Source organism: Pithys albifrons, chromosome 12 (genome assembly GCF_047495875.1).
Source record: "Pithys albifrons albifrons isolate INPA30051 chromosome 12, PitAlb_v1, whole genome shotgun sequence".
Lineage (NCBI taxonomy): Eukaryota > Metazoa > Chordata > Aves > Passeriformes > Thamnophilidae > Pithys > Pithys albifrons.
The window spans coordinates 17,595-88,058 of NC_092469.1; positions in this window are offsets into that span (position 1 = coordinate 17,595).

A 70,464-nucleotide genomic window follows, 5' to 3' on the forward strand; every position below is an offset into this window, starting at 1 on the left:
TTCCCTGGGTGCAAAGCTCGACGGTGCATAGCCTGTGCGGGTCCAGGAAAGGGCCGTTTTTCAGCCCAGAATTCCAAACGGAAGTCAATTCCTCTCTGGGAAAAGGTGTCAGGACAGAAAGCCATTGTGCCTTTTCTAGGGGTAATGGGACCTCATCTTTGGCACCTGAGAGCCCAAGGCTGCCACCTTTTCCCTGGGTGCAAATGTCGACGGCGCGTGCCACTTGCAAGTCCGGGAATGTGCCGTTTCTCATCCCAGAATTCCAGACCAGCGAAGGTTTCTCCCTGGGAAAATGTGCCAGGATAGAAAGCGATTGTGCCTTTTCTAGGGTTAATGGGGTCCCAAAATTGGCAGCTGAGAGCCCAAGGCTGCCACTTTTTCCCTGGGCACAAAGCTCGACGGTGCGTGCCACATGAAGGGTAAGGGAAAGAGCCGTTTTCAGCCCAGAATTCCAGACCAATGAAGATTCCTCCCAGGGAAAAGGTGCCAGGACAGAAAGCCATTGTTCTTTTTCTAGGGGTAATGGGGCCCCATCATTGGCACCTGAGAGCCCAAGGCTGCCACCTTTTGCCTGGGCACAAAGCTCGGCGGTGCGTTCCACTTGCAGGTCCGGGGAAGTGCCGTTTTTCAGCCCAGAATTCCAGACGGACGAAAATTCCTCCCTGGGAAAAGGTGCCAGGACAGAAAGAAAGTGATATTTATCTAGTGTTAACGGGGACCCATCATTGGCACCTGAGAGCCCAAGGCTGCCACCTTTTCCCTAGGCGCAAAGCTAGATGGTGCCTGCCACGTGCAGGTCAGAGAAAGTGCTTTGTTCAGCCCAGGATTCCAGACGGCTGACGACTCCTCCCAGGGAAAAGGCTCCAAGGACAGAAAGCGATTGTTCCATTTCTAGTGTTAATGGGGACCCGTCATTGGCATCTGAGAGCCAGAGGTTGCCTCCTTTTCCTAGGGCGCAAAGCACGACAGTGCGTACCACATGCTGGTCCCAGAGAGTTCCATTTTACAGCCCAGAATTCCAGACCAATGAAGACTCCTCCCAGGGAAAAGTTGCCAGGACAAAAAGCCATTGTGCTTTCTGTAAAGGTAATGGGGCCCCATCATTGGCGCCTGAGAGCCCAAGACTGCCACCTTTTCCCTGGACGCAAAGCTCGATGGTGCGTTCCACTTGCGGGTCCAGGAAAGTGCCGATTCTCAGACCAGAATTCCAAACCGATGAAGATTCCTCCCTGGGAAAAGGTGCCAGGACAGAAAGCCATTGTGCCTTTTGTAGGGGTAATGGGGCACCATCATTGGCACCTGAGAGCCCAAGGCTGCCCCCTTTTCCCTGGGCGCAAAGCTCGACGGTGTGTACCTTGTGCGGGTTTGGGGCAGTGCTATTTTTGAACCCAGATTTCCAGACGGACGAAGATTCCTCCCTGGGAAAATGTGCCAGGACAGAAAGCAAGTGTTATTTTTCTAGTGTTAACGGGGCCCCATCATTGGCACCTGAGAGCCCAAGGCTGCCACCTTTTGCCTGGGCGCAAATGTCGACGGCGCGTGCCACTTGCGGGTCCGGGGAAGTGCCATTTTTCAGCCCAGAATTCCAGACGGACGAAGACACCTCCCAGGGAAAAGGTGCCAGGTCAGAAATCGAATTGTCCTTTTCTAGGGTCAAGGGTGCCCCATCATTGGCACCTGAGAGTTCAAGGCTGCCACCTTTTCCGTGGGCGCAAACATCAACGGCGCGTACCATTTTCTTGTCCGGGAAAGTGACGTTTTTCAGCCCTCAATTCCAGACGGATGAAGACTCCTCACAGGGAAGAGGCTCCCAGGACAGAAAGCGATTGTTCCATTTCTAGGGTTAATCGCGCCCCATCATTGGCACCTGAGAGCCCAAGGTTGCCTCCTATACCCTGGGCGCAAAGCTCGACCATGCGTGTTACGTGAGGGTCCGGGAAATTGCAGTTTCTCATTCCAGAATTCCAGACCGATGAAGATTCCTCCCTGGGAAAAGGTTTCAGGACAGAAAGCGATTGTTCCTTTTCTAGGAGTAATGGGGCTCCATCATTGACACCTGAGAGCCGAAGGCTGCAACCTTTTCCCTGAGCGCAAAGCTCGACGGTGCGTGCCACTTGCGGGTCCAGGAATGTGCTGTTTCTCATCCCAGAATTCGAGGCCGATGAAGATTTCTCCCAGGGAAAATGTGCCTGGACAGAAAGCAATTGTGCCTTTTCTAGGGTTAGTGGGGCCCCAAAATTGACACCTGAGAGCCCAAGGCTGCCACCTTTTCCCTGGGCGCAAAGCTCGACGGAGCGTTCCACTTGCGGGTTCGGGAAAGTGCCATTTTTCAGCCCAGAATTCCAGACCTATGAAGATTCTTCAGAGGGAAAAGGTACCAGGAGACAAAGCCATTGTGTATTTTGTAATGCTAATTAGGCCCCATCATTGGCACCTGAGAGCCCAAGGCTGCCACCTTTTCCCTGGGCGCAAAGCTCGACGGTGCATACCCTGTGCGGGTCCGGGAAACGGCCGTTTTTCATCCCAGAATTCCAGACGGAAGTCGATTCCTCTCTGGTAAAAGGTGTCAGGACAGAAAGCCATTGTGCCTTTTCTAGGAGTAATGGGGCCTCATCTTTGGCACCTGAGAGCCCAAGGCTGCCACCTTTTCCCTGGGCGCAAATGTCGACGGCGCGTGCCACTTGCAAGTCCAGGAATGTGCCGTTTCTCATCCCAGAATTCCAGGCCAGCAAAGATTTCTCCCTCGGAAAAGGTGCCAGGACAGAAAGTGATTGTGCCTTTTCTAGGGTTAATGGGGCCCCAAAATTGGCAGCTGAGAGCCCAAGGCTGTCACCTTTGCCTGGGCAAAAAGCTCGACGGTGCGTTCTACTTGCAGGTCCGGGGAAGTGCCGTTTTTCAGCCCAGAATTCCAGACGGACGAAAATTCCTCCCAGGGAAAAGGTGCCAGGACAGAAAGCGATTGTTATTTATCTAGTGTTAACGGGGACCCATCATTGGCACCTGAGAGCCCAAGGCTGCCACCTTTTCCCTGGGCTCAAAGCTAGATGGTGCCTGCCACGTGCAGGTCAGAGAAAGAACTTTGTTCAGCCCAGGATTCCAGAAGGATGACGACTCCTCCCAGGGAAAAGGCTCCAAGGACAGAAAGCGATTGTTCCATTTCTAGTGTTAATGGGGGCCCGTCATTGGCATCTGAGAGCCAGAGGTTGCCTCCTTTTCCCTGGTCGCAAAGCACGACAGTGCGTGCCAAATGCTGGTCCCAGAAAGTGCCATTTTACAGCCCAGAATTCCAGACCAATGAAGACTCCTCCCAGGGAAAAGGTGCCAGGACAGAAAGCCATTGTGCTTTTTGTAAAGGTAATGGGGCCCCATCATTGGCACCTGAGAGCCCAAGACTGCCACCTTTTCCCTGGACGCAAAGCTCGATGGTGCGTTCCACTTGCGGGTCCAGGAAAGTGCCGAATCTCAGACCAGAATTCCAAATCGATGAAGATTCCTCCCTGCGAAAAGGTGCCAGGACAGAAAGCCATTGTGCCTTTTGTAGGGGTAATGGGGCCCCATCATTGGCACCTGAGAGCCCAAGACTGCCACCTTTTCCCTGGACGCAAAGCTCCATGGTGCGTTCCACTTGCGGGTCCAGGAAAGTGCCGATTCTCAGACCAGAATTCCAAACCGATGAAGATTCCTCCCTGAGAAAAGGTGCCAGGACAGAAAGCCATTGTGCCTTTTGTAGGGGTAATGGGTCACCATCATTGGCACCTGAGAGCCCAAGGCTGCCTCCTTTTCCCTGGGCGCAAAGCTCGACGGTGTGTACCTTGTGCGGGTTTGGGGCAGTGCCATTTTTGAACCCAGATTTCCAGACGGACGAAAGTTCCTCCCAGGGAAAAGGTGCCAGGACAGAAAGCGACTGTTATTTATCTAGTGTTAACGGGGACCCATCATTGGCACCTGAGAGCCCAAGGCTGCCACCTTTTCCCTGGGCGCAATGCTAGCTGGTGCCTGCCACGTGCAGCTCAGAGAAAGACCTTTGTTCAGCCCAGGATTCCTGACGGCTGACGACTCCTCCCAGGGAAAGGGCTTCCAGGACAGAAAGCGATTGTTCCATTTCTAGTGTTAATGGGGGCCCGTCATTGGCATCTGAGAGCCAGAGGTTGCCTCGTTTTCTCTGGGCGCAAAGCACGACAGTGCGTGCCACGTGATGGTCCCAGAAAGTGTCATTTTTCAGCCCAGAATTCCATACCAGTGAAGACTCCTCCCACGGAAAAGGTGCCAGGTCAGAAATCGAATTGTTTTTTTCTAGGGTCAAGGGTGCCCCATCATTGGCACCTGAGAGTTCAAGGCTGCCACCTTTTCCGTGGACGCAAGCATCGACGGCGCGTACCACTTTCTTCTCCGGGAAAGTGCCGTTTTTCAGCCCTCAATTCCAGACGGATGAAGACTCCTCACAGGGAAGAGGCTCCCAGGACAGAAAGCGATTGTTCCATTTCTAGGGTTAATCGGGCTCCATCATTGGCACCTGAGAGCCCAAGGTTGCCTCCTATACCCTGGGCGCAAAGCTCGACCATGCGTGCTACGTGAGGGTCAGGGAAATTGCCGTTTCTCATTCCAGAATTCCAGACCGATGAAGATTCCTCCCTGGGAAAAGGTGCCAGGACAGAAAGCGATTGTTCCTTTTCTAGGAGTAATGGGGCTCCATCATTGACACCTGAAAGCCGAAGGCTGCCACCTTTTCCCTGAGCGCAAAGCTCGACGGAGCGTTCCACGTGCGGGTCCAGGAAAGTGCCATTTTTCAGCCCAGAATTCCAGACCTATGAAGATTCCTCCCTGGGAAAAGGTACCAGGAGACAAAGCCATTGTGTATTTTGTAATGCTAATTGGGCCCCATCATTGGCACCTGAGAGCCCAAGGCTGCCACCTTTTCCCTGGGTGCAAAGCTCGAAGGTGCATACCCTGTGCGGGTCCGGGAAAGGGCCGTTTTTCAGCCCAGAATTTCAGACGGAAGTCGATTCCTCTCTGGGAAAAGGTGTCAGGACAGAAAGCCATTGTGCCTTTTCTAGGAGTAATGGGGCCCCATCTTTGGCAGCTGAGAGCCCAAGGCTGCCACCTTTTCCCTGGGCGCAAATGTCGACGGCGCGTGCCACTTGCAAGTCCGGGAATGTGCCGTTTCTCATCCCAGAATTCCAGGCCAGCGAAGATTTCTGCCTGGGAAAAGGTGCCAGGACAGAAAGAGATTGTGCCTTTTCTAGGGTTAATGGGGCCCCAAAATTGGCAGCTGAGAGCCCAGGGCTGCCACCTTTTCCCTGGGCGCAAAGCTCGACGGTGCGTGCCACATGCGGGTAAGGGAAAGAGCCGTTTACAGCCCAGAATTCCAGACCAATGAAGACTCCTCCCAGGGAAAAGGTGCCAGGACAGAAAGCCATTGTGCTTTTTGTAAAGGTAATGGGGCCCCATCATTGGCACCTGAGAGCCCAAGACTGCCACCTTTTCCCTGGACGCAAAGCTCGATGGTGCGTTCCACTTGCGGGTCCAGGAAAGTGCCGAATCTCAGACCAGAATTCCAAACCGATGAAGATTCCTCCCTGGGAAAAGGTGCCAGGACAGAAAGCCATTGTGCCTTTTGTAGGGGTAATGGGGCACCATCATTGGCACCTGAGAGCCCAAGGCTGCCCCCTTTTCCCTGGGCGCAAAGCTCGACGGTGTGTACCTTGAGCGGGCTTGAGGCAGTGCCATTTTTGAACCCAGATTTCCAGACGGACGAAGATTCCTCCCTGGGAAAAGGTGCCAGGACAGAAAGCGTTATTTTTCTAGTGTTAACGGGGCCCCATCATTGGCACCTGAGAGCCCAAGGCTGCCACCATTTCCCTGGGCGCAAATGTCGACGGCGCGTGCCACTTGCGGGTCAGGGGAAGTGCCATTTTTCAGCCCAGAATTCCAGACGGACGAAGACACCTCCCAGGGAAAAAGTGCCAGGTCAGAAATCGAATTGTCCTTTTCTAGGGTCAATGGTGCCCCATCATTGGCACCTCAGAGTTCAAGGCTGCCACCTTTTCCGTGGGCGCAAACATCAACGGCGCGTACCACTTTCTTGTCCGGGAAAGTGCCGTTTTTCAGCCCTCAATTCCAGACGGATGAAGACTCCTCACAGGGAAGAGGCTCCCAGGACAGAAAGCCATTGTTCCATTTCTAGGGTTAATCGGGCTCCATCATTGGCACCTGAGAGCCCAAGGTTGCCTCCTATACCCTGGGCGCAAAGCTCGACCATGCGTGCTACGTGAGGGTCCGGGAAATTGCCGTTTCTCATTCCAGAATTCCAGACCGATGAAGATTCCTCCCTGGGAAAAGGTGCCAGGACAGGAATGGATTTCTCCTTTTCTAGGAGTAATGGGGACCCAGCATTGGCACCTGAGAGCCGAAGGCTGCAACCTTTTCCCTGAGCGCAAAGCTCGACGGTGCGTGCCACTTGCGGGTCCAGGAATGTGCCATTTTTCAGCCCAGAATTCGAGGCCGATGAAGTTTTCTCCCAGGGAAAAGGTGCCAGGACAGAAAGCAATTGTGCCTTTTTAAGTGTTAATGGGGCGGCCATCATTGGCACCTGAGAGCCAGAGGTTGCCTCCTTTTCCCTGGGCGCAAAGCACGACAGTGCGTGCCACGTGCTGGTCCCAGAAAGTGCCATTTTACAGCCCAGAATTCCAGACCAATGAAGACTCCTCCCAGGGAAAAGGTGCCAGGACAAAAAGCCATGGTGTTTTTTGTAAAGGTAATGGGGCCCCATCATTGGCACCTGAGAGCCCAAGACTGCCACCTTTTCCATGGACGCAAAGCTCGATGGTGCATTCCACTTGCGGGTCCAGGAAAGTGCCGATTCTCAGACCAGAATTCCAAACCGATGAAGATTCCTCCCTGGGAAAAGGTGCCAGGACAGAAAGCCATTGTGCCTTTTGTAGGGGTAATGGGGCACCATCATTGGCACCTGAGAGCCCAAGGCTCCCAACTTTTCCCTGGGTGCAAAGCTCGACGGTGTGTACCTTGTGCGGTTTCGGGCAGTGCCATTTCTGAACCCAGATTTCCAGACGGACGAAGATTCCTCCCTGGGAAAAGGTGTCAGGACAGAAAGCAAGTGTTACTTTTCTAGTGTTAACGGGGCCCCATCATTGGCACCTGAGAGCCCAAGGCTGCCACCTTTTGCCTGGGCGCAAATGTCGACGGCGCGTGCCACTTGCGGGTCCGGGGAAGTGCCATTTTTCAGCCCAGAATTCCAGACGGACGAAGACACCTCCCAGGGAAAAGGTGCCAGGTCACAAATCGAATTGTCCTTTTCTAGGGTCAAGGGTGCCCCATCATTGGCACCTGAGAGTTCAAGGCTGCCACCTTTTCCGTGGGTGTAAACATCAACGGCGCGTACCACTTTCTTGTCTGGGAAAGTGCCGTTTGTCAGCCCTCAATTCCAGACGGATGAAGACTCCTCACAGGGAAGAGGCTCCCAGGACAGAAAGCGATTGTTCCATTTCTAGGGTTAATCGGGCCCCATCATTGCCACCAGAGAGCCCAAGGTTGCCTCCTATACCCTGGGCGCAAAGCTCGACCATGCGTGCTATGTGAGGGTCCGGGAAATTGCCGTTTCTCATTCCAGAATTCCAGACCGATGAAGATTCCTCCCTGGGAAAAGGTGTCAGGACAGAAAGCGATTGTTCCTTTTCTAGGGTTAACGGGGCCCCATCATTGACACCTGAGAGCCGAAGGCTGCAACCTTTTCCCTGAGTGCAAAGCTCGACGGTGCGTGCCACTTGCGGGTCCAGGAATGTGCTGTTTCTCATCCCAGAATTCGAGGCCGATGAAGATTTCTCCCTGGGAAAAGGTGCCAGGATAGAAAGCAATTGTGCCTTTTCTAGAGTTAATGGGGCCCCAAAATGGACACCTGAGAGGCCAAGGCTGCCACCTTTTCCCTGGGCGCAAAGCTCAACGGAGCGTTCCACGTGCGGGTCCGGGAAAGTGCCATTTTTGCAGCCCAGAATTCCAGACATATGAAGACACCTCCCAGGGACAAGGTACCAGGAGACAAAGCCATTGTGTATTTTGTAATGCTAATTGGGCCCCATCATTGGCACCTGAGAGCCCAAGGCTGCCACCTTTTCCCTGGGTGCAAAGCTCGACAATGCATACCCTGTGCGGGTCCGGGAAAGGGCCGTTTTTCAGCCCAGAATTCCAGACGGAAGTCGATTCCTCTCTGGGAAAAGGTGTCAGGACAGAAAGCCATTGTGCCTTTTCTAGGGGTAATGGGTCACCATCATTGGCACCTGAGAGCCCAAGGCTGCCCCCTTTTCCCTGGGTGCAAATGTCGACAGCGCGTGCCACTTGCAAGTCCGGGAATGTGCCGTTTCTCATCCCAGAATTCCAGGCCAGCGAAGATTTCTCCCTGGGAAAATGTGCCAGCAGAGAAAGCGATTGTGCCTTTTCTAGGGTTAATGGGGCCCCAAAATTGGCAGCTGAGAGCCCAGGGCTGCCACCTTTTCCCTGGGCGCAAAGCTCGACGGTGCATTCCACATGCGGGTAAGGGAAAGAGCCGTTTTCAGCCCAGAATTGCAGACCAAAGAAGATTCCTCCCAGGGAAAAGGTGCCAGGACAGAAAGCCATTGTTCTTTTTCTCGGGGTGCTGGGGCCCCTGTATTGGCACCCGAGAGCCCAAGGCTGTCACCTTTTGCCTGGGCACAAAGCTCGATGGTGCGTTCCACTTGCAGGTCCGGGGAAGTGCCGTTTTTCAGCCCAGAATTCCAGACGGACGAAAATTCCTCCCAGGGAAAAGGTGCCAGGACAGAAAGCGATTGTTATTTATCTAGTGTTAACGGGGACCCATCATTGGCACCTGAGAGCCCAAGGCTGTCACCTTTTCCCTGGGCACAAAGCTAGATGGTGTCTGCCACGTGCAGGTCAGAGAAAGACCTTTGTTCAGCACAGGATTCCAGAAGGATGACGACTCCTCCCAGGGAAAAAGCTCCAAGGACAGAAAGCGATTGTTCCATTTCTAGTGTTAATGGGGGCCCGTCATTGGCATCTGAGAGCCAGAGGTTGCCTCCTTTTCCCTGGTCGCAAGGCACGACAGTGCGTGCCACGTACTGGTCCCAGAAAGTGCCATTTTTCAGCCCAGAATTCCAGACCAATGAAGATTCCTCCCTGGGAAAAGGTGCCAGGACAGAAAGCGATTGTGCCTTTTCTAGGGGTAATGGGGCCCCATCATTGGCACCTGAGAGCCCAAGACTGCCACCTTTTCCCTGGACGCAAAGCTCGATGGTGCGTTCCACTTGCAGGTCCGGGGAAGTGCCGTTTTTCAGCCCAGAATTCCAGACGGACAAAAATTCCTCCCAGGGAAAAGGTGCCAGGAGAGTAAGCGATTGTTATTTATCTAGTGTTAACGGGGACCCATCATTGGCACCTGAGAGCCCAAGGCTGCCACCTTTTCCCTGGGCACAAAGCTCGATGGTGCGTTCCACTTGAGGGTCCAGGAAAGTGCCGATTCTCAGACCAAAATTCCAAACCGATGAAGATTCCTCCCTGGGAAAAGGTGCAAGGACAGAAAGCCATTGTGCCTTTTCTAGGGGTAATGGGTCACCATCATTGGCACCTGAGAGCCCAAGGCTGCCCCCTTTTCCCTGGGTGCAAATGTCGACAGCGCGTGCCACTTGCAAGTCCGGGAATGTGCCGTTTCTCATCCCAGAATTCCAGGCCAGCGAAGATTTCTCCCTGGGAAAATGTGCCAGCGCAGAAAGCGATTGTGCCTTTTCTAGGGTTAATGGGGCCCCAAAATTGGCAGCTGAGAGCCCAGGGCTGCCACCTTTTCCCTGGGCGCAAAGCTCGACGGTGCATGCCACATGCGGGTAAGGGAAAGAGCCGTTTTCAGCCCAGAATTCCAGACCAATGAAGATTCCTCCCAGGGAAAAGGTGCCAGGACAGAAAGCGATTGTGCCTTTTCTAGGGGTAATGGGGCCCCATCATTGGCAGCTGAGAGCCCAAGGCTGCCACCTTTTGCCTGGGCACAAAGCTCGACGGTGCGTTCCACTTGCAGGTCCGGGGAAGTGCCGTTTTTCAGCCCAGAATTCCAGACGGACGAAAATTCCTCCCAGGGAAAAGGTGCCAGGAGAGAAAGCGATTGTTATTTATCTAGTGTTAACGGGGACCCATCGTTGGCACCTGAGAGCCCAAGGCTGCCACCTTTTCCCTGGGCGCAAAGCTAGATGGTGCCTGCCACGTGTGGGTCAGAGAAAGTGCTTTGTTCAGCCCAGGATTCCAGACAGCTGACGACTCCTCCCAGGGAAAAGGCTCCCAGGACAGAAAGCGATTGTTCCATTTCTAGTGTTAATGGGGGCCCGTCATTGGCATCTGAGAGCCAGAGGTTGCCTCCTTTTCCCTGGGCGCAAAGCACGACAGTGCGTGCCACGTGCTTGTCCCAGAAAGTGCCATTTTACAGCCCAGAATTCCAGACCAATGAAGACTCCTCCCAGGGAAAAGGTGCCAGGACAGAAAGCCATTGTGCTTTTTGTAAAGGTAATGGGGCCCCATCATTGGCACCTGAGAGCCCAAGACTGACACCTTCTCCCTGGACGCAGAGCTCGATGGTGCGTTCCACTTGCGGGTCCGGGAAAGTGCCGATTATCAGACCAGAATTCCAAACCGATGAAGATTCCTCCCTGGGAAAAGGTGCCAGGACAGAAAGCCATTGTGCCTTTTGTAGGGGTAATGGGGCACCATCATTGGCACCTGAGAGCCCAAGGCTGCCACCTTTTGCCTGGGTGCAAATGTCGACAGCGCGTGCCACTTGCAAGTCCGGGAATGTGCCGTTTCTCATCCCAGAATTCCAGGCCAGCGAAGATTTCTCCCTGGGAAAATGTGCCAGCACAGAAAGCGATTGTGCCTTTTCTAGGGTTAATGGGGCCCCAAAATTGGCAGCTGAGAGCCCAGGGCTGCCACCTTTTCCCTGGGCGCAAAGCTCGACGGTGCATGCCACATGCGGGTAAGGGAAAGAGCCGTTTTCAGCCCAGAATTCCAGACCAATGTAGATTCCTCCCAGGGAAAATGTGCCAGGACAGAAAGCGATTGTGCCTTTTCTAGGGGTAATGGGGCCCTATCATTGGCAGCTGAGAGCCCAAGGCTGCCACCTTTTGCCTGGGCACAAAGCTCGACGGTGCGTTCCACTTGCAGGTCCGGGGAAGTGCCGTTTTTCAGCCCAGAATTCCAGACGGACGAAAATTCCTCCCAGGGAAAAGGTGCCAGGAGAGAAAGCGATTGTTATTTATCTAGTGTTAACGGGGACCCATCGTTGGCACCTGAGAGCCCAAGGCTGCCACCTTTTCCCTGGGCGCAAAGCTAGATGGTGCCTGCCACGTGTGGGTCAGAGAAAGTGCTTTGTTCAGCCCAGGATTCCAGACAGCTGACGACTCCTCCCAGGGAAAAGGCTCCCAGGACAGAAAGCGATTGTTCCATTTCTAGTGTTAATGGGGGCCCGTCATTGGCATCTGAGAGCCAGAGGTTGCCTCCTTTTCCCTGGGCGCAAAGCACGACAGTGCGTGCCACGTGCTTGTCCCAGAAAGTGCCATTTTACAGCCCAGAATTCCAGACCAATGAAGACTCCTCCCAGGGAAAAGGTGCCAGGACAGAAAGCCATTGTGCTTTTTGTAAAGGTAATGGGGCCCCATCATTGGCACCTGAGAGCCCAAGACTGACACCTTCTCCCTGGACGCAGAGCTCGATGGTGCGTTCCACTTGCGGGTCCGGGAAAGTGCCGATTATCAGACCAGAATTCCAAACCGATGAAGATTCCTCCCTGGGAAAAGGTGCCAGGACAGAAAGCCATTGTGCCTTTTGTAGGGGTAATGGGGCACCATCATTGGCACCTGAGAGCCCAAGGCTGCCACCTTTTGCCTGGGCGCAAAACTCAACGGTGTGTACCTTGTGCGGTTTTGGGGCAGTGCTATTTTTGAACCCAGATTTCCAGACGGACAAAAGTTCCTCCCAGGGAAAAGGTGCCAGGACAGAAAGCGACTGTTATTTATCTAGTGTTAACAGGGCCCCATCATTGGCACCTGAGAGCCCAAGGCTGCCACCTTTTCCCTTGGCGCAATGCTACCTGGTGCCTGCCACGTGCAGCTCAGAGAAAGACCTTTGTTCAGCCCAGGATTCCAGACGGCTGACGACTCCTCCCAGGGAAAGGGCTCCCAGGACAGAAAGCGATTGTTCCATTTCTAGTGCTAATGGGGGCCCGTCATTGGCATCTGAGAGCCAGAGGTTGCCTCCTTTTCCCTGGGCGCAAAGCACGACAGTGCGTGCCACGTGCTTGTCCCAGAAAGTGCCATTTTACAGCCCAGAATTCCAGACCAATGAAGACTCCTCCCAGGGAAAAGGTGCCAGGTCAGAAATCGAATTGTCCTTTTCTAGGGTCAAGGGTGCCCCATCATTGGCACCTGAGAGTTCAAGGCTGCCACCTTTTCCGTGGACGCAAACATCAACGGCGCGTACCACTTTCTTGTCCGAGAAAGTGCCGTTTTTCAGCCCTGAATTCCAGACGGATGAAGACTCCTCACAGGGAAGAGGCTCCCAGGACAGAAAGCGATTGTTCCATTTCTAGGGTTAATCGGGCTCCATCATTGGCACCTGAGAGCCCAAGGTTGCCTCCTATACCCTGGGCGCAAAGCTCGACCATGCGTGCTACGTGAGGGTCCGGGAAATTGCCGTTTCTCATTCCAGAATTCCAGACCGATGAAGATTCCTCCCTGGGAAAAGGTGTCAGGACAGAAAGCGATTGTTCCTTTTCTAGGGTTAATGGGGCTCCATCATTGACACCTGAGAGCCGAAGGCTGCAACCTTTTCCCTGAGGGCAAAGCTCGACGGTGCGTGCCACTTGCGGGTCCAGGAATGTGCTGTTTCTCATCCCAGAATTCGAGGCCGATGAAGTTTTCTCCCAGGGAAAAGGTGCCAGGACAGAAAGCAATTGTGCCTTTTCTAGGGTTAATGGGGCCCCATCATTGGCACCTGAGAGCCAGAGGTTGCCTCCTTTTCCCTGGGCGCAAAGCACGACAATGCGTGCCACGTGCTGGTCCCAGAAAGTGCCATTTTACAGCCCAGAATTCCAGACCAATGAGGACTCCTCCCAGGGAAAAGGTGCCAGGACAGAAAGCCATTGTGTTTTTTGTAAAGGTAATGGGGCCCCATCATTGGCGCCTGAGAGCCCAAGACTGCCACCTTTTCCCTGGACGCAAAGCTCCATGGTGCGTTCCACTTGCGGGTCCAGGAAAGTGCCGATTCTCAGACCAGAATTCCAAACCGATGAAGATTCCTCCCTGGGAAAAGGTGCCAGGACAGAAAGCCATTGTGCCTTTTGTAGGGGTAATGGGGCCCCATCATTGGCACCTGAGAGCCCAAGGCTGCCACATTTCCCTGGGCGCAAAGCTCGACGGTGTGTACCTTGTGCGGGTTTGGGGCAGTGCCATTTCTGAACCCAGATTTCCAGACAGACGAAGATTCCTCCCTGGGAAAAGGTGGCAGGACAGAAAGCAAGTGTTACTTTTCTAGTGTTAACGGGGCCCCATCATTGGCACCTGAGAGCCCAAGGCTGCCACCTTTTGCCTGGGTGCAAATGTCGACAGCGCGTGCCACTTGCGGGTCCGGGGAAGTGCCATTTTTCAGCCCAGAATTCCAGACGGACGAAGACACCTCCCAGGGAAAAGGTGCCAGGTCACAAATCGAATTGTCCTTTTCTAGGGTCAATGGTGCCCCATCATTGGCACCTGAGAGTTCAAGGCTGCCACCTTTTCCGTGGGCGCAAACATCACCGGCGCGTACCACTTTCTTGTCCGGGAAAGTGCCGTTTGTCAGCCCTGAATTCCAGACGGATGAAGACTCCTCACAGGGAAGAGGCTCCCAGGACAGAAAGCGATTGTTCCATTTCTAGGCTTAATCGGGCCCCATCATTGGCACCTGAGAGCCCAAGGTTGCCTTCTATACCCTGGGCGCAAAGCTCGACCATGCGTGCTACGTGAGGGTCCGGGAAATTGCCGTTTCTCATTCCAGAATTCCAGACCGATGAAGATTCCTCCCTGGGAAAAGGTGCCAGGACAGGAATGGATTTCTCCTTTTCTAGGGTTAATGGGGACCCATCATTGACACCTGAGAGCCGAAGGCTGCAACCTTTTCCCTGAGGGCAAAGCTCGACGGTGCGTGCCACTTGCGGGTCCAGGAATGTGCCATTTTTCAGCCCAGAATTCGAGGCCGATGAAGTTTTCTCCCAGGGAAAAGGTGCCAGGACAGAAAGCAATTGTGCCTTTTTAAGTGTTAATGGGGCGCCATCATTGGCACCTGAGAGCCAGAGGTTGCCTCCTTTTCCCTGGGCGCAAAGCACGACAGTGTGTGCCACGTGCTGGTCCCAGAAAGTGCCATTTTACAGCCCAGAATTCCAGACCTATGAAGATTCCTCAGAAGGAAAAGGTGCCAGGACAAAAAGCCATTGTGATTTTTGTAAAGGTAATGGGGCCCCATCATTGGCACCTGAGAGCCCAAGACTGCCACCTTTTCCCTGGACGCAAAGCTCGATGGTGCGTTCCACTTGCGGATCCAGGAAAGTGCCGATTCTCAGACCAGAATTCCAAACCGATGAAGATTCCTCCCTGGGAAAAGGTGCCAGGACAGAAAGCCATTGTGCCTTTTGTAGGGGTAATGGGGCACCATCATTGGCACCTGAGAGCCCAAGGCTCCCACCTTTTCCCTGGGCGCAAAGCTCGCCGGTGTGTACCTTGTGCGGGTTTGGGACAGTGCCATTTCTGAACCCAGATTTCCAGACAGACGAAGATTCCTCCCTGGGAAAAGGTGGCAGGACAGAAAGCAAGTGTTACTTTTCTAGTGTTAACGGGGCCCCATCATTGGCACCTGAGAGCCCAAGGCTGCCACCTTTTCCCTGGGTGCAAATGTCGACGGCGCGTGCCACTTGCGGGTCCGGGGAAGTGCCATTTTTCAGCCCAGAATTCCAGACGGACGAAGACACCTCCCAGGGAAAAGGTGCCAGGTCACAAATCGAATTGTCCTTTTCTAGGGTCAATGGTGCCCCATCATTGTCACCTCAGAGTTCAAGGCTGCCACCTTTTCCGTGGGTGCAAACATCAACGGCGCGTACCACTTTCTTGTCTGGGAAAGTGCCGTTTGTCAGCCCTGAATTCCAGACGGATGAAGACTCCTCACAGGGAAGAGGCTCCCAGGACAGAAAGCGATTGTTCCATTTCTAGGGTTAATCGAGCCCCATCATTGGCACCTGAGAGCCAGAGGTTGCCTCCTATACCCTGGGCGCAAAGCTCGACCATGCGTGCTACGTGAGGGTCCGGGAAATTGCCGTTTCTCATTCCAGAATTCCAGACCGATGAAGATTCCTCCTTGGGAAAAGGTGTCAGGATAGAAAGCGATTGTTCCTTTTCTAGGGTTAATGGGGCTGCATCATTGACACCTGAGAGCCCAAGGCTGCAACCTTTTCCCTGAGTGCAAAGCTCGACTGTGCGTGCCACTTGCGGGTCCAGGAATGTGCTGTTTCTCATCCCAGAATTCGAGGCCGATGAAAATTTCTCCCAGGGAAAAGGTGCCAGGACAGAAAGCAATTGTGCCTTTTCTAGAGATAATGGGGCCCCAAAATTGACACTTGAGACGCCAAGGCTGCCACCTTTACCCTGGGCGCAAAGCTCGACGGAGCGTTCCACGTGCGGGTCCGGGAAAGTGCCATTTTTCAGCCCAGAATTCCAGACCTATGAAGATTTCTTCAGAGGGAAAAGGTACCAGGAGACAAAGCCATTGTGTATTTTGTAACGCTAATTGGGCCCCATCCTTGGCACCTGAGAGCCCAAGGCTGCCACCTTTTCCCTGGGTGCAAACCTCGACGGTGCATACCCTGTGCGGGTCCGGGAAAGGGCCGTTTTTCAGCCCAGAATTCCAGAGGGAAGTCGATTCCTCTCTGGGAAAAGGTGTCAGGACAGAAAGCCATTGTGCCTTTTCTAGGGTTAATGGGGCCCCATCTTTGGCACCAGAGAGCCAAAGGCTGCCATCTTTTCCCTGGGCGCAAATGTCGACGTCGCGTCCCACTTCAAGTCCGGGAATGTGCCGTTTCTCATCCCAGAATTCCAGGCCAGCGAAGATTTCTCCCAGGGAAAAGGTGCCAGGACAGAAAGCGATTGTGCCTTTTCTAGGGCTAATGGGGCCCCAAAATTGACACCTGAGAGGTCAAGGCTGCCACCTTTTCCCTGGGCGCAAAGCTCGACGGATCGTTCCACGTGCGGGTAAGGGAAAGTGCCATTTTTCAGCCCAGAATTCCAGACCTATGAAGACTCCTCCCAGGGAAAAGGTACCAGGAGACAAAGCCATTGTGTATTTTGTAATGCTAATGGGCTCCATCATTGGCACCTGAGAGCCCAAGGCTGCCACCTTTTCCCTGGGTGCAAAGGTCGATGGTGCATACCCTGTGCGGGTCCGGGAAAGGGCCGTTTTTCAGCCCAGAATTCCAGACGGAAGTCGATTCCTCTCTGGGAAAAGGTGTCAGGACAGAAAGCCATTGTGCCTTTTCTAGGGGTAATGGGGCCCCATCTTTAGCACCTGAGAGCCCAAGGCTGCCACCTTTTCCCTGGGCGCAAATGTCGACGGCGCGTGCCACTTGCAAGTCCGGGAATGTGCCGTTTCTCATCCCAGAATTCCAGGCCAGCGAAGATTTCTCCCTGGGAAAAGGTGCCAGGACAGAAAGCGATTGTGCCTTTTCTAGGGTTAATGGGACCCCAAAATTGGCAGCTGAGAGCCCAGGGCTGCCACCTTTTCCCTGGGCGCAAAGTTCGACGGTGCGCGTCATGTGCGGGTAAGGGAAAAAGCCGTTTTCAGCCCAGAATTCCAGACTAATGAAGATTCCTCCCACGGAAAAGGTGTCAGGACAGAAAGCGATTGTGCCTTTTCTAGGGGTAATGGGGCCCCATCATTGGCACCTGAGAGCCCAAGGCTGCCACCTTTTGCCTCGGCACAAAGCTCGACGGTGCGTTCCACTTGCAGGTCCGGGGACGTGCTGTTTTTCGGCCCAGGATTCCAGACGGACGAAAATTCCTCCCAGGGAAAAGGTGCCAGGACAGAAAGCGATTGTTATTTATCTAGTGTTAACGGGGACCCATCATTGGCACCTGAGAGCCCAAGGCTGCCACCTTTTCCCTGGGCGCAAAGCTAGATCGTGCCTGCCATGTGCAGGTCAGAGAAAGACCTTTTTTCAGCCCAGAATTCCAGACGGCTGACGACTCCTCCCAGGGAAAAGGCTCCCAGGACAGAAAGCGATTGTTCCATTTCTAGTGTTAATGGGGACCCGTCATTGGCATCTGAGAGCCAGAGGTTGCCTCCTTTTCCCTGGGCGCAAAGCACGACAGTGCGTGCCACGTGCTTGTCCCAGAAAGTGTATACTACAGCCCAGAATTCCAGACCAATGAAGACTCCTCCCAGGGAAAAGGTGCCAGGACAGAAAGCCATTGTGCTTTTTGTAAAGGTAATGGGGCCCCATCATTGGCACCTGAGAGCCCAAGACTGCCACCTTTTCCCTGGACGCAAAGCTCGATGGTGCGTTCCACTTGCGGGTCCAGGAAAGTGCCGAATCTCAGACCAGAATTCCAAACCGATGAAGATTCCTCCCTGGGAAAAGGTGCCAGGACAGAAAGCCATTGTGCCTTTTGTAGGGGTAATGGGGCACCATCATTGGCACCTGAGAGCCCAAGGCTGCCCCCTTTTCCCTGGGCGCAAAGCTCGACGGTGTGTACCTTGAGCGGGCTTGAGGCAGTGCCATTTTTGAACCCAGATTTCCAGACGGACGAAGATTCCTCCCTGGGAAAAGGTGCCAGGACAGAAAGCGTTATTTTTCTAGTGTTAACGGGGCCCCATCATTGGCACCTGAGAGCCCAAGGCTGCCACCATTTCCCTGGGCGCAAATGTCGACGGCGCGTGCCACTTGCGGGTCAGGGGAAGTGCCATTTTTCAGCCCAGAATTCCAGACGGACGAAGACACCTCCCAGGGAAAAAGTGCCAGGTCAGAAATCGAATTGTCCTTTTCTAGGGTCAATGGTGCCCCATCATTGGCACCTCAGAGTTCAAGGCTGCCACCTTTTCCGTGGGCGCAAACATCAACGGCGCGTACCACTTTCTTGTCCGGGAAAGTGCCGTTTTTCAGCCCTCAATTCCAGACGGATGAAGACTCCTCACAGGGAAGAGGCTCCCAGGACAGAAAGCCATTGTTCCATTTCTAGGGTTAATCGGGCTCCATCATTGGCACCTGAGAGCCCAAGGTTGCCTCCTATACCCTGGGCGCAAAGCTCGACCATGCGTGCTACGTGAGGGTCCGGGAAATTGCCGTTTCTCATTCCAGAATTCCAGACCGATGAAGATTCCTCCCTGGGAAAAGGTGCCAGGACAGGAATGGATTTCTCCTTTTCTAGGAGTAATGGGGACCCATCATTGGCACCTGAGAGCCGAAGGCTGCAACCTTTTCCCTGAGCGCAAAGCTCGACGGTGCGTGCCACTTGCGGGTCCAGGAATGTGCCATTTTTCAGCCCAGAATTCGAGGCCGATGAAGTTTTCTCCCAGGGAAAAGGTGCCAGGACAGAAAGCAATTGTGCCTTTTTAAGTGTTAATGGGGCGGCCATCATTGGCACCTGAGAGCCAGAGGTTGCCTCCTTTTCCCTGGGCGCAAAGCACGACAGTGCGTGCCACGTGCTGGTCCCAGAAAGTGCCATTTTACAGCCCAGAATTCCAGACCAATGAAGACTCCTCCCAGGGAAAAGGTGCCAGGACAAAAAGCCATGGTGTTTTTTGTAAAGGTAATGGGGCCCCATCATTGGCACCTGAGAGCCCAAGACTGCCACCTTTTCCATGGACGCAAAGCTCGATGGTGCATTCCACTTGCGGGTCCAGGAAAGTGCCGATTCTCAGACCAGAATTCCAAACCGATGAAGATTCCTCCCTGGGAAAAGGTGCCAGGACAGAAAGCCATTGTGCCTTTTGTAGGGGTAATGGGGCACCATCATTGGCACCTGAGAGCCCAAGGCTCCCAACTTTTCCCTGGGCGCAAAGCTCGACGGTGTGTACCTTGTGCGGTTTCGGGCAGTGCCATTTCTGAACCCAGATTTCCAGACGGACGAAGATTCCTCCCTGGGAAAAGGTGTCAGGACAGAAAGCAAGTGTTACTTTTCTAGTGTTAACGGGGCCCCATCATTGGCACCTGAGAGCCCAAGGCTGCCACCTTTTGCCTGGGCGCAAATGTCGACGGCGCGTGCCACTTGCGGGTCCGGGGAAGTGCCATTTTTCAGCCCAGAATTCCAGACGGACGAAGACACCTCCCAGGGAAAAGGTGCCAGGTCACAAATCGAATTGTCCTTTTCTAGGGTCAAGGGTGCCCCATCATTGGCACCTGAGAGTTCAAGGCTGCCACCTTTTCCGTGGGTGTAAACATCAACGGCGCGTACCACTTTCTTGTCTGGGAAAGGGCCGTTTGTCAGCCCTGAATTCCAGACGGATGAAGACTCCTCACAGGGAAGAGGCTCCCAGGACAGAAAGCGATTGTTCCATTTCTAGGGTTAATCGGGCCCCATCATTGCCACCAGAGAGCCCAAGGTTGCCTCCTATACCCTGGGCGCAAAGCTCGACCATGCGTGCTATGTGAGGGTCCGGGAAATTGCCGTTTCTCATTCCAGAATTCCAGACCGATGAAGATTCCTCCCTGGGAAAAGGTGTCAGGACAGAAAGCGATTGTTCCTTTTCTAGGGTTAACGGGGCCCCATCATTGACACCTGAGAGCCGAAGGCTGCAACCTTTTCCCTGAGTGCAAAGCTCGACGGTGCGTGCCACTTGCGGGTCCAGGAATGTGCTGTTTCTCATCCCAGAATTCGAGGCCGATGAAGATTTCTCCCTGGGAAAAGGTGCCAGGACAGAAAGCAATTGTGCCTTTTCTAGAGTTAATGGGGCCCCAAAATGGACACCTGAGAGCCCAAGGCTGCCACCTTTTCCCTGGGCGCAAAGCTCAACGGAGCGTTCCACGTGCGGGTCCGGGAAAGTGCCATTTTTGCAGCCCAGAATTCCAGACATATGAAGACACCTCCCAGGGACAAGGTACCAGGAGACAAAGCCATTGTGTATTTTGTAATGCTAATTGGGCCCCATCATTGGCACCTGAGAGCCCAAGGCTGCCACCTTTTCCCTGGGTGCAAAGCTCGACAATGCATACCCTGTGCGGGTCCGGGAAAGGGCCGTTTTTCAGCCCAGAATTCCAGACGGAAGTCGATTCCTCTCTGGGAAAAGGTGTCAGGACAGAAAGCCATTGTGCCTTTTCTAGGGGTAATGGGGCCCCATCTTTAGCACCTGAGAGCCCAAGGCTGCCACCTTTTCCCTGGGCGCAAATGTCGACGGCGCGTGCCACTTGCAAGTCCGGGAATGTGCCGTTTCTCATCCCAGAATTCCAGGCCAGCGAAGATTTCTCCCTGGGAAAAGGTGCCAGGACAGAAAGCGATTGTGCCTTTTCTAGGGTTAATGGGACCCCAAAATTGGCAGCTGAGAGCCCAGGGCTGCCACCTTTTCCCTGGGCGCAAAGTTCGACGGTGCGCGTCATGTGCGGGTAAGGGAAAAAGCCGTTTTCAGCCCAGAATTCCAGACTAATGAAGATTCCTCCCACGGAAAAGGTGTCAGGACAGAAAGCGATTGTGCCTTTTCTAGGGGTAATGGGGCCCCATCATTGGCACCTGAGAGCCCAAGGCTGCCACCTTTTGCCTCGGCACAAAGCTCAACGGTGCGTTCCACTTGCAGGTCCGGGGACGTGCTGTTTTTCTGCCCAGGATTCCAGACGGACGAAAATTCCTCCCAGGGAAAAGGTGCCAGGACAGAAAGCGATTGTTATTTATCTAGTGTTAACGGGGACCCATCATTGGCACCTGAGAGCCCAAGGCTGCCACCTTTTCCCTGGGTGCAAAGCTAGATCGTGCCTGCCACGTGCAGCTCAGAGAAAGTGCTTTGTTCAGCCCAGGATTCCAGACGGCTGACGACTCCTCCCAGGGAAAAGGCTCCCAGGACAGAAAGCGATTGTTCCATTTCTAGTGTTAATGGGGACCCGTCATTGGCATCTGAGAGCCAGAGGTTGCCTCCTTTTCCTAGGGCGCAAAGCACGACAGTGCGTACCACATGCTGGTCCCAGAGAGTTCCATTTTACAGCCCAGAATTCCAGACCAATGAAGACTCCTCCCAGGGAAAAGGTGCCAGGACAGAAAGCCATTGTGCTTTTTGTAAAGGTAATGGGGCCCCATCATTGGCACCTGAGAGCCCAAGACTGCCACCTTTTCCCTGGACGCAAAGCTCGATGGTGCGTTCCACTTGCGGGTCCAGGAAAGTGCCGAATCTCAGACCAGAATTCCAAACCGATGAAGATTCCTCCCTGGGAAAAGGTGCCAGGACAGAAAGCCATTGTGCCTTTTGTAGGGGTAATGGGGCACCATCATTGGCACCTGAGAGCCCAAGGCTGCCCCCTTTTCCCTGGGCGCAAAGCTCGACGGTGTGTACCTTGAGCGGGCTTGAGGCAGTGCCATTTTTGAACCCAGATTTCCAGACGGACGAAGATTCCTCCCTGGGAAAAGGTGCCAGGACAGAAAGCGTTATTTTTCTAGTGTTAACGGGGCCCCATCATTGGCACCTGAGAGCCCAAGGCTGCCACCATTTCCCTGGGCGCAAATGTCGACGGCGCGTGCCACTTGCGGGTCAGGGGAAGTGCCATTTTTCAGCCCAGAATTCCAGACGGACGAAGACACCTCCCAGGGAAAAAGTGCCAGGTCAGAAATCGAATTGTCCTTTTCTAGGGTCAATGGTGCCCCATCATTGGCACCTCAGAGTTCAAGGCTGCCACCTTTTCCGTGGGCGCAAACATCAACGGCGCGTACCACTTTCTTGTCCGGGAAAGTGCCGTTTTTCAGCCCTCAATTCCAGACGGATGAAGACTCCTCACAGGGAAGAGGCTCCCAGGACAGAAAGCCATTGTTCCATTTCTAGGGTTAATCGGGCTCCATCATTGGCACCTGAGAGCCCAAGGTTGCCTCCTATACCCTGGGCGCAAAGCTCGACCATGCGTGCTACGTGAGGGTCCGGGAAATTGCCGTTTCTCATTCCAGAATTCCAGACCGATGAAGATTCCTCCCTGGGAAAAGGTGCCAGGACAGGAATGGATTTCTCCTTTTCTAGGAGTAATGGGGACCCATCATTGGCACCTGAGAGCCGAAGGCTGCAACCTTTTCCCTGAGCGCAAAGCTCGACGGTGCGTGCCACTTGCGGGTCCAGGAATGTGCCATTTTTCAGCCCAGAATTCGAGGCCGATGAAGTTTTCTCCCAGGGAAAAGGTGCCAGGACAGAAAGCAATTGTGCCTTTTTAAGTGTTAATGGGGCGGCCATCATTGGCACCTGAGAGCCAGAGGTTGCCTCCTTTTCCCTGGGCGCAAAGCACGACAGTGCGTGCCACGTGCTGGTCCCAGAAAGTGCCATTTTACAGCCCAGAATTCCAGACCAATGAAGACTCCTCCCAGGGAAAAGGTGCCAGGACAAAAAGCCATGGTGTTTTTTGTAAAGGTAATGGGGCCCCATCATTGGCACCTGAGAGCCCAAGACTGCCACCTTTTCCATGGACGCAAAGCTCGATGGTGCATTCCACTTGCGGGTCCAGGAAAGTGCCGATTCTCAGACCAGAATTCCAAACCGATGAAGATTCCTCCCTGGGAAAAGGTGCCAGGACAGAAAGCCATTGTGCCTTTTGTAGGGGTAATGGGGCACCATCATTGGCACCTGAGAGCCCAAGGCTCCCAACTTTTCCCTGGGCGCAAAGCTCGACGGTGTGTACCTTGTGCGGTTTCGGGCAGTGCCATTTCTGAACCCAGATTTCCAGACGGACGAAGATTCCTCCCTGGGAAAAGGTGTCAGGACAGAAAGCAAGTGTTACTTTTCTAGTGTTAACGGGGCCCCATCATTGGCACCTGAGAGCCCAAGGCTGCCACCTTTTGCCTGGGCGCAAATGTCGACGGCGCGTGCCACTTGCGGGTCCGGGGAAGTGCCATTTTTCAGCCCAGAATTCCAGACGGACGAAGACACCTCCCAGGGAAAAGGTGCCAGGTCACAAATCGAATTGTCCTTTTCTAGGGTCAAGGGTGCCCCATCATTGGCACCTGAGAGTTCAAGGCTGCCACCTTTTCCGTGGGTGTAAACATCAACGGCGCGTACCACTTTCTTGTCTGGGAAAGTGCCGTTTGTCAGCCCTGAATTCCAGACGGATGAAGACTCCTCACAGGGAAGAGGCTCCCAGGACAGAAAGCGATTGTTCCATTTCTAGGGTTAATCGGGCCCCATCATTGCCACCAGAGAGCCCAAGGTTGCCTCCTATACCCTGGGCGCAAAGCTCGACCATGCGTGCTATGTGAGGGTCCGGGAAATTGCCGTTTCTCATTCCAGAATTCCAGACCGATGAAGATTCCTCCCTGGGAAAAGGTGTCAGGACAGAAAGCGATTGTTCCTTTTCTAGGGTTAACGGGGCCCCATCATTGACACCTGAGAGCCGAAGGCTGCAACCTTTTCCCTGAGTGCAAAGCTCGACGGTGCGTGCCACTTGCGGGTCCAGGAATGTGCTGTTTCTCATCCCAGAATTCGAGGCCGATGAAGATTTCTCCCTGGGAAAAGGTGCCAGGACAGAAAGCAATTGTGCCTTTTCTAGAGTTAATGGGGCCCCAAAATGGACACCTGAGAGGCCAAGGCTGCCACCTTTTCCCTGGGCGCAAAGCTCAACGGAGCGTTCCACGTGCGGGTCCGGGAAAGTGCCATTTTTGCAGCCCAGAATTCCAGACATATGAAGACACCTCCCAGGGACAAGGTACCAGGAGACAAAGCCATTGTGTATTTTGTAATGCTAATTGGGCCCCATCATTGGCACCTGAGAGCCCAAGGCTGCCACCTTTTCCCTGGGTGCAAAGCTCGACAATGCATACCCTGTGTGGGTCTGGGAAAGGGCCGTTTTTCAGCCCAGAATTCCAGACGGAAGTCGATTCCTCTCTGGGAAAAGGTGTCATGACAGAAAGCCATTGTGCTTTTTGTAAAGGTAATGGGGCCCCATCATTGGCACCTGAGAGCCCAAGACTGCCACCTTTTCCCTGGACACAAAGCTCGATGGTGCGTTCCACTTGCGGGTGCAGGAAAGTGCCGATTCTCAGACCAGAATTCCAAACCGATGAAGATTCCTCCCTGGGAAAAGGTGCCAGGACAGAAAGCCATTGTGCCTTTTGTAGGGGTAATGGGGCACCATCATTGGCACCTGAGAGCCCAAGGCTGCCCCCTTTTCCCTGGGCGCAAAGCTCGACGGTGTGTACCTTGAGCGGGCTTGAGGCAGTGCCATTTTTGAACCCAGATTTCCAGACGGACGAAGATTCCTCCCTGGGAAAAGGTGCCAGGACAGAAAGCGTTATTTTTCTAGTGTTAACAGGGCCCCATCATTGGCACCTGAGAGCCCAAGGCTGCCACCATTTCCCTGGGCGCAAATGTCGACGGCGCGTGCCACTTGCGGGTCCGGGGAAGTGCCATTTTTCAGCCCAGGATTCCAGACGGACGAAGACACCTCCCAGGGAAAAGGTGCCAGGTCAGAAATCGAATTGTCCTTTTCTAGGGTCAATGGTGCCCCATCATTGGCACCTCAGAGTTCAAGGCTGCCACCTTTTCCGTGGGCGCAAACATCAACGGCGCGTACCACTTTCTTGTCCGGGAAAGTGCCGTTTTTCAGCCCTCAATTCCAGACGGATGAAGACTACTCACAGGGAAGAGGCTCCCAGGACAGAAAGCGATTGTTCCATTTCTAGGGTTAATCGGGCCCCATCATTGGCACCTGAGAGCCCAAGGTTGCCTCCTATACCCTGGGCGCAAAGCTCGACCATGCGTGCTACGTGAGGGTCCGGGAAATTGCCGTTTCTCATTCCAGAATTCCAGACCGATGAAGATTCCTCCCTGGGAAAAGGTGTCAGGACAGAAAGCGATTGTTCCTTTTCTAGGGTTAACGGGGCCCCATCATTGACACCTGAGAGCCGAAGGCTGCAACCTTTTCCCTGAGTGCAAAGCTCGACGGTGCGTGCCACTTGCGGGTCCAGGAATGTGCTGTTTCTCATCCCAGAATTCGAGGCCGATGAAGATTTCTCCCTGGGAAAAGGTGCCAGGACAGAAAGCAATTGTGCCTTTTCTAGAGTTAATGGGGTCCCAAAATGGACACCTGAGAGGCCAAGGCTGCCACCTTTTCCCTGGGCGCAAAGCTCGACGGAGCGTTCCACGTGCGGGTCCGGGAAAGTGCCATTTTTCAGCCCAGAATTCCAGACATATGAAGACTCCTCCCAGGGAAAAGGTACCAGGAGACAAAGCCATTGTGTATTTTGTAATGCTAATTGGGCCCCATCATTGGCACCTGAGAGCCCAAGGCTGCCACCTTTTCCCTGGGTGCAAAGCTCGACAATGCATACCCTGTGTGGGTCTGGGAAAGGGCCGTTTTTCAGCCCAGAATTCCAGACGGAAGTCGATTCCTCTCTGGGAAAAGGTGTCATGACAGAAAGCCATTGTGCTTTTTGTAAAGGTAATGGGGTCCCATCATTGGCACCTGAGAGCCCAAGACTGCCACCTTTTCCCTGGACGCAAAGCTCGATGGTGCGTTCCACTTGCGGGTCCAGGAAAGTGCCGATTCTCAGACCAGAATTCCAAACCGATGAAGATTCCTCCCAGGGAAAAGGTGCCAGGACAGAAAGCCATTGTGCCTTTTGTAGGGGTAATGGGGCACCATCATTGGCACCTGAGAGCCCAAGGCTGCCCCCTTTTCCCTGGGCGCAAAGCTCGACGGTGTGTACCTTGAGCGGGCTTGAGGCAGTGCCATTTTTGAACCCAGATTTCCAGACGGACGAAGACTCCTCCCTGGGAAAAGGTGGCAGGACAGAAAGCAAGTGTTATTTTTCTAGTGTTAACGGGGCCCCATCATTGGCACCTGAGAGCCCAAGGCTGCCACCTTTTGCCTGGGCGCAAATGTCGACAGCGCGTGCCACTTGCGGGTCCGGGGAAGTGCCATTTTTCAGCCCAGAATTCCAGACGGACGAAGACACCTCCCAGGGAAAAGGTGCCAGGTCAGAAATCGAATTGTCCTTTTCTAGGGTCAATGGTGCCCCATCATTGGCACCTGAGAGTTCAAGGCTGCCACCTTTTCCGTGGGTGTAAACATCAACGGCGCGTACCACTTTCTTGTCTGGGAAAGTGCCGTTTGTCAGCCCTGAATTCCAGACGGATGAAGACTCCTCACAGAGAAGAGGCTCCCAGGACAGAAAGCGATTGTTCCATTTCTAGGTTTAATCGGGCCCCATCATTGCCACCAGAGAGCCCAAGGTTGCCTCCTATACCCTGGGCGCAAAGCTCGACCATGCGTGCTACGTGAGGGTCCGGGAAATTGCCGTTTCTCATTCCAGAATTCCAGACCGATGAAGATTCCTCCCTGGGAAAAGGTGTCAGGACAGAAAGCGATTGTTCCTTTTCTAGGGTTAATGGGGCCCCATCATTGACACCTGAGAGCCGAAGGCTGCAACCTTTTCCCTGAGCGCAAAGCTCGACGGTGCGTGCCACTTGCGGGTCCAGGAATGTGCTGTTTCTCATCCCAGAATTCGAGGCCGATGAAGATTTCTCCCGTGGAAAAGGTGCCAGGACAGAAAGCAATTGTGCCTTTTCTAGTGTTAATGGGGCCCCAAAATGGACACCTGAGAGCCCAAGGCTGCCACCTTTTCCCTGGGCGCAAAGCTCGACGGAGCGTTCCACGTGCGGGTCCGGGAGAGTGCCATTTTTCAGCCCAGAATTCCAGACCTATGAAGATTCCTCCCAGGGAAAAGGTACCAGGAGACAAAGCCATTGTGTATTTTGTAATGCTAATTGGGCCCCATCATTGGCACCTGAGAGCCCAAGGCTGCCACCTTTTCCCTGGGTGCAAAGCTCGACAATGCATACCCTGTGTGGGTCTGGGAAAGGGCCGTTTTTCAGCCCAGAATTCCAGATGGAAGTCGATTCCTCTCTGGGAAAAGGTGTCATGACAGAAAGCCATTGTGCTTTTTGTAAAGGTAATGGGGCCCCATCATTGGCACCTGAGAGCCCAAGACTGCCACCTTTTCCCTGGACACAAAGCTCGATGGTGCGTTCCACTTGCGGGTCCAGGAAAGTGCCGATTCTCAGACCAGAATTCCAAACCGATGAAGATTCCTCCCTGGGAAAAGGTGCCAGGACAGAAAGCCATTGTGCCTTTTGTAGGGGTAATGGGGCACCATCATTGGCACCTGAGAGCCCAAGGCTGCCCCCTTTTCCCTGGGCGCAAAGCTCGACGGTGTGTACCTTGAGCGAGCTTGAGGCAGTGCCATTTTTGAACCCAGATTTCCAGACGGACGAAGATTCCTCCCTGGGAAAAGGTGCCAGGACAGAAAGCGTTATTTTTCTAGTGTTAACGGGGCCCCATCATTGGCACCTGAGAGCCCAAGGCTGCCACCTTTTGCCTGGGCGCAAATGTCGACGGCGCGTGCCACTTGCGGGTCCGGGGAAGTGCTGTTTTTCAGCCCAGAATTCCAGACGGACGAAGACACCTTCCAGGGAAAAGGTGCCAGGTCACAAATCGAATTGTCCTTTTCTAGGGTCAAGGGTGCCCCATCATTGGCACCTCAGAGTTCAAGGCTGCCACCTTTTCCGTGGGCGCAAACATCAACGGCGCGGACCACTTTCTTGTCCGGGAAAGTGCCGTTTTTCAGCCCTCAATTCCAGACGGATGAAGACTCCTCACAGGGAAGAGGCTCCCAGGACAGAAAGCGATTGTTCCATTTCTAGGTTTAATCGGGCTCCATCATTGGCACCTGAGAGCCCAAGGTTGCCTCCTATACCCTGGGCGCAAAGCTCGACCATGCGTGCTACGTGAGGGTCCGGGAAATTGCCGTTTCTCATTCCAGAATTCCAGACCGATGAAGATTCCTCCCTGGGAAAAGGTGCCAGGACAGGAATGGATTTCTCCTTTTCTAGGAGTAATGGGGCCCCATCATTGACACCTGAGAGCCGAAGGCTGCAACCTTTTCCCTGAGCGCAAAGCTCGACGGTGCGTGCCACTTGCGGGTCCAGGAATGTGCCATTTTTCAGCCCAGAATTCGAGGCCGATGAAGTTTTCTCCCAGGGAAAAGGTGCCAGGACAGAAAGCAATTGTGCCTTTTTAAGTGTTAATGGGGCGCCATCATTGGCACCTGAGAGCCAGAGGTTGCCTCCTTTTCCCTGAACGCAAAGCACGACAGTGCGTGCCACGTGCTGGTCCCAGAAAGTGCCATTTTACAGGCCAGAATTCCAGACCTATGAAGATTCCTCAGAGGGAAAAGGTGCCAGGACAAAAAGCCATTGTGTTTTTTGTAAAGGTAATGGGGCCCCATCATTGACACCTGAGAGCCCAAGACTGCCACCTTTTCCCTGGACGCAAAGCTCGATGGTGCGTTCCACTTGCGGGTCCAGGAAAGTGCCGATTCTCAGACCAGAATTTCAAACCGATGAAGATTCCTCCCTGGGAAAAGGTGCCAGGACAGAAAGCCATTGTGCCTTTTGTAGGGGTAATGGGGCACCATCATTGGCACCTGAGAGCCCAAGGCTCCCAACTTTTCCCTGGGCGCAAAGCTCGACGGTGTGTACCTTGTACGGGTTTGGGGCAGTGCCATTTTTGAACCCAGATTTCCAGACGGACGAAGATTCCTCCCTGGGAAAAGGTGTCAGGACAGAAAGCAAGTGTTACATTTCTAGTGTTAATGGGGCCCCATCATTGGCACCTGAGAGCCCAAGGCTGCCACCTTTTGCCTGGGTGCAAATGTCGACAGCGCGTGCCACTTGCGGGTCCGGGGAAGTGCCATTTTTCAGCCCAGAATTCCAGACGGACGAAGACACCTCCCAGGGAAAAGGTGCCAGGTCACAAATCGAATTGTCCTTTTCTAGGGTCAAGGGTGCCCCATCATTTGCACCTCAGAGTTCAAGGCTGCCACCTGTTCCGTGGGTGTAAACATCAACGGCGCGTACCACTTTCCTGTCTGGGAAAGTGCCGTTTGTCAGCCCTGAATTCCAGACGGATGAAGACTCCTCACAGGGAAGAGGCTCCCAGGACAGAAAGCGATTGTTCCATTTCTAGGGTTAATCGGGCCCCATCATTGCCACCAGAGAGCCCAAGGTTGCCTCCTATACCCTGGGCGCAAAGCTCGACCATGCGTGCTACGTGAGGGTCCGGGAAATTGCCGTTTCTCATTCCAGAATTCCAGACCGATGAAGATTCCTCCCTGGGAAAAGGTGTCAGGACAGAAAGCGATTGTTCCTTTTCTAGGGTTAATGGGGCCCCATCATTGACACCTGAGAGCCGAAGGCTGCAACCTTTTCCCTGAGCGCAAAGCTCGACGGTGCGTGCCACTTGCGGGTCCAGGAATGTGCTGTTTCTCATCCCAGAATTCGAGGCCGATGAAGATTTCTCCCATGGAAAAGGTGCCAGGACAGAAAGCAATTGTGCCTTTTCTAGAGTTAATGGGGCCCCAAAATGGACACCTGAGAGCCCAAGGCTGCCACCTTTTGCCTGGGCGCAAAGCTCGACGGAGCGTTCCACGTGCGGGTCCGGGAAAGTGCCATTTTTAAGCCCAGAATTCCAGACTTATGAAGACTCCTCCCAGGGAAAAGGTACCAGGAGACAAAGCCATTGTGTATTTTGTAATGCTAATTGGGCCCCATCATTGGCACCTGAGAGCCCAAGGCTGCCACCTTTTCCCTGGGTGCAAAGCTCGACAATGCATACCCTGTGTGGGTCTGGGAAAGGGCCGTTTTTCAGCCCAGAATTCCAGACGGAAGTCGATTCCTCTCTGGGAAATAGTGTCATGACAGAAAGCCATTGTGCTTTTTGTAAAGGTAATGGGGCCCCATCATTGGCACCTGAGAGCCCAAGACTGCCACCTTTTCCCTGGACGCAAAGCTCGATGGTGCGTTCCACTTGCGGGTCCAGGAAAGTGCCGATTCTCAGACCAGAATTCCAAACCGATGAAGATTCCTCCCAGGGAAAAGGTGCCAGGACAGAAAGCCATTGTGCCTTTTGTAGGGGTAATGGGGCACCATCATTGGCACCTGAGAGCCCAAGGCTGCCCCCTTTTCCCTGGGCGCAAAGCTCGACGGTGTGTACCTTGAGCGGGCTTGAGGCAGTGCCATTTTTGAACCCAGATTTCCAGACGGACGAAGATTCCTTCCTGGGAAAAGGTGCCAGGACAGAAAGCGTTATTTTTCTAGTGTTAACGGGGCCCCATCATTGGCACCTGAGAGCCCAAGGCTGCCACCATTTCCCTGGGCGCAAATGTCGACGGCGCGTGCCACTTGCGGGTCCGGGGAAGTGCCATTTTTCAGCCCAGGATTCCAGACGGACGAAGACACCTCCCAGGGAAAAGGTGCCAGGTCAGAAATCGAATTGTCCTTTTCTAGGGTCAAGGGTGCCCCATCATTGGCACCTCAGAGTTCAAGGCTGCCACCTTTTCCGTGGGCGCAAACATCAACGGCGCGTACCACTTTCTTGTCTGGGAAAGTGCCGTTTGTCAGCCCTCAATTCCAGACGGATGAAGACTCCTCACAGGGAAGAGGCTCCCAGGACAGAAAGCGATTGTTCCATTTCTAGGGTTAATCGGGCCCCATCACTGGCACCTGAGAGCCCAAGGTTGCCTCCTATACCCTGGACGCAAAGCTCGACCATGCGTGCTACGTGAGGGTCCGGGAAATTGCCGTTTCTCATTCCAGAATTCCAGACCGATGAAGATTCCTCCCTGGGAAAAGGTGCCAGGACAGGAATGGATTTCTCCTTTTCTAGGAGTAACGGGGACTCATCATTGGCACCTGAGAGCCGAAGGCTGCAACCTTTTCCCTGAGCGCAAAGCTCGACGGTGCGTGCCACTTGCGGGTCCAGGAATGTGCCATTTTTCAGCCCAAAATTCGAGGCCGATGAAGATTTCTCCCAGGGAAAAGGTGCCAGGACAGAAAGCAATTGTGCCTTTTTAAGTGTTAATGGGGCGCCATCATTGGCACCTGAGAGCCAGAGGTTGCCTCCTTTTCCCTGGGCGCAAAGCACGACAGTGCATGCCACGTGCTGGTCCCAGAAAGTGCCATTTTACAGCCCAGAATTCCAGACCTATGAAGATTCCTCAGAGGGAAAAGGTGCCAGGACAAAAAGCCATTGTGTTTTTTGTAAAGGTAATGGGGCCCCATCATTGACACCTGAGAGCCGAAGGCTGCAACCTTTTCCCTGAGCGCAAAGCTCGACAGTGCGTGCCACTTGCGGGTCCAGGAATGTGCTGTTTCTCATCCCAGAATTCGAGGCCGATGAAGATTTCTCCCAGGGAAAAGGTGCCAGGACAGAAAGCAATTGTGCCTTTTCTAGTGTTAATGGGGCCCCAAAATGGACACCTGAGAGCCAAAGGCTGCCACCTTTTCCCTGGGCGCAAAGCTCGACGGAGCGTTCCACGTGCGGGTCCGGGAAAGTGCCATTTTTCAGCCCAGAATTCCAGACATATGAAGACTCCTCCCAGGGAAAAGGTACCAGGAGACAAAGCCATTGTGTATTTTGTAATGCTAATTGGGCCCCATCATTGGCACCTGAGAGCCCAAGGCTGCCACCTTTTCCCTGGGTGCAAAGCTCGACAATGCATACCCTGTGTGGGTCTGGGAAAGGGCCGTTTTTCAGCCCAGAATTCCAGACGGAAGTGGATTCCTCTCTGGGAAAAGGTGTCAGGACAGAAAGCCATTGTGTCTTTTCTATGGGTAATGGGACCTCATCTTTGGCACCTGAGAGCCCAAGGCTGCCACCTTTTCCCTGGGCGCAAGTGTCGACGTCACGTGCCACTTGCAAGTCCAGGAATGTGCCGTTTCTCATCCCAGAATTCCAGGCCAGCGAAGATTTCTCCCTGGGAAAAGGTGCCAGGACAGAAAGCGATTGTGCCTTTTCTAGGGTTAATGGGGCCCCAAAATTGGCAGCTGAGAGCCCAGGGCTGCCACCTTTTCCCTGGGCGCAAAGCTCGACGGTGCGTGCCACATGCGGGTAAGGAAAAGAGCCGTTTTCAGCCCAGAATTCCAGAACAATGAAGATTCCTCCCTGGGAAATGGTGCCAGGACAGAAAGCAAGTGTTATTTTTCTAGTGTTAACGGGGCCCCATCATTGGCACCTGAGAGCCCAAGGCTGCCACCTTTTGCCTGGGTACAAAGCTCGACGGTGCGTTCCACTTGCAGGTCTGGGGAAGTGCCGTTTTTCAGCCCAGAATTCCAGATGGATGAAAACTCCTCCCTGGGAAAAGGTGCCAGGACAGAACGCGATTGTTATTTATCTAGTGTTAACGGGGACCCATCATTGGCACCTGAGAGCCCAAGGCTGTCACCTCTTCCATGGGCGCAAAGCTAGATGGTGCCTGCCATGTGCATCTCAGAGAAAGTGCTTTGTTCAGCCCAGGATTCCAGACGGATGACGACTCCTCCCAGGGAAAGGGCTCCCAGGACAGAAAGCGATTGTTCCATTTCTAGTGTTAATGGGGGCCCGTCATTGGCATCTGAGAGCCAGAGGTTGCCTCCTTTTCCCTGGGCGCAAAGCACGACAGTGCGTGCCACGTGCTGGTCCCAGAAAGTGCCATTTTACAGCCCAGAATTCCAGACCAATGAAGACTCCTCCCAGGGAAAAGTTGCCAGGACAAAAAGCCATTGTGCTTTTTGTAAAGGAAATGGGGTCCCATCATTGGCACCTGAGAGCCCAAGACTGCCACCTTTTCCCTGGACGCAAAGCTCGATGGTGCGTTCCACTTGCGGGTCCAGGAAAGTGCCGATTCTCAGACCAGAATTCCAAACCGATGAAGATTCCTCCCTGGGAAAAGGTGCCAGGACAGAAAGCCATTGTGCCTTTTGTAGGGGTAATGGGGCACCATCATTGGCACCTGAGAGCCCAAGGCTGCCCCCTTTTCCCTGGGCGCAAAGCTCGCCGGTGTGTACCTTGTACGGGTTTGGGGCAGTGCAATTTCTGAATCCAGATTTCCAGATGGATGAAGATTCCTTCCTGGGAAAAGGTGCCAGGACGGAAAGCAAGTGTTATTTTTCTAATGTTAACGGGGCCCCATCATTGGCACCTGAGAGCCCGAGGCTGCCACCTTTTGCCTAGGCGCAAATGTCGACGGCGCGTGCCACTTGCGGGTCCGGGAAAGTTCCATTTTTCAGCCCAGAATTCCAGACGGACGAAGACACCTCCCTGGGAAAAGGTGCCAGGTCAGAAATCGAATTGTCCTTTTCTAGGGTCAATGGTGCCCCATCATTGGCACCTGAGAGTTCAAGGCTGCCACCTTTTCCGTGGGCGCAAACATCAACGGCGCGTACCACTTTCTTGTCTGGGAAAGTGCCGTTTTTCAGCCCTCAATTCCAGACGGATGAAGACTCCTCACAGGGAAGAGGCTCCCAGGACAGAAAGCGATTGTTCCATTTCTAGGGTTTAATCGGGCTCCATCATTGGCACCTGAGAGCCCAAGGTTGCCTCCTATACCCTGGGCGCAAAGCTCGACCATGCGTGCTACGTGAGGGTCCGGGAAATTGCCGTTTCTCATTCCAGAATTCCAGACCGATGAAGATTCCTCCCTGGGAAAAGGTGTCAGGACAGAAAGCGATTGTTCCTTTTCTAGCGTTAGTGGGGCTCCATCCTTGACACCTGAGAGCCAAAGGCTGCAACCTTTTCCCTGAGCGCAAAGCTCGACGGTGCGTGCCACTTGCGGGTCCAGGAATGTGCTGTTTCTCATCCCAGAATTCGAGGCCGCTGAAGATTTCTCCCAGGGAAAAGGTGCCAGGACAGAAAGCAATTGTGCCTTTTCTAGGGTTAATGGGGCCCCAAAATGGACACCTGAGAGGCCAAGGCTGCCACCTTTTCCCTGGGCGCAAAGCTCGACGGAGCGTTCCACGTGCGGGTCTGGGAAAGTGCCATTTTTCAGCCCAGAATTCCAGACCTATGAAGATTCCTCCCTGGGAAAAGGTACCAGGAGACAAAGCCATTGTGTATTTTTTAATGCTAATTGGGCTCCATCATTAGCACCTGAGAGCCCAAGGCTGCCACCTTTTACCTGGGTGCAAAGCTCGACGGTACATACCCTGTGCGGGTCCGGGAAAGGGCCGTTTTTCAGCCCAGAATTCCAGACGGAAGTCGATTCCTCTCTGGGAAAAGGTATCAGGACAGAAAGCCATTGTGCCTTTTCTAGCGATAATGGGACCTCATCTTTGGCACCTGAGAGCCCAAGGCTGCCACCTTTTCCCTGGGCGCAAATGTCGACGGCGCGTGCCACGTGCAAGTCCGGGAATGAGCCGTTTCTCATCCCAGAATTCCAGGCCAGCGAAGATTTCTCCCTGGGAAAAGGTGCCAGGACAGAAAGCGATTGTGCCTTTTCTAGGGTTAATGGGGCCCAAAAATTGGCAGCTGAGAGCCAAAGGCTACCATCTTTTCCCTGGGCGCAAAGCTCGACGGTGCGTGCCACATGCGGGTAAGGGAAAGAGCGGTTTTCAGCCCAGAATTCCAGACCAATGAAGATTTCTCCCTGGGAAAAGGTGCCAGGACAGAAAGCGATTGTGCCTTTTCTAGGGTTAACGGGGCCCCAAAATTGGCAGCTGAGAGCCCAGGGCTGCCACCTTTTCCCTGGGCGCAAAGCTCGACGGTGCGTGCCACATGCGGGTAAGGAAAAGAGCCGTTTTCAGCCCAGAATTCCAGAACAATGAAGATTCCTCCCTGGGAAATGGTGCCAGGACAGAAAGCAAGTGTTATTTTTCTAGTGTTAACGGGGCCCCATCATTGGCACCTGAGAGCCCAAGGCTGCCACCTTTTGCCTGGGTACAAAGCTCGACGGTGCGTTCCACTTGCAGGTCTGGGGAAGTGCCGTTTTTCAGCCCAGAATTCCAGATGGATGAAAACTCCTCCCTGGGAAAAGGTGCCAGGACAGAACGCGATTGTTATTTATCTAGTGTTAACGGGGACCCATCATTGGCACCTGAGAGCCCAAGGCTGTCACCTCTTCCATGGGCGCAAAGCTAGATGGTGCCTGCCATGTGCATCTCAGAGAAAGTGCTTTGTTCAGCCCAGGATTCCAGACGGATGACGACTCCTCCCAGGGAAAGGGCTCCCAGGACAGAAAGCGATTGTTCCATTTCTAGTGTTAATGGGGGCCCGTCATTGGCATCTGAGAGCCAGAGGTTGCCTCCTTTTCCCTGGGCGCAAAGCACGACAGTGCGTGCCACGTGCTGGTCCCAGAAAGTGCCATTTTACAGCCCAGAATTCCAGACCAATGAAGACTCCTCCCAGGGAAAAGTTGCCAGGACAAAAAGCCATTGTGCTTTTTGTAAAGGAAATGGGGTCCCATCATTGGCACCTGAGAGCCCAAGACTGCCACCTTTTCCCTGGACGCAAAGCTCGATGGTGCGTTCCACTTGCGGGTCCAGGAAAGTGCCGATTCTCAGACCAGAATTCCAAACCGATGAAGATTCCTCCCTGGGAAAAGGTGCCAGGACAGAAAGCCATTGTGCCTTTTGTAGGGGTAATGGGGCACCATCATTGGCACCTGAGAGCCCAAGGCTGCCCCCTTTTCCCTGGGCGCAAAGCTCGCCGGTGTGTACCTTGTACGGGTTTGGGGCAGTGCAATTTCTGAATCCAGATTTCCAGATGGATGAAGATTCCTTCCTGGGAAAAGGTGCCAGGACGGAAAGCAAGTGTTATTTTTCTAATGTTAACGGGGCCCCATCATTGGCACCTGAGAGCCCGAGGCTGCCACCTTTTGCCTAGGCGCAAATGTCGACGGCGCGTGCCACTTGCGGGTCCGGGAAAGTTCCATTTTTCAGCCCAGAATTCCAGACGGACGAAGACACCTCCCTGGGAAAAGGTGCCAGGTCAGAAATCGAATTGTCCTTTTCTAGGGTCAATGGTGCCCCATCATTGGCACCTCAGAGTTCAAGGCTGCCACCTTTTCCGTGGGCGCAAACATCAACGGCGCGTACCACTTTCTTGTCTGGGAAAGTGCCGTTTTTCAGCCCTCAATTCCAGACGGATGAAGACTCCTCACAGGGAAGAGGCTCCCAGGACAGAAAGCGATTGTTCCATTTCTAGGGTTTAATCGGGCTCCATCATTGGCACCTGAGAGCCCAAGGTTGCCTCCTATACCCTGGGCGCAAAGCTCGACCATGCGTGCTACGTGAGGGTCCGGGAAATTGCCGTTTCTCATTCCAGAATTCCAGACCGATGAAGATTCCTCCCTGGGAAAAGGTGTCAGGACAGAAAGCGATTGTTCCTTTTCTAGCGTTAGTGGGGCTCCATCCTTGACACCTGAGAGCCAAAGGCTGCAACCTTTTCCCTGAGCGCAAAGCTCGACGGTGCGTGCCACTTGCGGGTCCAGGAATGTGCTGTTTCTCATCCCAGAATTCGAGGCCGCTGAAGATTTCTCCCAGGGAAAAGGTGCCAGGACAGAAAGCAATTGTGCCTTTTCTAGGGTTAATGGGGCCCCAAAATGGACACCTGAGAGGCCAAGGCTGCCACCTTTTCCCTGGGCGCAAAGCTCGACGGAGCGTTCCACGTGCGGGTCTGGGAAAGTGCCATTTTTCAGCCCAGAATTCCAGACCTATGAAGATTCCTCCCTGGGAAAAGGTACCAGGAGACAAAGCCATTGTGTATTTTTTAATGCTAATTGGGCTCCATCATTAGCACCTGAGAGCCCAAGGCTGCCACCTTTTCCCTGGGTGCAAAGCTCGACGGTACATACCCTGTGCGGGTCCGGGAAAGGGCCGTTTTTCAGCCCAGAATTCCAGACGGAAGTCGATTCCTCTCTGGGAAAAGGTATCAGGACAGAAAGCCATTGTGCCTTTTCTAGCGATAATGGGACCTCATCTTTGGCACCTGAGAGCCCAAGGCTGCCACCTTTTCCCTGGGCGCAAATGTCGACGGCGCGTGCCACGTGCAAGTCCGGGAATGAGCCGTTTCTCATCCCAGAATTCCAGGCCAGCGAAGATTTCTCCCTGGGAAAAGGTGCCAGGACAGAAAGCGATTGTGCCTTTTCTAGGGTTAATGGGGCCCAAAAATTGGCAGCTGAGAGCCAAAGGCTACCATCTTTTCCCTGGGCGCAAAGCTCGACGGTGCGTGCCACATGCGGGTAAGGGAAAGAGCGGTTTTCAGCCCAGAATTCCAGACCAATGAAGATTTCTCCCTGGGAAAAGGTGCCAGGACAGAAAGCGATTGTGCCTTTTCTAGGGTTAATGGGGCCCCAAAATTGGCAGCTGAGAGCCCAGGGCTGCCACCTTTTCCCTGGGCGCAAAGCTCGACGGTGCGTGCCACATGCGGGTAAGGAAAAGAGCCGTTTTCAGCCCTCAATTCCAGACCAATGAAGATTCCTCCCAGGGAAAAGGTGCCAGGACAGAAAGCGATTGTGCTTTTTCTAGGGTTAATGGCGCCCCATCATTGGCACCTGAGAGCCCAAGGTTGCCTTCTATACTCTGGGTGCAAAGCTCGACCATGCGTGCTACGTGAGGGTCCGGGAAATTGCCGTTTCTCATTCCAGAATTCCAGACCGATGAAGATTCCTCCCTGGGAAAAGCTGTCAGGACAGAAAGTGATTGTTCCTTGTCTAGAGTTACTGGGGCTCCATCATTGACACCTGAGAGCCCAAGGCTGCCACCTTTTCCCTGGGCGCAAATGTCGACGGCGCGTGCCACTTGCAAGTCCGGGAATGTGCCGTTTCTCATCCCAGAATTCCAGGCCAGCGAAGATTTCTCCCTGGGAAAAGGTGCCAGGACAGAAAGCAATTGTGCCTTTTCTAGAGTTAATGGGGCCCTAAAATTGACATCTGAGAGGCCAAGGCTGCCACCTTTTCCCTGGGCGCCAAGCTCAACGGAGCATTCTACGTGCGGTTCCGGGAAAGTGCCATTTTTCAGCCCAGAATTCCAGACCTATGAAGATTCCTCAGAGGGAAAAGGTACCAGGAGACAAAGCCATTGTGTATTTTGTAATGGTAATTGGGCCCCATCATTGGCACCTGAGAGCCCAAGGCTGCCACATTTTCCCTGGGTGCAAAGCTCGACGGTGCATACCCTGTGCGGGTCCGGAAAAGGGCGTTTTTTCAGCCCAGAATTCCAGACGGAAGTCGATTCCTCTCTGGGAAAAGGTGTCAGGACAGAAAGCCATTGTGCCTTTTCTAGGGGTAATGGGGCCCCATCTTTGGCACCTGAGAACCCAAGGCTGCCACCTTTTCCCTGGGCGCAAATGTCGACGGCGCGTGCCACTTGCAAGTCCGGGAATGTGCCGTTTCTCATCCCAGAATTCCAGGCCAGCGAAGATTTCTCCCTGGGAAAAGGTGCCAGGACAGAAAGCAATTGTGCCTTTTCTAGAGTTAATGGGGCCCTAAAATTGACATCTGAGAGGCCAAGGCTGCCACCTTTTCCCTGGGCGCCAAGCTCAACGGAGCATTCTACGTGCGGTTCCAGGAAAGTGCCATTTTTCAGCCCAGAATTCCAGACCTATGAAGATTCCTCAGAGGGAAAAGGTACCAGGAGACAAAGCCATTGTGTATTTTGTAATGCTAATTGGGCCCCATCCTTGGCATCTGAGAGCCCAAGGCTGCCACCTTTTCCCTGGGTGCAAAGCTCGACGGTGCATACCCTGTGCGGGTGTGGGAAAGGGCCGTTTTTCAGCCCAGAATTCCAGACGGAAGTCGATTCCTCTCTGGGAAAAGGTGTCAGGACAGAAAGCCATTGTGCCTTTTCTAGGGGTAATGGGGCCCCATCTTTGGCACCTGAGAGCCCAAGGCTGCCACCTTTTCCATGGGCGCAAAGCTCGACGGTGCGCGCCCCATGCGAGTAAGGGAAAGAGCCGTTTTCAGCCCAGAATTCCAGACCAATGAAGATTCCTCCCAGGGAAAAGGTGCCAGGACAGAAAGACATTGTTCTTTTTCTAGGGGTAATGGGGCCCCATCATTGGCACCTGAGAGCCCAAGGCTGCCACCTTTTCCCTGCGTGCAAAGCTCGACGGTGCATACCCTGTGCGGGTCCTGGAAAGGGCCGTTTTTCAGCCCAGAATTCCAGACGGATGACGACTCCTCCCAGCGAAAGGGCTCCCAGGACAGAAAGCGATTGTTCCATTTCTAGTGTTAATGGGGGCCCATCATTGGCATCTGAGAGCCAGAGGTTGCCTCCTTTTCCCTGGGCGCAAAGCACGACAGCGCGTGCCACGTGCTGGTCTCAGAAAGTGCCATTTTACAGCCCAGAATTCCAGACCAATGAAGACTCCTCCCAGGGAAAAGGTGCCAGGACAGAAAGCCATTGTGCTTTTTGTAAAGGTAATGGGGCCCCATCATTGGCACCTGAGAGCCCAAGACTGCCACCTTTTCCCTGGACGCAAAGCTCGATGGTGCGTTCCACTTGCGGGTCCAGGAAAGTGCCGATTCTCAGACCAGAATTCCAAACCGATGAAGATTCCTCCCTGGGAAAAGGTGCCAGGACAGAAAGCCATTGTGCCTTTTGTAGGGATAATGGGGCACCATCATTGGCACCTGAGAGCCCAAGACTGCCACCTTTTCCCTGGACGCAATGCTCGACGGTGTGTACCTTGTGCGGGTTTGGGGCAGTGCCATTTTTGAACCCAGATTTCCAGACGGACGAAGATTCCTCCCTGGGAAAAGGTGCCAGGACAGAAAGCAAGTGTTATATTTCTAGTGTTAACGGGGCCCCATCATTGGCACCTGAGAGCCCAAGGCTGCCACCTTTTGCCTGGGCGCAAATGTCGACGGCGCGTGCCACTTGCGGGTCCGGGGAAGTGCTGTTTTTCAGCCCAGAATTCCAGATGGACGAAGACACCTCCCAGGGAAAAGGTGCCAGGACAGAAAGCCATTGTGCTTTTTGTAAAGGTAATGGGGCCCCATCATTGGCACCTGAGAGCCCAAGACTGCCACCTTTTCCCTGGACGCAAAGCTCGATGGTGCGTTCCACTTGCGGGTCCAGGAAAGTGCCGATTCTCAGACCAGAATTCCAAAGCTATGAAGATTCCTCCCTGGGAAAAGGTGCCAGGACAGAAAGCCATTGTGCCTTTTGTAGGGGTAATGGGACACCATCACTGGCACCTGAGAGCCCAAGGCTGCCACATTTGCCTGGGCGCATATGTCGACGGCGCGTGCCACTTGCGGGTCCGGGGAAGTTCCATTTTTCAGCCCAGAATTCCAGATGGACAAACAAACCTCCCAGGAAAAAGGTGCCAGGTCAGAAATCGAATTGTCCTTTTCTAGGGTCAATGGTGCCCCATCATTGGCACCTCAGAGTTCAAGGCTGCCACCTTTTCCGTGGGCGCAAACATCAACGGTGCGTACCACTTTCTTGTCTGGGAAAGCGCCGTTTTTCAGCCCTCAATTCAAGACGGATGAAGACTCCTCACAGGGATGAGGCTCCCAGGACAGAAAACGATTGTTCCATTTCTAGGGTTAATTGGCCCCCATCATTGGCACCTGAGAGCCCAAGGTTGCCACCTTTTCCCTGGACGCAAAGCTCGACGGTGCGTGCCACATGCGGGTAAGGGAAAGAGCCGTTTTCAGCCCAGAATTTTAGACCAATGAAGACTCCTCCCAGGGAAAAGGTGCCAGGACAGAAAGCGATTGTTCTATTTCTAGGGTTAATGGGGCCCGTCATTGGCACCTGAGAGCCCAAGGCTGCCATTTTTTGCCTGGGCGCAAAGCTCCATGGTGCGTTCCACTTGCGGGTCCAGGAAAGTGCCGATTCTCAGACCAGAATTCCAAACCGATGAAGATTCCTCCCTGGGAAAAGGTTCGAGGACAGAAAGACATTGTGCCTTTTGTAGGGGTAATGGGGCACCATCATTGGCACCTGAGAGCCCAAGGCTGCCCCCTTTTCCCTGGGCGCAAAGCTCGACGGTGTGTACCTTGTGCGGGTTTCGGGCAGTGCCATTTCTGAACCCAGATTTCCAGACGGACGAAGATTCCTCCCTGGGAAAAGGTGCCAGGACAGAATGCAAGTGTTACTTTTCTAGTGTTAACGGGGCCCCATCCTTGGCACCTGAGAGCCCAAGGCTGCCACCTTTTGCCTGGGCGCAAATGTCGACAGCGCGTGCCACTTGCGGGTCCAGGAAGTGGCATTTTTCAGCCCAGAATTCCAGACGGATGAAGACACCTCCCAGGGAAAAGGTGCCAGGTCAGAAATCGAATTGTCCTTTTCTAGGGTCAATGGTGCCCCATCATTGGCACCTGAGACTTCAAGGCTTCTACCTTTTCCGTGGGTGCAAACATCAACGGCGCGTACCACTTTCTTGTCTGGGAAAGGGCCGTTTGTCAGCCCTGAATTCCAGACGGATGAAGACTCCTCACAGGGAAGAGGCTCCCAGGACAGAAAGCGATTGTTCCATTTCTAGGGTTAGTCAGGCCCCATCACGGGCACCTGAGAGCCCAAGGTTGTCTCCTATACCCTGGGCGCAAAGCTCGACCATGCGTGCTTCGTGAGGGTCCGGGAAATTGCCGTTTCTCATTCCAGAATTCCAGACCGATGAAGATTCCTCCCTGGGAAAAGGTGCCAGGACAGGAATGGATTTCTCCTTTTCTAGGAGTAATAGGGACCCATCATTGGCACCTGAGAGCCGAAGGCTGCAACCTTTTCCCTGAGCGCAAAGCTCGACGGTGCGTGCCTTGTGCGGGTCCAGGAAAGTGCCATTTCTCATCCCAGAATTCGAGGCCGATGAAGATTTCTCCCAGGGAAAAGGTGCCAGGACAGAAAGCAATTGTGCCTTTTCTAAAGATAATGGGGCCCCAAAATTGACACCTGAGAGCCCAAGGCTGCCACCTTTTCCGTGGGCGCAAAGTTCGACGGAGCGTTTCACGTGCGGGTCCGGGAAAGTGCCATTTTTCAGCCCAGAATTCCACACCTGTGAAGACTCCTCCCAGGGAAAAGGTACCAGGAGACAAAGCCATTGTGTATTTTGTAATGCTAATTGGGCCCCATCATTGGCACCTGAGAGCCCAAGGCTGCCACATTTTCCCTGGGTGCAAAGCTCGACGGTGCATACCCTGTACGGGTCTGGAAAAGGGCCTTTTTTCAGCCCAGAATTCCAGACGGAAGTCGATTCCTCTCTGGGAAAAGGTGTCAGGACAGAAAGCCATTGTGCCTTTTCTAGGGGTAATGGGGCCCCATCTTTGGCACCTGAGAGCCCAAGGCTGCCACCTTTTCCCTGGGCGCAAATGTCGACGGCGCGTGCCACTTGCAAGTCCGGGAATGTGCCGTTTCTCATCCCAGAATTCCAGGCCAGCGAAGATTTCTCCCTGGGAAAAGGTGCCAGGACAGAAAGCAATTGTGCCTTTTCTAGAGTTAATGGGGCCCTAAAATTGACATCTGAGAGGCCAAGGCTGCCACCTTTTCCCTGGGCGCCAAGCTCAACGGAGCATTCTACGTGCGGTTCCGGGAAAGTGCCATTTTTCAGCCCAGAATTCCAGACCTATGAAGATTCCTCAGAGGGAAAAGGTACCAGGAGACAAAGCCATTGTGTATTTTGTAATGGTAATTGGGCCCCATCATTGGCACCTGAGAGCCCAAGGCTGCCACATTTTCCCTGGGTGCAAAGCTCGACGGTGCATACCCTGTGCGGGTCCGGAAAAGGGCGTTTTTTCAGCCCAGAATTCCAGACGGAAGTCGATTCCTCTCTGGGAAAAGGTGTCAGGACAGAAAGCCATTGTGCCTTTTCTAGGGGTAATGGGGCCCCATCTTTGGCACCTGAGAACCCAAGGCTGCCACCTTTTCCCTGGGCGCAAATGTCGACGGCGCGTGCCACTTGCAAGTCCGGGAATGTGCCGTTTCTCATCCCAGAATTCCAGGCCAGCGAAGATTTCTCCCTGGGAAAAGGTGCCAGGACAGAAAGCAATTGTGCCTTTTCTAGAGTTAATGGGGCCCTAAAATTGACATCTGAGAGGCCAAGGCTGCCACCTTTTCCCTGGGCGCCAAGCTCAACGGAGCATTCTACGTGCGGTTCCAGGAAAGTGCCATTTTTCAGCCCAGAATTCCAGACCTATGAAGATTCCTCAGAGGGAAAAGGTACCAGGAGACAAAGCCATTGTGTATTTTGTAATGCTAATTGGGCCCCATCCTTGGCATCTGAGAGCCCAAGGCTGCCACCTTTTCCCTGGGTGCAAAGCTCGACGGTGCATACCCTGTGCGGGTGTGGGAAAGGGCCGTTTTTCAGCCCAGAATTCCAGACGGAAGTCGATTCCTCTCTGGGAAAAGGTGTCAGGACAGAAAGCCATTGTGCCTTTTCTAGGGGTAATGGGGCCCCATCTTTGGCACCTGAGAGCCCAAGGCTGCCACCTTTTCCATGGGCGCAAAGCTCGACGGTGCGCGCCCCATGCGAGTAAGGGAAAGAGCCGTTTTCAGCCCAGAATTCCAGACCAATGAAGATTCCTCCCAGGGAAAAGGTGCCAGGACAGAAAGACATTGTTCTTTTTCTAGGGGTAATGGGGCCCCATCATTGGCACCTGAGAGCCCAAGGCTGCCACCTTTTCCCTGCGTGCAAAGCTCGACGGTGCATACCCTGTGCGGGTCCTGGAAAGGGCCGTTTTTCAGCCCAGAATTCCAGACGGATGACGACTCCTCCCAGCGAAAGGGCTCCCAGGACAGAAAGCGATTGTTCCATTTCTAGTGTTAATGGGGGCCCATCATTGGCATCTGAGAGCCAGAGGTTGCCTCCTTTTCCCTGGGCGCAAAGCACGACAGCGCGTGCCACGTGCTGGTCTCAGAAAGTGCCATTTTACAGCCCAGAATTCCAGACCAATGAAGACTCCTCCCAGGGAAAAGGTGCCAGGACAGAAAGCCATTGTGCTTTTTGTAAAGGTAATGGGGCCCCATCATTGGCACCTGAGAGCCCAAGACTGCCACCTTTTCCCTGGACGCAAAGCTCGATGGTGCGTTCCACTTGCGGGTCCAGGAAAGTGCCGATTCTCAGACCAGAATTCCAAACCGATGAAGATTCCTCCCTGGGAAAAGGTGCCAGGACAGAAAGCCATTGTGCCTTTTGTAGGGATAATGGGGCACCATCATTGGCACCTGAGAGCCCAAGACTGCCACCTTTTCCCTGGACGCAATGCTCGACGGTGTGTACCTTGTGCGGGTTTGGGGCAGTGCCATTTTTGAACCCAGATTTCCAGACGGACGAAGATTCCTCCCTGGGAAAAGGTGCCAGGACAGAAAGCAAGTGTTATATTTCTAGTGTTAACGGGGCCCCATCATTGGCACCTGAGAGCCCAAGGCTGCCACCTTTTGCCTGGGCGCAAATGTCGACGGCGCGTGCCACTTGCGGGTCCGGGGAAGTGCTGTTTTTCAGCCCAGAATTCCAGATGGACGAAGACACCTCCCAGGGAAAAGGTGCCAGGACAGAAAGCCATTGTGCTTTTTGTAAAGGTAATGGGGCCCCATCATTGGCACCTGAGAGCCCAAGACTGCCACCTTTTCCCTGGACGCAAAGCTCGATGGTGCGTTCCACTTGCGGGTCCAGGAAAGTGCCGATTCTCAGACCAGAATTCCAAAGCTATGAAGATTCCTCCCTGGGAAAAGGTGCCAGGACAGAAAGCCATTGTGCCTTTTGTAGGGGTAATGGGACACCATCACTGGCACCTGAGAGCCCAAGGCTGCCACATTTGCCTGGGCGCATATGTCGACGGCGCGTGCCACTTGCGGGTCCGGGGAAGTTCCATTTTTCAGCCCAGAATTCCAGATGGACAAACAAACCTCCCAGGAAAAAGGTGCCAGGTCAGAAATCGAATTGTCCTTTTCTAGGGTCAATGGTGCCCCATCATTGGCACCTCAGAGTTCAAGGCTGCCACCTTTTCCGTGGGCGCAAACATCAACGGTGCGTACCACTTTCTTGTCTGGGAAAGCGCCGTTTTTCAGCCCTCAATTCAAGACGGATGAAGACTCCTCACAGGGATGAGGCTCCCAGGACAGAAAACGATTGTTCCATTTCTAGGGTTAATTGGCCCCCATCATTGGCACCTGAGAGCCCAAGGTTGCCACCTTTTCCCTGGACGCAAAGCTCGACGGTGCGTGCCACATGCGGGTAAGGGAAAGAGCCGTTTTCAGCCCAGAATTCCAGACCAATGAAGACTCCTCCCAGGGAAAAGGTGCCAGGACAGAAAGCGATTGTTCTATTTCTAGGGTTAATGGGGCCCGTCATTGGCACCTGAGAGCCCAAGGCTGCCATTTTTTGCCTGGGCGCAAAGCTCCATGGTGCGTTCCACTTGCGGGTCCAGGAAAGTGCCGATTCTCAGACCAGAATTCCAAACCGATGAAGATTCCTCCCTGGGAAAAGGTTCGAGGACAGAAAGACATTGTGCCTTTTGTAGGGGTAATGGGGCACCATCATTGGCACCTGAGAGCCCAAGGCTGCCCCCTTTTCCCTGGGCGCAAAGCTCGACGGTGTGTACCTTGTGCGGGTTTCGGGCAGTGCCATTTCTGAACCCAGATTTCCAGACGGACGAAGATTCCTCCCTGGGAAAAGGTGCCAGGACAGAATGCAAGTGTTACTTTTCTAGTGTTAACGGGGCCCCATCCTTGGCACCTGAGAGCCCAAGGCTGCCACCTTTTGCCTGGGCGCAAATGTCGACAGCGCGTGCCACTTGCGGGTCCAGGAAGTGGCATTTTTCAGCCCAGAATTCCACACGGATGAAGACACCTCCCAGGGAAAAGGTGCCAGGTCAGAAATCGAATTGTCCTTTTCTAGGGTCAATGGTGCCCCATCATTGGCACCTGAGACTTCAAGGCTTCTACCTTTTCCGTGGGTGCAAACATCAACGGCGCGTACCACTTTCTTGTCTGGGAAAGGGCCGTTTGTCAGCCCTGAATTCCAGACGGATGAAGACTCCTCACAGGGAAGAGGCTCCCAGGACAGAAAGCGATTGTTCCATTTCTAGGGTTAGTCAGGCCCCATCATGGGCACCTGAGAGCCCAAGGTTGTCTCCTATACCCTGGGCGCAAAGCTCGACCATGCGTGCTTCGTGAGGGTCCGGGAAATTGCCGTTTCTCATTCCAGAATTCCAGACCGATGAAGATTCCTCCCTGGGAAAAGGTGCCAGGACAGGAATGGATTTCTCCTTTTCTAGGAGTAATAGGGACCCATCATTGGCACCTGAGAGCCGAAGGCTGCAACCTTTTCCCTGAGCGCAAAGCTCGACGGTGCGTGCCTTGTGCGGGTCCAGGAAAGTGCTGTTTCTCATCCCAGAATTCGAGGCCGATGAAGATTTCTCCCAGGGAAAAGGTGCCAGGACAGAAAGCAATTGTGCCTTTTCTAAAGATAATGGGGCCCCAAAATTGACACCTGAGAGCCCAAGGCTGCCACCTTTTCCGTGGGCGCAAAGTTCGACGGAGCGTTTCACGTGCGGGTCCGGGAAAGTGCCATTTTTCAGCCCAGAATTCCACACCTGTGAAGACTCCTCCCAGGGAAAAGGTACCAGGAGACAAAGCCATTGTGTATTTTGTAATGCTAATTGGGCCCCATCATTGGCACCTGAGAGCCCAAGGCTGCCACATTTTCCCTGGGTGCAAAGCTCGACGGTGCATACCCTGTACGGGTCTGGAAAAGGGCCTTTTTTCAGCCCAGAATTCCAGACGGAAGTCGATTCCTCTCTGGGAAAAGGTGTCAGGACAGAAAGCCATTGTGCCTTTTCTAGGGGTAATGGGGCCCCATCTTTGGCACCTGAGAGCCCAAGGCTGCCACCTTTTCCCTGGGCGCAAATGTCGACGGCGCGTGCCACTTGCAAGTCCGGGAATGTGCCGTTTCTCATCCCAGAATTCCAGGCCAGCGAAGATTTCTCCCTGGGAAAAGGTGCCAGGACAGAAAGCAATTGTGCCTTTTCTAGAGTTAATGGGGCCCTAAAATTGACATCTGAGAGGCCAAGGCTGCCACCTTTTCCCTGGGCGCCAAGCTCAACGGAGCATTCTACGTGCGGTTCCGGGAAAGTGCCATTTTTCAGCCCAGAATTCCAGACCTATGAAGATTCCTCAGAGGGAAAAGGTACCAGGAGACAAAGCCATTGTGTATTTTGTAATGGTAATTGGGCCCCATCATTGGCACCTGAGAGCCCAAGGCTGCCACATTTTCCCTGGGTGCAAAGCTCGACGGTGCATACCCTGTGCGGGTCCGGAAAAGGGCGTTTTTTCAGCCCAGAATTCCAGACGGAAGTCGATTCCTCTCTGGGAAAAGGTGTCAGGACAGAAAGCCATTGTGCCTTTTCTAGGGGTAATGGGGCCCCATCTTTGGCACCTGAGAACCCAAGGCTGCCACCTTTTCCCTGGGCGCAAATGTCGACGGCGCGTGCCACTTGCAAGTCCGGGAATGTGCCGTTTCTCATCCCAGAATTCCAGGCCAGCGAAGATTTCTCCCTGGGAAAAGGTGCCAGGACAGAAAGCAATTGTGCCTTTTCTAGAGTTAATGGGGCCCTAAAATTGACATCTGAGAGGCCAAGGCTGCCACCTTTTCCCTGGGCGCCAAGCTCAACGGAGCATTCTACGTGCGGTTCCAGGAAAGTGCCATTTTTCAGCCCAGAATTCCAGACCTATGAAGATTCCTCAGAGGGAAAAGGTACCAGGAGACAAAGCCATTGTGTATTTTGTAATGCTAATTGGGCCCCATCCTTGGCATCTGAGAGCCCAAGGCTGCCACCTTTTCCCTGGGTGCAAAGCTCGACGGTGCATACCCTGTGCGGGTGTGGGAAAGGGCCGTTTTTCAGCCCAGAATTCCAGACGGAAGTCGATTCCTCTCTGGGAAAAGGTGTCAGGACAGAAAGCCATTGTGCCTTTTCTAGGGGTAATGGGGCCCCATCTTTGGCACCTGAGAGCCCAAGGCTGCCACCTTTTCCATGGGCGCAAAGCTCGACGGTGCGCGCCCCATGCGAGTAAGGGAAAGAGCCGTTTTCAGCCCAGAATCCCAGACCAATGAAGATTCCTCCCAGGGAAAAGGTGCCAGGACAGAAAGACATTGTTCTTTTTCTAGGGGTAATGGGGCACCATCATTGGCACCTGAGAGCCCAAGGCTGCCACCTTTTCCCTGCGTGCAAAGCTCGACGGTGCATACCCTGTGCGGGTCCTGGAAAGGGCCGTTTTTCAGCCCAGAATTCCAGACGGATGACGACTCCTCCCAGCGAAAGGGCTCCCAGGACAGAAAGCGATTGTTCCATTTCTAGTGTTAATGGGGGCCCATCATTGGCATCTGAGAGCCAGAGGTTGCCTCCTTTTCCCTGGGCGCAAAGCACGACAGCGCGTGCCACGTGCTGGTCTCAGAAAGTGCCATTTTACAGCCCAGAATTCCAGACCAATGAAGACTCCTCCCAGGGAAAAGGTGCCAGGACAGAAAGCCATTGTGCTTTTTGTAAAGGTAATGGGGCCCCATCATTGGCACCTGAGAGCCCAAGACTGCCACCTTTTCCCTGGACGCAAAGCTCGATGGTGCGTTCCACTTGCGGGTCCAGGAAAGTGCCGATTCTCAGACCAGAATTCCAAACCGATGAAGATTCCTCCCTGGGAAAAGGTGCCAGGACAGAAAGCCATTGTGCCTTTTGTAGGGATAATGGGGCACCATCATTGGCACCTGAGAGCCCAAGACTGCCACCTTTTCCCTGGACGCAATGCTCGACGGTGTGTACCTTGTGCGGGTTTGGGGCAGTGCCATTTTTGAACCCAGATTTCCAGACGGACGAAGATTCCTCCCTGGGAAAAGGTGCCAGGACAGAAAGCAAGTGTTATATTTCTAGTGTTAACGGGGCCCCATCATTGGCACCTGAGAGCCCAAGGCTGCCACCTTTTGCCTGGGCGCAAATGTCGACGGCGCGTGCCACTTGCGGGTCCGGGGAAGTGCTGTTTTTCAGCCCAGAATTCCAGACCAATGAAGACTCCTCCCAGGGAAAAGGTGCCAGGACAGAAAGCCATTGTGCTTTTTGTAAAGGTAATGGGGCCCCATCATTGGCACCTGAGAGCCCAAGACTGCCACCTTTTCCCTGGACGCAAAGCTCGATGGTGCGTTCCACTTGCGGGTCCAGGAAAGTGCCGATTCTCAGACCAGAATTCCAAACCGATGAAGATTCCTCCCTGGGAAAAGGTGCCAGGACAGAAAGCCATTGTGCCTTTTGTAGGGGTAATGGGACACCATCACTGGCACCTGAGAGCCCAAGGCTGCCACATTTGCCTGGGCGCATATGTCGACGGCGCGTGCCACTTGCGGGTCCGGGGAAGTTCCATTTTTCAGCCCAGAATTCCAGATGGACAAACAAACCTCCCAGGAAAAAGGTGCCAGGTCAGAAATCGAATTGTCCTTTTCTAGGGTCAATGGTGCCCCATCATTGGCACCTCAGAGTTCAAGGCTGCCACCTTTTCCGTGGGCGCAAACATCAACGGTGCGTACCACTTTCTTGTCTGGGAAAGTGCCGTTTTTCAGCCCTCAATTCCAGACGGATGAAGACTCCTCACAGGGAAGAGGCTCCCAGGACAGAAAGCGATTGTTCCATTTCTAGGATTAATCGGGCCCCATCATTGGCACCTGAGAGCCCAAGGTTGCCTCCTATACCCTGGGTGCAAAGCTCGACCATGCGTGCTACGTGAGGGTCCGGGAAATTGCCGTTTCTCATTCCAGAATTCCAGACCGATGAAGATTCCTCCCTGGGAAAAGGTGTCAGGACAGAAAGCGATTGTTCCTTTTCTAGGGTTAATGGGGCTCCATCATTGGCACCTGAGAGCCGAAGGCTGCAACCTTTTCCCTGAGTGCAAAACTCGACGGTGCGTGCCACTTGCGGGTCCAGGAATGTGCTGTTTCTCATCCCAGAATTCGAGGCCGATGAAGATTTCTCCCAGGGAAAAGGTGCAGGGTAGAAAGCAATTGTGCCTTTTCTAGGGTTAATGGGGCCCCAAAATTGACACCTGAGAGGCCAAGGCTGCCACCTTTTCCCTCGGCGCAAAGATCGACGGAGCGTTCCACGTGCAGGTCCGGGAAAGTGGCATTTTTCAGCCCAGAGTTCCAGACCTATGAAGATTCCTCAGAGGGAAAAGGTACCAGGAGACAAAGCCATTGTGTATTTTGTAATGCTAATTGGGCCCCATCATTGGCACCTGAGAGCCCAAGGCTGCCACCTTTTCCCTGGGTGCAAAGCTCGACGGTGCATACCCTGTGCGGGTCCTGGAAAGGGCCGTTTTTCAGCCCAGAATTCCAGACGGATGACGACTCCTCCCAGGGAAAGGGCTCCCAGGACAGAAAGCGATTGTTCCATTTCTAGTGTTAATGGGGCCCCATCATTGGCATCTGAGAGCCAGAGGTTGCCTCCTTTTCCCTGGGCGCAAAGCACGACAGTGCGTGCCACGTGCTGGTCCCAGAAAGTGCCATTTTACAGCCCAGAATTCCAGACCAATGAAGACTCCTCCCAGGGAAAAGGTGCCAGGACAGAAAGCCATTGTGCTTTTTGTAAAGGTAATGGGGCCCCATCATTGGCACCTGAGAGCCCAAGACTGCCACCTTTTCCCTGGACGCAAAGCTTGATGGTGCGTTCCACTTGCGGGTCCAGGAAAGTGCCGATTCTCAGACCAGAATTCCAAACCGATGAAGATTCCTCCCTGGGAAAAGGTGCCAGGACAGAAAGCCATTGTGCCTTTTGTAGGGGTAATGGGGCACCATCATTGGCACCTGAGAGCCCAAGGCTGCCACCTTTTCCCTGGGCGCAAAGCTCGACAGTGTGTACCTTGTGCGGGTTTGGGGCAGTGCCATTTTTGAACCCAGAGTTCCAGACGGACGAAGATTCCTCCCTGGGAAAAGGTGCCAGGACAGAAAGCAAGTGTTATATTTCTAGTGTTAACGAGGCCCCATCATTGGCACCTGAGAGCCCAAGGCTGCCACCTTTTGCCTGGGCGCAAATGTCGACGGCGCGTGCCACTTGCGAGTCCGGGGAAGTGCAGTTTTTCAGCCCAGAATTCCAGATGGATGAAGACACCTCCCAGGGAAAAGGTGTCAGGACAGAAAGCCATTGTGCCTTTACTAGGGGTAATGGGGCCCCATCTTTGGCACCTGAGAGCCCAAGGCTGCCACCTTTTCCCTGGGCGCACATGTCGACGGCGCGTGCCACTTGCAAGTCCGGGAATGTGCCGTTTCTAATCCCAGAATTCCAGGCCAGCGAAGATTTCTCCCTGGGAAAAGGTGCCAGGACAGAAAGCGATTGTGCCTTTTATAGGGTTAATGGGGCCCCAAAATTGGCGCCTGAGAGCCCAGGACTGCCACCTTTTCCCTGGGCGCAAAGCTCGACGGTGCGTGCCACATGCGGGTGAGGGAAAGAGCCGTTTTCAGCCCAGAATTCCAGACCAATGAAGACTCCTCCCTGGGAAAAGGTGCCAGGACAGAAAGCCATTGTTCTTTATCTAGTGGTAATGGAGCCCGTCATTGGCACCTGAGAGCCCAAGGCTGCCACCTTTTGCCTGGGCACAAAGCTCGACGGTGCGTTCCACTTGTAGGTCCGGGGAAGTGCCGTTTTTCAGCCCAGAATTCCAGGCGGATGAAAATTCCTCCCAGGGAAAAGGTGCCAGGACAGAAAGCGATTGTTATTTATCTAGTGTTAACGGGGACCCATCATTGGCACCTGAGAGCCCAAGGCTGCCACCTTTTCCCTGGGCACAAAGCTAGATGGTGCCTGCCACGTGCAGGTCAGAGAAAGTGCTTTGTTCAGCCCAGGATTCCAGACGGAGGACGACTCCTCCCAGAGAAAAGGCTCCCAGGACAGAAAGCGATTGTTCCATTTCTAGTGTTAATGGGGGCCCGTCATTGCCTGGGCGCAAATGTCGACGGCGCGTGCCACTTGCTGGTCCGGGGAAGTGCCATTTTTCAGCCTAGAATTCCAGACGGACGAAGACACCTCCCTGGGAAAAGGTGCCAGGTCAGAAATCGAATTGTCCTTTTCTAGGGTCAATGGTGCCCCATCATTGGCACCTCAGAGTTCAAGGCTGCCACCTTTTCCGTGGGCGCAAACATCAACGGCGTGTACCACTTTCTTGTCTGGGAAAGTGCCATTTTTCAGCCCTCAATTCCAGACGGATGAAGACTCCTCACAGGGAAGAGGCTCCCAGGACAGAAAGCGATTGTTCCATTTCTAGTGTTAATCGGGCCCCATCATTGGCACCTGAGAGCCCAAGGTTGCCTCCTACACCCTGGGCACAAAGCTCGACCATGCGTGCTACGTGAGGGTCCGGGAAGTTGCCGTTTCTCATTCCAGAATTCCAGACCGATGAAGATTACTCCCTGGGAAAAGGTGCCAGGACAGGAATGGATTTCTCCTTTTCTAGGAGTAATGGGGACCCATCATTGGCACCTGAGAGCCGAAGGCTGCAACCTTTTCCCTGAGCGCAAAGCTCGACGGTGCGTGCCACTTGCGGGTCCAGGAATGTGCCGTTTCTCATCCCAGAATTCGAGGCCGATGAAGATTTCTCCCAGGGAAAAGGTGCCAGGGCAGAAAGCAATTGTGCCTTTTCTAGGGTTAATGGGGCCTCAAAATGGACACCTGAGAGCGCAAGGCTGCCACATTTTCCCTGGACGCAAAGCTCGATGGAGTGTTCCACGTGCAGGTCCGGGAGAGTGCCATTTTTCAGCCCAGAAGTCCAGACCTATGAAGATTCCTCAGAGGGAAAAGGTACCAGGAGACAAAGCCATTGTGTATTTTGTAATGCTAATTGGGCCCCATCATTGGCACCTGAGAGCCCAAGGCTGCCTCCTTTTCCCTGGGTGCAAAGCTCGACGGTGCATACCCTGTGCGAGTCCGGGAAAGGGCCGTTTTTCAGCCCAGAATTCCAGACGGAAGTCGATTCCTCTCTGGGAAAAGGTATCAGGACAGAAAGCCATTGTGCCTTTTCTAGGAGTAATGGGGCCCCATCATTGGCACCTGAGAGCCCAAGGCTGCCACCTTTTCCCTGGGCGCAAATGTCGACAGCGCGTGCCACTTGCGGGTCCGGGAATGTGCCGTTTCTCATCCCAGAATTCCAGGCCAGTGAAGATTTCTCCCTGGGAAAAGGTGCCAGGACAGAAAGTGATTGTGCCTTTTCTAGGGTTAATGGGGCCCCAAAATTGGCAGCTGAGAGCCCAGGGCTGCCACCTTTTCCATGGGCGCAAAGCTCGACGGTGCGTGCCACATGCGGGTAAGGGAAAGGGCCGTTTTCAGCCCAGAATTCCAGACCAATGAAGATTTCTCCCAGGGAAAAAGGTGCCAGGACAGAAAGCGATTGTTCTTTTTCTAGTGGTAATGGGGCCCGTCATTGGCACCTGAGAGCCCAAGGCTGCCACCTTTTGCCTGGGCACCAAGCTCGACGGCGCGTACCACTTGCGGGTCCGGGGAAGTGCCATTTTTCAGCCCAGAATTCCAGACGGACGAAGACACCTCCCAGGGAAAAGGTGCCAGGTCAGAAATCGAATTGTCCTTTTCTAGGGTCAATGGTGCCCCATCATTGGCACCTCAGAGTTCAAGGCTGCCACCTTTTCCGTGGGCGCAAACATCAACGGCGCGTACCACTTTCTTGTCCGGGAAAGTGCCGTTTTTCAGCCCTGAATTCCAGACGGACGAATACTCCTCACAGGAAAAAGGCTCCCAGGACAGAAAGCAATTGTTCCATTTCTAGGGTTAATCAGGCTCCATCATTGGCACCTGAGAGCCCAAGGTTGCCTCCTATACCCTGGGCGCAAAGCTCGACCATGCGTGCTATGTGAGGGTCCGGGAAATTGCCGTTTCTCATTCCAGAATTCCAGACCGATGAAGATTCCTCCCTGGGAAAAGGTGCCAGGTCAGAAATCGAATTTTCCTTTTCTAGGGTCAATGGTGCCCCATCATTGGCACCTCAGAGTTCAAGGCTGCCACCTTTTCCGTGTGCTCAAACATCAACGGCGGGTACCACTTTCTTGTCCGGGAAAGTGCCGTTTTTCAGCCTTCAATTCCAGACGGATGAAGACTCCTCACAGGGAAGAGGCTCCCAGGACAGAAAGCGATTGTTCCATTTCTAGGATTAATCGGGCTCCATCATTGGCACCTGAGAGCCCAAGGTGACCTCCTATACCCTGGGCGCAAAGCTCGACCATGCGTGCTACGTGAGGGTCCGGGAAATTGCCGTTTCTCATTCCAGAATTCCAGACCGATGAAGATTCCTCCCTGGGAAAAGGTGTCAGGACAGAAAGCGATTGTTCCTTTTCTAGGGTTAATGGGGCTCCATCATTGGCACCTGAGAGCCGAAGGCTGCAACCTTTTCCCTGAGTGCAAAGCTCGACGGTGCGTGCCACTTGCGGGTCCAGGAATGTGCTGTTTCTCATCCCAGAATTCGAGGCCGATGAAGATTTCTCTCAGGGAAAAGGTGCAGGGTAGAAAGCAATTGTGCCTTTTCTAGGGTTAATGGGGCCCCAAAATTGACACCTGAGAGGCCAAGGCTGCCACCTTTTCCCTCGGCGCAAAGATCGACGGAGCGTTCCACGTGCAGGTCCGGGAAAGTGCCATTTTTCAGCCCAGAATTCCAGACCTATGAAGATTCCTCAGAGGGAAAAGGTACCAGGAGACAAAGCCATTGTGTATTTTGTAATGCTAATTGGGGCCCATCATTGGCACCTGAGAGCCCAAGGCTGCCACCTTTTCCCTGGGTGCAAAGCTGGACGGAGCGTTCCACGTGCGGGTCCGGGAAAGGGCCGTTTTTCAGCCCAGAATTCCAGACGGAAGTCGATTCCTCTCTGGGAAAAGGTGTCAGGACAGAAAGCCATTGTGCCTTTTCTACGGGTAATGGGGCCTCATCTTTGGCACCTGAGAGCCCAAGGCTGCCACCTTTTCCCTGGGCGCAAATGTTGATGGCACGTGCCACTTGGAAGTCCGGGAATGTGCCGTTTCTCATCCCAGAATTCCAGGCCAGCGAAGATTTCTCCCTGGGAAAAGGTGCCAGGACAGGAATGGATTTCGCCTTTTCTAGGAGTAATAAGGACCCATCATTGGCACCTGAGAGCCGAAGGCTGCAACCTTTTCCCTGAGCGCAAAGCTCGACGGTGCGTGCCACTTGCGGGTCCAGGAATGTGCTGTCTCTCATCCCAGAATTGGAGGCCGATGAAGATTTCTCCCAGGGAAAAGGTGCCAGGACAGAAAGCAAGTGTTATTTTTCTAGTGTTAACGGGGCCCCATCATTGGCACCTGAGAGCCCAAGGCTGCCACCTTTTGCCTGGGCGCAAATGTCGACGGCGCGTGCCACTTGCGGGTCCGGGGAAGTGCCATTTTTCAGCCCAGAATTCCAGACGGACGAAGACACCTCCCAGGGAAAAGGTGCCAGGTCAGAAATCGAATTGTCCTTTTCTAGGGTCAAGGGAGCCCAAGGCTGCCACCTTTTCCCTGGGCGCAAAGCTAGATGGTGCCTGCCCCGTGCAGGTCAGAGAAAGTGCTTTGTTCAGCCCAGGATTCCAGACGGATGACAACTCCTCCCAGGGAAAAGGCTCCCAGGACAGAAAGCGATTGTTCCATTTCTAGTGTTACTGGGGGCCCGTCATTGGCATCTGAGAGCCAGAGGTTGCTTCCTTTTCCCTGGGCGCAAAACATGACAGTGCGTGCCACGTGCTGGTCCCAGAAAGTGCCATTTTACAGCCCAGAATTCCAGACCAATGAAGACTCCTCCCAGGGAAAAGGTGCCAGGACAGAAAGCCATTGTGCCTTTTGTAGGGGTAATGGGGCACCATCATTGGCAGCTGAGAGCCCAAGGTTACCCCCTTTTCCCTGGGCGCAAAGCTCGACGGTGTGCACCTTGTGCGGGTTTGGGGCAGTGCCATTTTTGAACCCAGTTTTCCAGACGGACGAAGATTCCTCCCTGGGAAAAGTTGCCAGGACAGAAAGCAAGTGTTATTTTTCTAGTGTTAACGGGGACCCATCATTGGCACCTGAGAGCCCAAGGCTGCCACCTTTTGCCTGGGCGCAAATGTCGACGGCGCGTGCCACTTGCGGGTCCGGGGAAGTGCCATTTTTCAGCCCAGAATTCCAGACGGACGAAGACACCTTCCAGGGAAAAGGTGCCAGGTCAGAAATCAAATTGTCCTTTTCTAGGGTCAAGGGTGCCCCATCGTTGGCACCTCAGAGTTCAAGGCTGCCACCTTTTCCGTGGGCGCAAACATCAACGGCGCGTACCACTTTCTTGTCCGGGAAAGTGCCGATTTTCAGCCCTCAATTCCAGACGGGTGAAGACTCCTCACAGGGAAGAGGCTCCCAGGACAGAAAGCGATTGTTCCATTTCTAGGATTAATCGGGCTCCATCATTGGCACCTGAGAGCGCAAGGTTGCCTCCTATACCCTGGGCGCAAAGCTCGACCATGCGTGCTACGTGAGGGTCCGGGAAATTGCCGTTTCTCATTCCAGAATTCCAGACCGATGAAGATTCCACCCTGGGAAAAGGTGCCAGCACAGAAAGCGATTATTCCTTTTCTAGGGTTAATGGGGCTCCATTATTGACACCTGAGAGCCGAAGGCTGCAACCTTTTCCCTAAGTGCAAAGCTCGACGGTGCGTGCCACTTGCGGGTCCAGGAATGTGCTGATTCTCATCCAAGAATTCGAGGCTGATGAAGATTTCTCCCAGGGAAAAGGTGCCAGGACAGAAAGCCATTGTGCCTTTTCTAGGGTTAATGGGGCCCCAAAATTGACACCTGAGAGCCCAAGGCTGCCACCATTTCCCTGGGCGCAAAGCTTGACGGAGCGTTCCACGTGCGGGTCCGGGAAAGTGCCATTTTTCAGCCCAGAATTCCAGACCTATGAAGATTCCTCCCTGGGAAAAGGTACCAGGAGACAAAGCCATTGTGTATTTTGTAATGCTAATTGGGCCCCATCATTGGCACCTGAGAGCCCAAGGCTGCCACCTTTTCCCTGGGTGCAAAGCTCGACGGTGCATACCCTGTGCGGGTCCGGGAAAGGGCCGTTTTTCAGCCCAGAATTCCAGAGGGAAGTCGATTCCTCTCTGGGAAAAGGTGTCAGGACAGAAAGCCATTGTGCCTTTTCTAGGGGTAACGGGGCCCCATCTTTGGCACCTGAGAGCCCAAGGCTGCCACCTTTTTCCTGGGTGCAAATGTCGACGGCACGTGCCACTTGCAAGTCCGGGAATGTGCCGTTTCTCATCCCAGAATTCCAGCCCAGCGAAGATTTCTCCCTGAGAAAAGGTGCCAGGACAGAAAGCGATTGTGCCTTTTCTAGGGTTAATGGGGCTCCAAAATTGGCAGCTGAGAGCCCAGGGCTGCCACCTTTTCCCTGGGCGCAAAGCTCGAAGTTGCGTGCCACATGCGGGTAAGGGAAAGAGCCGTTTTCAGCTCAGATTTCCAGACCAATGAAGATTCCTCCCAGGGAAAAGGTGCCAGGACAGAAAGCGATTGTTCTTTTTCTAGGGGTAATGGGGCCCCATCATTGGCACCTGAGAGCCCAAGACTGCCACCTTTTCCCTGAATGCAAAGCTCGATGGTGCGTTCCACTTGCGGGCCCAGGAAAGTGCCGATTCTCAGACCAGAAATCCAAACCGATGAAGATTCTTCCCTGGGAAAAGGTGCCAGGACAGAAAGCCATTGTGCCTTTTGTAGGGGTAATGGGGCACCATCATTGGCACCTGAGAGCCCAAGGCTGCCCCCTTTTCCCTGGGCGCAAAGCTCGATGGTGTGTACTTTGCGCGGGTTTGGGGCAGTGCCATTTTTGAACCCAGATTTCCAGACGGACGAAGATTCCTCCCTGGGAAAAGGTGCCAGGACAGAAAGCAAGTGTTATTTTTCTAGTGTTAACGGGGCCCCATCATTGGCACCTGAGAGCCCAAGGCTGCCACCTTTTGCCTGGGCGCAAATGTCGACGGCGCGTACCACTTGCGTGTCCGGGGAAGTGCCATTTTTCAGCCCAGAATTCCAGACGGACGAAGACACCTTCCAGGGAAAAGGTACTAGGTCAGAAATAAATTTTCCTTTTCTAGGGTCAATGGTGCCCCATCATTGGCACCTCAGAGTTCAAGGCTGCCACCTTTTCCGTGGGCAAAAACATCAACGGCACGTACCACTTTCTTTTCTGGGAAAGTGCCGTTTTTCAGCCCTGAATTCCAGACGGACGAATACTCCTCACAGGAAAAAGGCTCCCAGGACAGAAAGCAATTGTTCCATTTCTAGGGTTAATCAGGCTCCATCATTGGCACCTGAGAGCCCAAGGTTGCCTCCTATACCCTGGGCGCAAAGCTCGACCATGCGTGCTATGTGAGGGTCCGGGAAATTGCCGTTTCTCATTCCAGAATTCCAGACCGATGAAGATTCCTCCCTGGGAAAAGGTGCCAGGTCAGAAATCGAATTGTCCTTTTCTAGGGTCAATGGTGCCCCATCATTGGCACCTCAGAGTTCAAGGCTGCCACCTTTTCCGTGTGCTCAAACATCAACGGCGGGTACCACTTTCTTGTCCGGGAAAGTGCCGTTTTTCAGCCTTCAATTCCAGACGGATGAAGACTCCTCACAGGGAAGAGGCTCCCAGGACAGAAAGAAATTGTTCCATTTCTAGGATTAATCGGGCTCCATCATTGGCACCTGAGAGCCCAAGGTGACCTCCTATACCCTGGGCGCAAAGCTCGACCATGCGTGCTACGTGAGGGTCCGGGAAATTGCCGTTTCTCATTCCAGAATTCCAGACCGATGAAGATTCCTCCCTGGGAAAAGGTGTCAGGACAGAAAGCGATTGTTCCTTTTCTAGGGGTAATGGGGCTCCATCATTGACACCTGAGAGCCGAAGGCTGCAACCTTTTCCCTGAGGGCAAAGCTCGACGGTGCGTGCCACTTGCGGGTCCAGGAATGTGCTGTTTCTCATCCCAAAATTCGAGGCCGATGAAGATTTCTCCCAGGGAAAAGGTGCCAGGACAGAAAGCAATTGTGCCTTTTCTAGGGTTAATGGGGCCCCAAAATTGACACCTGAGAGCCCAAGGCTGCCACCTTTTCCCTGGGCACAAAGCTAGATGGTGCCTGCCATGTGCAGGTCAGAGAAAGACCTTTGTTCAGCCCAGGACTCCAGACGGATGACGACTCCTCCCAGGGAAAAGGCTCCAAGGACAAAAAGCGATTGTTCCATTTTTAGGGTTAATGGGGGCCCGTCATTGGCATCTGAGAGCCAGAGGTTGCCTCCTTTTCCCTGGGCGCAAAGCACGACAGTGCGTGCCACGTGCTGGTCCCAGAAAGTGCCATTTTACAGCCCAGAATTCCAGACCAATGAAGACTCCTCCCAGGGAAAAGGTGCCAGGACAGAAAGCCATTGTGCTTTTTGTAAAAGTAATGGGGCCCCATCATTGGCACCTGAGAGCCCAAGACTGCCACCTTTTCCCTGGACGCAAAGCTCCATGGTGCGTTCCACTTGCGGGTCCAGGAAAGTGCCGATTCTCAGACCAGAATTCCAAGCCGATGAAGATTCCTCCCTGGGAAAAGGTGCCAGGACAGAAAGCCATTGTGCCTTTTGTAGGGGTAATGGGGCACCATCATTGGCACCTGAGAGCCCAAGGCTGCCCCCTTTTCCCTGGGCGCAAAGCTCGATGGTGTGTACCTTGTGCGGGTTTGGGGCAGTGCCATTTTTGAACCCAGATTTCCAGACGGACGAAGGTTCCTCCCTGGGAAAAGGTGCCAGGACAGAAAGCAAGTGTTATTTTTCTAGTGTTAACGGGGCCCCATCATTGGCACCTGAGAGCCCAAGGCTGCCACCTTTTGCCTCGGCGCAAATGTCGACGGCGCGTGCCACTTGCGGGTCCGGGGAAGTGCCATTTTTGAACCCAGAATTCCAGACGGACGAAGACACCTCCCAGGGAAAAGGTGCCAGGTCAGAAATCGAATTGTCCTTTTCTAGGGTCAATGGTGCCCCATCATTGGCACCTCAGAGTTCAAGGCTGCCACCTTTTCCGTGGGCACAAACATCAACGGCGCGTACCACTTTCTTGTCCGGGAAAGTGCCGTTTTTCAGCCCTCAATTCCAGACGGATGAAGACTCCTCACAGGGAAGAGGCTCCCAGGACAGAAAGCGATTGTTCCATTTCTAGGATTAATCGGGCTCCATCATTGGCACCTGAGAGCCCAAGGTTGCCTCCTATACCCTGGGCGCAAAGCTCGACCATGCGTGCTACGTGAGGGTCCGGGAAATTGCCGTTTCTCATTCCAGAATTCCAGACCGATGAAGATTTCTCCCAGGGAAAAGGTGCCAGGACAGGAATGGATTTCTCCTTTTCTAGGGTTAATGGGGCTCCATTATTGACACCTGAGAGCCGAAGGCTGCAACCTTTTCCCTGAGGGCAAAGCTCGACGGTGCGTGCCACTTGCGGGTCCAGGAATGTGCTGTTTCTCATCCCAGAATTTGAGGCCGATGAAGATTTCTCCCAGGTGCCAGGACAGAAAGCGATTGTGCCTTTTCTAGGGTTAATGGGGCCCCAAAATTGACACCTGAGAGCCCAAGGCTGCCACCTTTTCCCTGGGCACAAAGCTCGACGGAGCGTTCCACGTGCGGGTCCGGGAAAGTGCCATTTTTCAGCCCAGAATTCCAGACCTATGAAGATTCCTCAGAGGGAAAAGGTACCAGGAGACAAAGCCATTGTGTATTCTGTAATGCTAATTGGGCCCCATCATTGGCACCTGAGAGCCCAAGGCTGCCACCTTTTCCCTGGGTGCAAAGCTCAACGGTGCATACCCTGTGCGGGTCAGGGAAAGGGCCGTTTTTCAGCCCAGAATTCCAGACGGGAGTCGATTCCTCTCTGGGAAAAGGTGCCAGGACAGAAAGCCATTGTGCCTTTTCTAGGGTTAATGGGGCCCCAAAATGGACATCTGAGAGCCCAAGGCTGCCACCTTTTCCCTGGGCGCAATGCTAGATGGTTCCTGCCACTTGCAGGTCAGAGAAAGTGCTTTGTTCAGCCCAGGATTCCAGACGGATGACGACTCCTCCCAGGGAAAGGGCTTCCAGGAGAGAAAGCGATTGTTCCATTTCTAGTGTTACTGGGGGACCATCATTGGAATCTGAGAGCCAGAGGTTGCCTCCTTTTCCCTGGGCGCAAAGCACGACAGTGTGTGCCACGTGCTGGTCCCAGAAAGTGCCATTTTACAGCCCAGAATTCCAGACCAATGAAGACTCCTCCCAGGGAAAAGGTGCCAGGACAGATAGCCATTGTGCTTTTTGTAAAGGTAATGGGACCCCATCATTGGCACCTGAGAGCCCAAGACTGCCACCTTTTCCCTGGACGCAAAGCTCCATGGTGCGTTCCACTTGCGGGTCCAGGAAAGTGCCGATTCTCAGACCAGAATTCCAAACCGATGAAGATTCCTCCCTGGGAAAAGGTGTCAGGACAGAAAGCCATTATGCCTTTTGTAGGGGTAATGGGGCACCATCATTGGCAGCTGAGAGCCCAAGGCTGCCCCCTTTTCCCTGGACACAAAGCTCAACGGTGTGTACCTTGTGCGGGTTTGGGGCAGTGCCATTTTTGAACCCAGAATTCGAGACGGATGAAGATTCCGCCCTGGGAAAAGGTGCCAGGACAGAAAGCAAGTGTTATTTTTCTAGTGTTAACGGGGCCCCATCATTGGCACCTGAGAGCCCAAGGCAGCCACCTTTTCCCTGGGCTCAAAGCTCGTCGGAGTGTGCCTGGTGCGGGTCAGGGTACGTGCCTTTTTTCAGCCCAGAATTCCAGACGGATGAAGATTCCTCCCAGTAAAATGTGCCAGGACAGAAAGCGATTTTTACATTTCTTGGGTTAAAGGGACCTCATCATTGGCACCTGAGAGCCCAAGGCCGCCACCTTTTCCCTTGCCGCAGAGCCGGACGGTGCATGCCACATGCTGGTTTTTAAGCCCAGAATTCCAGACGGATGATGATTCCTCCCAGGGAAAAAATGCCAGGACAGAAAGGGATTGTTCCATTTCTTGGGTTAATGGGGCTCCATCATTGCCACCTGAGAGCCCAAGGCTGCCACCTTTTCCCTGGGCTGAAAGATCGACAGTGCGTGCCACCTGCGGGTCAGGTAAAGTGCATTTTTTCAGCCCAGAATTCCAGATGGACCAAGATTCTTCCCAGGGAAAAGGTGCTAGGACAGAAAGGGATTGTTCCTTTCTTGGGGTAACGGGGCACCATCATTGGCAACTCAGAGCCCAAGGCTGCCACCTTTTCCCTGGCTTCAAAGCACAACGGAGGGTACCAGATGCAGGTCAGGGAAAGTGCCGTTTATCAGCCCAGAATTCCAGAAGTTTTTAGATTCTACCCAGGGATAAAGTGCCTGGACAGAAAACGATTGTTCCATTTCTAGGTTTAATGGGGCCCCGTCACTGGCACCTGAGAGCCCAAGCCTGCCACCTTTTCCCTGGGCTCAAATCTCGACGGAGTGTGCCAGGTGCGGGTCGGGGAAAGCATAATTTTTCAGCCCAGATTTCCAGACGGATGAAGATTACTGCCAAGGAAAAAGTGCCAGGAGAGAAAACGTTTGTTCCTTTTCTAGGGTTAATGGGGCCCCATCATTGGCACCTGAGAGCCAAGGGCTGCCACCTTTTCCCTGGGCGCAAAGTCCGACGGTGTATGCCACATGCGGTTTTTTCAGCCCAGAATTCCAGACTAACGATGATTCCTCCCTTGGAAAAGGTGCCAGGACAGAAAGCAATTGTTCCTTTTCTAGGGTTGATGCAGCCCCATCATTGGCAGCTGAGAGCCCAAGGCTGCCACCTTTTCCCTGGCTTCAAAGCACAACGGAGGGTACCAGATGCAGGTCAGGGAAAGTGCCGTTTATCAGCCCAGAATTCCAGAAGTTTTTAGATTCTACCCAGGGATAAAGTGCCTGGACAGAAAACGATTGTTCCATTTCTAGGTTTAATGGGGCCCCGTCACTGGCACCTGAGAGCCCAAGCCTGCCACCTTTTCCCTGGGCTCAAATCTCGACGGAGTGTGCCAGGTGCGGGTCGGGGAAAGCATAATTTTTCAGCCCAGATTTCCAGACGGATGAAGATTACTGCCAAGGAAAAAGTGCCAGGAGAGAAAACGTTTGTTCCTTTTCTAGGGTTAATGGGGCCCCATCATTGGCACCTGAGAGCCAAGGGCTGCCACCTTTTCCCTGGGCGCAAAGTCCGACGGTGTATGCCACATGCGGTTTTTTCAGCCCAGAATTCCAGACTAACGATGATTCCTCCCTTGGAAAAGGTGCCAGGACAGAAAGCAATTGTTCCTTTTCTAGGGTTGATGCAGCCCCATCATTGGCAGCTGAGAGCCCAAGGCTGCCACCTTTTCCCTGGGCTCAAAGCTCGACGGTGCATGCCATGTGCTGGTCCGGCAAATGCCGTTTTTCATCCCAGAATTCCAGATGGATGGAGATTCCTCCCAGGAAAAAGGTGCCAGGGCAGAAAGCCATTGTGCCTTTTCTAAGAATAATGGGGCCCCATCACTGGCACCTGAGAGGCCAAGGCTGCCACCTTTTCCCTCGGCTCAAAACTCAATGAAGTGTGCGAGGTGCGGGTTAGGGTATGTGCCGTTTTTCAGCCCAGATTTCCAGACGGAAGAAGATTCCTCCCAGGGACAAAGTGCCAGAACAGGAAGCGATTGTTCCAGTTCTAGGGTAAATGCGGCCCCCTCATTGGCACCTGTCACCTTTTCCCTGGGCTCAAAGCCCGACGGTGCATGCCACTTGCGGGTTATTCAGCCCAGAATTCCAGATGGATGAAGATTCCTGCCAGGGAAAACGTGCCTGGACAGAATGTGATTGTTCTTTTTCTAGTGTTAATGCGAGCCCACTTTTGACACCTGAGAGCTCAAGGGTGCCACCTTTTCCCTGGGCTCAAAGCACGACGGAGTGTGCCACGTGCGGTTTAGGGAAAGTGCCGTTTATCAGCCCAGAATACCAGGCGGTTTAAGATTGTACCCTGGGATAAAGCGCCAGGGGAGAAAGCGATTGTTCAATTTCTAGGGTTAATGTGAACCCATCATTGACACCTGAGAGCCCAAGACTGCCACCTTTTCCCTGGGCTCAAACCTCGACGGAGCGTGCCACATTCGTGCCAGGGAAAGTGCAGTTTTTCAGCCCAGATTTCCGGACAGACGAAGATTCCTCCCAGGGAAAAGGTGCCAAGACAGAAAGCAATTTTTACATTTCCTGAGTTAATGGGGCCCCATCACTGGAACCTGAGAGTCCAAGGCTGCCACCTTTTCCCTGGGCATAAAGCCTGACGGTGCCTACCACATGCAGTTTTTAAAGCCCAGAATTCCAGAGGGACGATGATTCCTCCCTTGGAAAAGGTGCCAGGAAAGAAAGGGTATGTTCCATTTCATGGGTTAATGGGGCCCCATCATTGGCACCTGAGAGCCCAAGGCTGCCACCTTTTGCCTGGGCTCAAAGCTCGACGGAGCGTGCCAAGTGCGGGTCCAGGAACCTGCCGTTTTTCAGCCCAGAATTCCAGACGGACGATGATTCCTCCCAGGGAAAAGGTGCCAAGACAGAAAGTGATTGTGCCTTTCCCAGGGGTAATTGGGCCCCATCACTGGCACCTGAGAGCCCAAGGCTGCCACCTTTTCCCTCGGCTCAAAACTCGATGGAGTGTGCGAGGTGCGGGTTAGGGTACGTGCCGTTTTTCAGCCCAGATTTCCAGACGGAAGAAGATTCCTCCCAGGGACAAAGTGCCAGGACAGGAAGCGATAGTTCAAGTTCTAGGGTAAATGCGGCCCCTCATTGGCACCTGAGAGCCCAAGGCTGTCACCTTTTCCCTGGGCTCAAAGCCTGACGGCGCATGCCACTTGCGGGTTATTCAGCCCAGAATTCCAGATGGATGAAGATTCCTGCCAGGGAAAAAGTGCCTGGACAGAATGAGATTGTTCTTTTTCTAGTGTTAATGCGAGCCCACTTTTGACACATGAGAGCTCAAGGGTGCCACCTTTTCCCTGGGCTCAAAGCACGACGGAGTGTGCCACGTGCGGTTCTGGGAAAGTGCCGTTTATCAGCCCAGAATACCAGGCGATTTAAGATTCTACGCTGGGATAAAGCGCCAGGGGAGAAAGCGATTGTTCAATTTCTAGGGTTAATGCGGACCCATCATTGACACCTGAAAGCCCAAGACTGCCACCTTTTCCCTGGGCTCAAACCTCGATGGAGCGTGCCACATTCCTGCCAGGGAAAGTGTAGTTTTTCAGCCCAGATTCCCGGACAGACGAAGGTTCCACCCTGGGAAAAGGTGCCAAGACAGAAAGCGATTTTTACATTTCCTGGGTTAATGGGGCCCCATCACTGGAACCTGAGAGTCCAAGGCTGCCACCTTTTCCCTGGGCGGAAAGCCTGACGGTGCCTACCACATGCAGTTTTTAAAGCCCAGAATTCCAGAGGGACGATGATTCCTCCCTGGGAAAAGGTGCCAGGACAGAAAGGGTATGTTCCATTTCTTGGGTTAATGGGACCCCATCATTGGCACCTGAGAGCCCAAGGCTGCCACCTTTTGCCTGGGCTCAAAGATCGATGGAGCGTGCAAAGTGCTGGTTTTTTAGCCCAGAATTCCAGACGGATGAAGATTCCTGCCAGGGAAAATGTGCCAGGACAGAAAGCGATTGTTACTTTTCTTGTGTTAATGCGGCCACACCTTTGGCACCTGAGAGCCCAAGGCTGCCATCTTTTGCCTGGGCTCAAAGCTCGACGGAGCGTGCCAAGTGCGGGTTAGGAAACCTGCAGTTTTTCAGCCCAGAATTCCAGACGGACAATGATTCCTCCCAGGGAAAAGGTGCCAGGATAGAAAGCGATTTTTCCAATTCTAGGATAAATGCGGCCCCCTCATTGGCACCGGACAACCCAAGGCTGCCACCTTTTCCCTGGGCACAATGCCCGACGGTGTGAGCCACTTGCTGGTTTTTCAGCCCAGAAGTCCAGACGGATGATGATTCCTCCCAGGGAAAAGGTGCCAGGACAGAAAGCGAATGTTCCTTTTCTAGTGTCAATGCAGCCCCATCTTTGGCAGCTGAGAGCTCAAGGCTGCCATTTTGTCCCCGGGCTCAAACCTCGATGGTGCATGCCATGCGCGGGTTTGGCAAATGACGTTTTTCATCCCAGAATTCCAGATGAATGAAGATTCTTCCCAGGGAAAACGTGCCAGGACAGAAAGCGATTGTGCCGTTTCTAAGAATAATGGGGCCCCATTATTGGCACATGAGAGCCAAAGGCTGCCACCTTTTCCCTGGGCGCAATGGCCGACGGTGTGTGCCACTTGCGGGTTTTTAGCCCAGAATTCGAGACTGATGAAGATTCCTCGCAGGGAAAATGTGCCAGGACAGAAAATGATTGTGCCTTTTTCTAGGGATAATGGGGCCCCATCACTGGCACCTGAGAGCCCAAGGCTGCCACCTTTTCCCTGGGCTCAAAGCTCGTCGGAGTGTGCCAGGTGCGCGTCAGGGTACGTGCCTTTTATCAGCCCAGAATTCCAGACGGATGAAGATTCCTTCCAGGGAAAATGTGCCAGGACAGAAAGCGATTTTTACATTTCTTGGGTTAATGGGGCCCCATCATTGGCACCTTAGAGTCCAAGGCCGCCACCTTTTCCTTGGCCGCAAAGCCCGACTGTGCATGCCACATGCTGTTTTTTAAGCCCAGAATTCCAGACTAACGATGATTCCTCCCTGGGAAAAAATGCCAGGACAGAATGGGATTGTTCCCTTTCTTGGGTTAATGCAGCCCCATCTTTGGCAACTGAGAGCCCAAGGTTGCCACCTTTTCCCTGGGCTCAAACCTCCACGGTGCATGCCATGTGCGGGTCCGGCAAATGCCGTTTTTCATCCCAGAATTCAAGATGCATGAAGATTCCTCCCAGGAAAAAGGTGCTAGGGCAGAAAGCCATTGTGCTTTTTCTAAGAATAATGGGGCCCCATCACTGGCACCTGAGAGCCCAAGGCTGCCACCTTTACCCTGGGCTCAAAGATCGACGGTTCGTGCCACCTGCGGGTCAGGTAAAGTGCCTTTTTTCAGCCCAGAATTCAAGATGGACCAAGATTCCTCCCAGGGAAAAGGTGCCAGGACAGAAAGGAATTGTTCCTTTTCTTGCGGTAATGGGGTTCCATCATTGGTACCTGAGAGCCCAAGCCTGCCACCTTTTCCCTGGGCTCAAAGCTCAAAGGAGTGTGCCGGGTGCGGGTCGGGGTACGTGCCTTTTTTCAGTCCAGATTTCCAGACTGACCAAGATTCCTCCCAGGGAAAAAGTGTCAGGACAGAAAGCGATTGTTCCAGTTCTAGGGTAAATGCGGCCCCCTCATTGGCACCTGACAGCCCAAGGCTGTCACCTTTTCCCTGGGCTCAAAGCCTTACGGTGCGTGCCACATGCCGTTTATTCAGCCCAGAATTCCAGACGGACGATGATTTCTCCCTGGGAGAAACTCGCCAGGACAGAAAGCGATTGTTCCTTTTCTAAGGTTAATGTGGCCCCATCTTTGGCAGCTGAGAGCCCAAGGCTGCCCCTTTACCATGGGCTCAAAGCTCGACGGTGCATGCCAAGTGCGGGTTCGGGAAATTCCTTTTTTCATCCCAGAATTCCAGACGGATGAAGATTCCTCCCAGGGAAAAGGTGCCAGGATAGAAAGGGATTGTTCCTTTTTTAGGGTTAATGGGGCCCCATCATTGACATCTGAGAGCCCAAGGCTGCCACCTTTTCCTTGGCCTCAAAGCCCGACAGTGCGGGCGAGGTGGGGGTCTGGGAAAATGCCGGTTTTCAGCACAGAATTCCAGACGGCCCAAGATTCCTCCAAGGTAAAATGTGCCAGGACAAAAAGCGATTGTTCCTTTTCTAGGTTAATGGGGCCCCATCATTGGCACCTGAGAGCCCAAGGTAGCTACCTTTCCCCTGGGCTCAAACCTCGACGGAACTTGGCACGTGCGTCTCCGGGAAAATGCCGTTTTTCAGCCCAGAATTCCAGACGGCCCAAGATTCCTCCCAGGGAAAAGGTGCTGGGACAGACAGCGATTGTGTCTTTTCTAAGATTAATGGTGCCCCATCATTGGCACCTGAGAGGCCAGTGCTGTCACCTTTTCCCTGGCGCAATACCCGACGGTATGTGCCACTTGCGGGTTTTTTAGCCCAGAATTCCAGACGGATGAAGATTCCTCCCAGGGAAAATGTGCCAGGACAGAAAGCGATTGTTATTTTTCTAGTGTAAATGCGGCCCCACTTTTGGCACCTGAGAGTCCAAGGCTGCCACCTTTTCCCTGGGCTCAAAGCTCGATGGAGCATGCCAAGTGCGGGTTAGGGAAAGTGTCGTATTTCAACCCAGAATTCCAGATGGACCAAGATTCCTCCCAGGGAATAGGTACTAGCACAGAAAGTGATTGTGCCTTTTTCTAGGGGTAATGGGGCCCCATCATTGGCACCTGAGAGCCCAAGGCAGACACCTTTTCCCTGGGCTCAAAGCTCGACGGAGTGTGCCAGGTGTGGGTAGGGGTACGTGCCTTTTTTCAGCCCAGAATTCCAGACGGATGAAGATTCCTCCCAGGAAAAAGATGCCAGGACAGAAAGCGATTTTTACATTTCTTAGGTTAATGGGGCCCCATCATTGGCACCTTAGAGTCCAAGGCCACCACCTTTTCCCTTGCTGCAAAGCCGGACGGTGCATGCCACATGCTGGTTTTTAAGCCCAGAATTACAGATGGACGATGATTCCTCCCAGGGAAAAAAGGCCAGGACAAAAAGGGATTGTTCCATTTCTTGGGTTAATGGGGCCCCATCATTGCCACCTCAGAGCCCAAGACTGTCACCTTTTCCCTGGGCTCAAAGATCGACGGTGCGTGCCACCTGCGGGTCAGGTAAAGTGCCTTTTTCAGCCCAGAATTCCTGATGGAACAAGATTCCTCCCAGGGAAAAGGTGCTAGGACAGAAAGGCATTGTTCCTTTTCTTGGGGTAACGGGGCACCATCATTGGCACCTGAGAGCCCAAGGCTGCCACCTTTTCCCTGGCCTCAAAGCACGACAGAGGGTACCAGGTGCAGGTCAGGGAAAGTGCCGTTTATCAGCCCAGAATTCCAGAATTTTTTAAATTCTACCCTGGGATAAAGTGCCAGGACAGAAAAGGATTGTTCCATTTCTAGGTTTAATGGGGCCCCATCATTGGCACCTGAGAGCCCAAGCCTGCCACCGTTTTCCTGGGCTCAAAGCTCGACGGAACACTCCAGGTGCGGGTCAGCGTAGGTGCCGTTTTTCAGTCCAGATTTCCAGACGAACGAAGATTCCTCCAAGAAAAAGGTGCCAAGAGAGAAAGCAATTGTTCCATTTCTAGGTTTAAGGGGCCCCATCATTGGCACCTGAGAGCCCAAGGCTGCCACCTTTTCCCTGGGCTCAAATCTCGACGGAGTGTGCCAGGTGTGGGTCAGGGTACGTGCCTTTTTTCAGCCCAGAATTCCAGAAGGCCAAAGATTCCTCCCAGGAAAAAGATGCCAGGACAGAAAGCGATTTTTACATTTCTCAGGTTAATGGGGCCCCATCATTGGCACCTGAGAGTCCAAGGCCACCACCTTTTCCCTTGCCGCAAAGCCGGACGGTGCATGCCACATGCTGTTTTTTAAGCCCAGAATTCCAGACGGACGATGATTCCTCCCAGGGAAAAAAGGCCAGGACAAAAAGGGATTTTTCCATTTCTTGGGTTAATGGGGCCCAATCATTGCCACCTCAGAGCCCAAGACTGCCACCTTTTCCCGGGGCTCAAAGATCGACGGTGCGTGCCACCTGCGGGTCAGGTAAAGTGCCTTTTTCAGCCCAGAATTCCTGATGGAACAAGATTCCTCCCAGGGAAAAGGTGCTAGGACAGAAAGAGATTGTTCCTTTTCTTGGGGTAACGGGGCACCATCATTGGCACCTGAGAGCTCAAGGCTGCCACCTTTTCCCTGGCCTCAAAGCACGACGGAGGGTACCAGGTGCAGGTCAGGGAAAGTGCTGTTTATCAGCCCAGAATTCCAGAATTTTTTAAATTCTACCCTGGGATAAAGTGCCAGGACAGAAAAGGATTGTTCCATTTCTAGGTTTAATGGGGCCCCGTCATTGGCACCTGAGAGCCCAAGCCTGCCACCGTTTCCCTGGGCTCAAAGCTCGACAGAACACTCCAGGTGCGGGTCAGCGTAGGTGCCGTTTTTCAGTCCAGATTTCCAGATGGACGAAGATTCCTCCCAAGGAAAAGGTGCCAAGAGAGAAAGCGATTGTTCCATTTCTAGGTTTAAGGGGCCCCATCATTGGCACCTGAGAGCCCAAGGTAGCCACCTTTTCCCTGGCCTCAAAGCTCGACGGAGTGTGCCAGGTGCGGGTCGGGGAAAGCATAATTTTTCAGCCCAGATTTCCAGACGGATGAAGATTCCCCCCAGGGAAAAAGTGC